This window comes from Nicotiana sylvestris, chromosome 8 (assembly GCF_000393655.2).
Source record: "Nicotiana sylvestris chromosome 8, ASM39365v2, whole genome shotgun sequence".
NCBI lineage: Eukaryota > Viridiplantae > Streptophyta > Magnoliopsida > Solanales > Solanaceae > Nicotiana > Nicotiana sylvestris.
The window spans coordinates 195,745,238-195,816,605 of NC_091064.1; the positions used below are offsets into that span (position 1 = coordinate 195,745,238).

The 71,368-nt window shown below is 38.7% G+C and overlaps 3 protein-coding genes across 6 annotated transcripts; 2 read left to right on the top strand and 1 right to left on the bottom strand.

Annotated features, from left to right (window-relative positions):
- The first annotated feature begins 19,900 nt into the window (after positions 1-19,900).
- LOC104226634 (nuclear intron maturase 2, mitochondrial) lies at positions 19,901-25,009 on the top strand. 2 transcript variants are annotated; one of them, XR_710884.2, is made up of 3 exons: positions 19,901-22,362; positions 23,954-24,122; positions 24,829-25,009. XR_710884.2 is itself a non-coding variant. In XM_070155493.1 (2 exons), exon 2 carries the CDS (start codon positions 20,093-20,095, stop codon positions 22,259-22,261), a length of 2,169 nt encoding a protein of 722 aa, XP_070011594.1. In that variant the 5' UTR covers positions 19,903-19,989; positions 20,079-20,092; the 3' UTR covers positions 22,262-22,409. The 2 variants fall into 2 exon arrangements, 1 of the variants encoding a protein (XP_070011594.1); XM_070155493.1 differs by lacking the exons at positions 23,954-24,122; positions 24,829-25,009 and having other exon boundaries at positions 19,903-19,989; positions 20,079-22,409.
- Positions 25,010-35,359: 10,350 nt separating this feature from the next.
- Positions 35,360-38,423, top strand: LOC104215668 (uncharacterized). 3 transcript variants are annotated; one of them, XM_070155463.1, is made up of 6 exons: positions 35,360-35,588; positions 35,964-36,050; positions 36,527-36,722; positions 36,864-36,960; positions 37,050-37,199; positions 37,747-38,423. In XM_070155463.1, coding segments are annotated over exons 3-6 (402 nt in total). In that variant the 5' UTR covers positions 35,360-35,588; positions 35,964-36,050; positions 36,527-36,568; the 3' UTR covers positions 37,748-38,423. The 3 variants fall into 3 exon arrangements, 2 of the variants coding, with proteins under 2 accessions (XP_070011564.1, XP_009763821.1); XR_708279.2 differs by lacking the exon at positions 36,527-36,722; XM_009765519.2 differs by lacking the exons at positions 35,964-36,050; positions 36,527-36,722.
- Positions 38,424-54,485: 16,062 nt separating this feature from the next.
- LOC138876205 (uncharacterized) lies at positions 54,486-55,214 on the bottom strand. The gene has a single exon (XM_070155110.1). It carries the CDS (start codon positions 55,212-55,214, stop codon positions 54,486-54,488), a length of 729 nt encoding a protein of 242 aa, XP_070011211.1.
- Positions 55,215-71,368: the final 16,154 nt, after the last annotated feature.

Sequence of the window (71,368 nt, forward strand, 5' to 3'; positions counted from 1 at the left end):
CACACACGTTGCACATGACTCAATCACAACGGTTTTGTTCAACTCTCAAGTCAAGAAAGCACACATAATTGAGAAAATTAAGCAATATTACACTATGTAGCATACAAGTCAAACAACTGAGAAAAGACGTTACGAAATAGGCTATTTACTTTACTTAGGCTTCACAATTAAAACCAAATGCACGAAAAAATAGAATGTATGTCGTAGCCTAATGTACCAGCATCAACCATGTCAATGAGTATCTCGAAGCGGCTCAGTTTCTTCCTAAACTACTCTTAAAAAAAGTACCCGGTTCGAGCTACATCCTTGGAAAAGAACCGGTGCCCAAAGAAAAATCAAGGAATACTACCTAACTATTCTAAAAAAAACTTTTTGGTATTTTTAATCGGACTTTTATCCCTCAAAAAAATTGTCCAAAAGATCCATCGTTGGGAAAAGTCCGAACTTTTTCTATTTTTTTTGCAATTTTCGTTTTTTTACCTAGACTATGTCTACTACGAGTTCTAAAAGAAAAAAATAAATAAAAAAAATAGTTTTATACAATTACACTTCAGAAAGTAGTTTCCCCACCCCACACTTATATTATGCATAGTCCTCGATGCATGATCATAGAGAAAAAATATTAAAATAAGGGTGAGAAATACTCCATGAGGCCCTCTCGGGCCTAGCTCGGACATGATCCTCAATATTAAGGGTCGGGACGACCCCACACTTAAGCTCAAACATGCTTCTCAGCTTCAACTTCGGGTACTCAGACTTTCCCTACTCTGCAAAACAAAAACAACACGAAACTTGACACTATATAAAAAAAAATACAGGCTGGTTGCCTCCCAACAAGTGCCTTATTTATAGTCGTGGCACGACTCCCCGGCAAATGTGCCAAAAACTTGTTGATCCCATGAAGTTTAGCCTTTTCCACACTCTCGGAAGGTCTCCTCTTTCATCTTTGGCTCTTTTCGCAATCATCTTTACACACTCAGCTTGCAACACTACCTCCTCTAACTTAGTTGTCCCACCTGGATCACTACAATTCACATAAGGACTCTGCTCTATCCCCTTCGATTCTACCACAATAATCATGCACAAGTCCTCATAATGCTTAGGGAGATTAAGTGCCTTGTACATAAAAGTGACTTCCTCATCGTCAACTCTCATCTTCAACTTCCCTTCTCTCACATCAATAATCGCTCCAGCAGTAGCTAAGAATGGTCACCCAAAAATAATGGGCACTTCCTCATCTGCCTCGTAATCAAGAACAATAAAATCAGCAGGAAGAATAAACTTCCCCACTCGAACTAACACATCCTCAATAATTCCTTATGGCATAACTAGTAACATATCTGCTAACTGTAAAGTGATTGTAGGAGGTCTTAGCACCCCCAATCTGAGTTGCTTAAACAAAGAAGATGACATCAAATTTATACTAGCCCCTAAATCACACAGAGCTCTACCAACTTCTTGTTTTTCAAGAGACAAAGGAATTGTGAAACTCCCAGGATCTTTCAACTTAGGAGGAAGTTTACTCTGAACTATAGCACTGCACTCTTCAGTAAGTGCAATTGTTTCAAACTCTATATGTCTTCGCTTGTTTCACAATATCTCTAAGATACCTTGCATACTTAGGCACTTCTTGCAAAATTTTCACCAAAGGCAAATTCATACGCACTTGGCTCAAAATATCTAAGAATTTCTTGTACTTCGCATCATCTTTTTACTTTTGCACTCTTTGTGGAAACAGAGGTGGTGTCCTTGTCACAATTACTGGCTCTGATCCTTTGTTCTCTTTCTCATTCTCCTCAACTGGCTTGGGAACCAATTCTCCTTCAGGACTAGCCGTGTACTTCTTTTTCTTTGGAACTTCTTCTAGTTCTCTTCCATTTCTCAAGGTAACTACATTGACTTGAGCTTTAGGATTAGGCTCAGTATCACTAGGAAGATCCCCAACTGGTGGAGTATTTTAGGCACTGGCAAGTTGTCTTATTTTTCGCTCTAAATTTCTCATCGTTGCTGCTAGGGCCTGATGGTCAGCCATTAATTTCATCATCATCTCCTCAAGGTGACACGTCGAGTTTGCATGTTGTTCCGCCTGAGGTGGTCTATATTGCTGTTGAGGAGCTTGTGGCCTGTACTGATTCTGAGCACCTTGATTTTCACCCCAAGAAAAGTTTGGGTGGTTCCTCTAGTTAGGATTGTCGGTGTCCCCATACTGATTTTCTTGGACTCGATTTTCATTACCCACAAAATATACAGACTCTGGATTTGCTGGGCATAGATTGCTCATGTGACCTTCTCCACATACTTCACAAAATATCTGAACCTGTTGCACTGGTTGAGCTTGTTGCTTATTAATAACCAAGGTCATCTGATTGACTTGGTTGGTTAATGTGGAAATTTGCGCTGACAATGCAGACACGACATCTAACTCGAGAGCCCCTACAAATTTTTGTACCGTGTGTCTGCCCATTTCTCCTTGCCAATCCGGATTGCTTTTGGAGAATTTGTTCAATAATACATATATCTCATCAAAGCTTTTCTCTAACACTTGACCTCCAGCTGCAGCATCTACCACAATCTTTGTTTCAGGATGTAGACCTTCTATGAAAGTGTGAGCTAATAATTCTCTTGTCTGATTGTGATAAGGAAAGTCTCTGATTAGCCCCTTGAACGTCTCCCAAGCTGAGTATAAAGACTCTCCTGCTTTCTGTTTGAAGGCCACTATCTCACTTCTTATCTTTGTAGTTTTGCCTGAAGGGAAGAACCTTGCCAGAAATTTCCTTGCCAAATCATTCCATGATGTAATAGAATTAGTTGGTTCTGCCTTCAGCCATCGCTTTGCTTCGCCCAACAGTGAGAGAATGGAAAAAATGTGAGCCTCACATAGTCTGGAGTGACTCCGTCAGTGATATAAGTGTCACTAATCTCTAAGTAGTTCAGGATATGCTATTGTGGATCCTCATGTGGAAGATCCATAAACTGCCCATTCGCATGAAGTAGCTAGATCATGCTCTGTTTCAGCTCAAAGTGCCCAGTAAGCATGGGCTTCACAATATTGGAGGTGACATTAGCAATGTTAGGCATAACCACCTCCTGAACAACCATATGTTCCTCCTCTGCCATGTTCGCAGGAAATTGAACAAGTGCCTAAAGATTATTAGTATCCTTGGCTTCCCTCAACCTCCTATGAAATGTCCTCTCAGGTTCGGGATCAAAGCCTTGAAGTCTGTCATGGCTTCTGACCCTGCACATTCAATCAAAGTCCCTGAGATCAGAGAAACTATCAAGTAACGTTAGACTTGACGAAATAAACAAACTAAGCAAAAACTAGAAAGTAGTTAATATTCAAATCCCCGGCAATGGCGTCAAAAATTTGTTGCTCCCAAACGCACACACAAGTATACGTGGTCGACAAGTAATATAAGATTGTAAGTCCAGTGTTGAACCTACAGAGACTTGTACCAACTACCCACTAAAATCACCAAGATTGATATTCAGTCAAGCTAAAATCAAGTTCAAGAATGTGATTATACTAAGTTATAATTCTAAGTATTAACTAAATTATCAAGAAGTAAAATGATTGTTATGTATTCAATGGAGATAAATATTCCAGGGTGTGATCGATTCACCAATTCTATTGTCTTCTAGTTAACTCTCCCTCTCATATAATTCGCTCATGGTTGCTAATTAATCGATAATTGCTCTCATAGCCTTCTTCCGAAGTACTACTTGACTATTCAAAATAGATTAATGCATATATTCCCATGAAATCAATTTATTAAGAATGCATTAAGACTACGGTATTTAATTAAGCATGGTGACTAGGTATATTCCAATCCTAACCACAAATCCCCCCCCCCAGGGTTAGGATCATGCTCTCTTCAATTCTTCTCTAATCTAAATACAGACTTCCCAAGCATAGCATAAATAGTAAATAGAACCTAACTGTTGGCCAGACAATTCAGCAATTAATCACAGAATTGAAGAAACAATCATATATTAGTGAATTATAATCAAGGTTGAGTCAACGTTAAACAACAATATTCATGGCTATATTACAACCCCAGAACAATGGGTTTTTAGCCACTCATGATACTAGCTTACAATTGCATAAGTTTTGAATAATTGAAAATACTAGAAAAAGATGAAGAAATCTAAGATGTTCTTGCTTCCGGATGTTTCTCGTGTGTCTTTTCCTATAAAGTGGTGTCTTCCCCTCCAAATAAGTTTAATCTTGCTTTTATACATAGTGGGTAGGTGTAGGGCCGAAATAACCGTGTCCCAGGCAAAATTAGAAAAAATTCATGTTACTGGCGCCTTGGATAGTGCCATGCCCCCTCTACGGCGCTGCCAATTTTTTGTTATTGTTTTTGGCGCCACAGGTAGGGCTAGGCGCCACTTGTGGCGCTAAAATGTCCAACTTTCCTGTTTTTGTCCGTTTTGGCTCTAATTTTCGCACATATCGCCCCCGATTGCTCCCGGATCATTCTTACACATAAAAACACATCAAATTAATATAAATCAATGCATTTCACATCCTAAATTCACGAAACAAAAGTAAGATATGAGGCGATGTACATACAAATATATATACTTTAAGCGAAACATTAGTCCAGTTCTTGGAGGGATCATTCACCCCTTTCAAGGCTTCTTATGATGCTTGTTTGCTGAGAGGGAAGAGTTGGAGGCTGAAATTGAGCAATGGAAAAAAGATTACGAGGCCCTTGAAGATAAAACAACTCTTGATGTAAGTTGGGATTTTTTGAATACGCGTCTTGAGACTTTGATGGAGGCTAGCCAGGAATGCTTTGACTTGACTGTTGAGATTGCAAAAGCTAAGGAAACTATTAAAAAAACTCAACAACGTCAAAAATTTTCCTCACCTGAGGTCGGCATTCCCGAATGTGATGAACTTACTCCTAGTGAAGTTGATGTTTCAAACCTCTTCTGCTCAAGTTGTGTCTTCTCTCGTTGCTGATGATGCCTCATTGAATTCTGGCTCTCTTGCTGCTGATAGAACTGCTTTAGATCCTGCCCCATAATGTTCTGTGAACTTTTAGTTGGTAACTTTGTTTCTTTCTTTTTTTCTTTTTGGAACAGTTGGCAAGTTTTTACCCCTAGTATATTTTGGGGTTTATTATCAAAGTGCCTTTGTTTTAACTAAGCTCATACTTAGTTTTGGCCAAGTTTAATATATATAATATTTCGTTTGAATTTCTGTTCTACTTTTTAATTTGCATTTAAAAATATTTTAGTATTTTGTGATTTTTGAATAGACACGAATTTTTATCAAAGAGGTCTGATGATAGGCTATAATTGCGTATTTTAGTCGATTATTACACTCTAATTTACTGCACTTTAGTTGAGTTTGCGCTTTAATCGCTAGTGTCTTGCACTAACTGTATGTTTTATGCCTTGTAGGAGTGATTCCGAGCTATATAGATGTTATGGAATGAATTCAAGTGATTTGGAGCTTTGAAATCTGTGTAAAAGCTTAAGGAATTAAGCCGGGATCGCGTTTGGGGGTCAACGGATGATAGTTAGAGCAAACGAAGAATCGAGCAGGCATACTGCGCACTATCTAGTAAAATACACATGACGTTTTGCTCAGGAATCCTTTTGGGCTTTACAATATATGGTTGGAAAGCTAACTCAAAGGGCTACAACTTTCATGTTTTATGGTTTTCCAATTTCGAAACGGAACAGGGTGAAAACGCGCGAACTACAAAGTTTGCGCGATAGTTCGCGCGTATAAGGAACAAAGGCAGAATACTGCGCGAAGTAGTGCGCGAACTCTGTAGTTCGCGCAATAGTTCGCGCACTACCAACCCGGAAAAATGTTATTTAGGGGTAAAATTGGAATTCCTTCTTAATCCCACTCAATATACATAAAGCAAAAGCTCCATTATTGAGGGAAGATCAGATTTTAGAGAAAGAGTTTTAGAGAGAGGAACTTTTTGAGGAGCTTCATCTTGGAGCTAAGAAAGGAGAAGAAGAACAATATCTTGGAGCAAGGATTCAAAGAGTTCTTCTAAACTTTCTTCTATTTGTTTGTTTATATTATGTTTAAAACTTTTATTGTTGATTTTTGTATGATTATGAGTAGCTAAATACTCTAGTATTCTTGGGTCATGTATGTTAGATGATCTTGTTGTTTGAAGCTTAGATTGAAGATCTTGAATCTATCGTTATGAGTTGTTTATTTGATTCTGCTTCTAATTATTTTACTGCGTAGCTAACAGTGAAATATTATTTACGAATCTTGAATTAAACTTGAAAAAGGAAATTCTTGATTGCATATAGAATCAAATAGAGCAAGATCCGGATCCTGGTCATCGGGTGAAAGATTCGCAATTAAGATAGAACTATACTTAATTGCCTTGCTTGGTTAAGAAATAGGATTTGTAAATGCATTTGAGTTAATATTAATGCCATAGACATATAGGTATTAATTTAACTTGAATAGATGCATAAGAACTCGAAAGATTCTTATGAATATTATTAACCCTATAATCAATAATCCGGATAATTCAATAAATCAATCTTAAGCTAAAATAGTAGCATGATCTCTAGCAAGTCCATGACCCGGGAATATATTTACCCAAATTGTTATTAAAATATTGTGAAATTGGTGTAGTAATTTTGTGTTGAATTATTGTGCAATTATTAAGTAAGTTGTAAATTGGTTCTTTATATATTTTGTGATAATTTAGCTTGAATTGATAATTGTTTGAGTCTTCATTAGTCGAGAAGTTGATCACAATTCCTCGTGGGAACGATACTCTACTTACTACTATATTACTTGTCGATCGCGTGCACTTGCGTGAGTGTTTTAGTCGCAACAGGTTTTTGGCGTCGTTGCCGGGGAATTAGACATTAACAAGTCTTCTAGGTTAGACTTTTATGATTATCTTTACAAGTTTATTTTCTTTTCTTTTTGTAAATATGTTATTTTTATAACTATTTGATTTTTCTCTTAGTATGTTTCTAGTTCTCTCAGGATGACATCTGAAGATGAAATATACAGAGGTAAGGTTTATGACCCGTATATTTGGGCTAGTCATGACCTCACCTCTTGTACATCTGAATTTGAATATGGGAGTAAGGGTTGGTATTGGGACGGATATTCTCGATTAGTGGATTCTGCGAAACGACGTTGTTTACAAACAACGGTGATGAAAGATTGGTCTAAGGAGAGAGATGAGCTTGCACAAAAAAGTGATAATTTTGGCTTGGTTGTGCATAACTTGGATTCAGAATTGAGTGCAAAGGTTGATGTGTGTAACGCCCAACAATTTAATGATGAGTTATATGAAGCTGAAAAAAATCTTCTAGACCAAATAGAGGAGCTAAAACAAGAATACCAATCATTAGATCATATTTTTCTTGAGGATATCCATGTTAAGAAGAGTGCTCTAGAGTCATGTGAGGGAGTAGATAACACTACTTTAGAAAAATTGAGTGTTTGTATAAATGGGGATGTAAATAGTAGTAAAATTCATGAGTTATGGCGCATTAGACCTCATTCCAATCATTTTTCCACATTGTGTTTAGATAGTAAGATAGTAATCGAGCCATCTGACCATATGGGGAAGTCAAAGAGTGAGGATGAAAATGTCTATATTCTTGAATTTATTGTGCCAAAAAGCAAAAATTACATTCCTCATCCAAAGGCCGAGAAGTGTCGAGTGAAAAATTTATTACTTGGTCTGGTTATCTTTGTAGCCCCACCAAAGAAGCATAGTGACAGACTTGATGCCTTGTTGGGGGCTCAATTTATAAGTTCAAGGTGGAGGCAAAAAGTGGTTCACGTCGTGCCGCGACGTAAAATAAGGCGCTTGTTGGGAGGCAACCCAGCTTTACTGCTTTCTTTTATTTTTATTTATTTTTGTTTATTTTAGTTTTCTACCTTTGTAGCATTTGCTGTAGGATTATGAGCATAGAAGAAAAGCCACTGAAAGTGTGCAAATGCGAGACAGCTGGTTGGAACTAGTGTGAGGTAACCGCACAAAGGACCATCCTTAGGAGAAGTCTGAGTACCCCGTGAGCTGCCAGTGCTTCGGTCTTTGGCCTTTCAAGGAGTTTCTTGTCCACCCTTGTTATTTTTGCTTTATTTGTGCATTGGGGACATTGCACTCTTTTAAGTGTGGAGTGGGAGAATTCCTTTTGATAATTAGCTTTTTAGTATTTTAGCTTCTTATTTCTTTTCTTCGTAGTTGTGTAGTATTTTAGAAGATTAATTTTTTTTATGTGAAAAAAAATGGTAGAAAAATTAGACTTTTCCCTACGACGGATCTTTTAGACGAATTTTCTTGAGGGAAGTGAGTCTAAAGAAAACGACAAAAAGATTTTTATTTTTTTTAGGTAGTGTAGCAATTCCCCCTTGGTTTTTCTTTAAGCTGCGGTTCTTTTCTAAGGGTTTATCTTGAACCGGGCATATGTAGTTTTTAATTTCCGTTTTCATTTTTTTTTGATAGGTAAACTAAAATAAGGAGTTATAAGCTATAGAAAAGTGAACCCATAGCGTTGACACACCTGAACACAATAGACCCTAGAGTGTAACGCGCTTAGTCTTAATTGTTGAATCTCACTGAAAGTGCCTTAATTTGTATGTTTGTACTAAATTGAATGCTCGTAATGGAGTGTCTTGATGAGCTGATCTGGAATGAGTCATATGCCATGTGTGGTGAGTATTTGTGTAGTCCATGTATTGTACTTGTGTCTAGAACTTGCCCGGTATGTGAGTTGAAGCGAAATTTGAGGTGATGCTTGGTTTGAAAAATGGTGTTAGGCTTTCTTTGACTTTTTTTGAGTTTAATTGCTTATCACAAATAAAATTTGTCCCTAGTTAACCCTTTTGAGCCTTTAGACTTTTGTTTGGCACCCGCATTACAAGTCCATACCCTTTTGTTCTTAATTAACATTGTCTTGATCCTTTTACCTCTTAAAGCACGTTAATTATGAGAGGAGAGCTAAAAGAAGTAAGAAGAAAATAAGTGTGGGGTGGCTTTTGAGTGGAACCAATAAAAGGATGAAAGGGGCACTTATGTTGTAAACGAATACACCACTAGCAGAAATTGAGTGACAAGAAAAATTACATTGTGTTTTGCTCTAGCTAGTGGGAATGAATTAATAGAGTGCTTAAAGAAGAAGGGCGTATTTTTGGGATGATATTGTGTATAAATGAGAAGTGGGTTGAAGAATTTATGCTGAAAATTGCTCGTGTGATGTGTTAAAGTGCTTAGGGGTTGAGTCACTATTCCTAAATACATCCTACCCGTCCCTTAGCCCACATTACAACCATGAAAAAGTCCTAATTGATTTTGGATTGAGCTAGCCTACATTAGTAGAGATTTACATTAAGGGCAAGCTTATGGTACCAATTGCATGCATGTGACCTCTTTTGTGAGAGTGAGTGATTTCCTTGATATATGTGAATATATGAATTGAATGTGGGGGATTGAACTCAGTCTTTGTTGATGTAATTGTGAGGGCATATGAATCGTGACAGAGAAGCAAGTTGATTTCTGTGTAGAGTACTATGAGGAAGTGTAAATATTTCATGGAACTTGAGAGTTGACTTTGAGGCTAGGATTGTTCACTGCTAGGCGTAATATATGTACATTGTTCTAGGTGTAATGCGTTAAGGGAAATGGTTGAGTGAAGGATTCTCATAGATAGAGTAAATTTTTGATTGCTCGAGGACGAGCAATGGTTTAAGTGTGGGGTGTTGATGATAGGCTATAATTGCGTATTTTAGTCGATTATTACACTCTAATTTACTGCACTTTAGTTGAGTTTGCGCTTTAATCGCTAGTGTCTTGCACTAACTGTGTGTTTTATGCCTTGTAGGAGTGATTCCGAGCTATATAGATGTTATGGAATGAATTCAAGTGATTTAGAGCTTTGAAATCTGTGTAAAAGCTTAAGGAATTAAGTCGGGATCGCGTTTGGGGGTCAACGGATGATAGTTAGAGCAAACGAAGAATCGAGCAGGCATACTGCGCACTATCTAGTAAAATACACATGACTTTTTGCTCAGGAATCCATTTGGGCTTTACAATATATGGTTGGAAAGCTAACTCAAAGGGCTACAACTTTCATGTTTTATGTTTTTCCAAATTCGAAACAGAACAGGGTGAAAACGTGTGAACTACAAAGTTCGCGCAATAGTTCGCGCGTATAAGAAACAGAGGCAGAATACTGCGCGAAGTAGTGCGCGAACTCTGTAGTTCGCGCAATAGTTCGCGCACTACCAACCCGGAAAAATGTTATTTAGGGGTAAAATTGGAATTCCTTCTTAATCCCACTCAATATACATAAAGCAAAAGCTCCATTATTGAGGGAAGATCAGATTTTAGAGAAAGAGTTTCAGAGAGAGGAACTTTTTGAGGAGCTTCATCTTGGAGCTAAGAAATGAGAAGAAGAACAACATCTTGGAGCAAGGATTCAAAGAGTTCTTATAAACTTTCTTCTATTTGTTTGTTTATATTATGTTTAAGACTTTTATTGTTGATTTTTGTATGATTATGAGTAGCTAAATACTCTAGTATTCTTGGGTCATGGATGTTAGATGATCTTGTTGTTTGAAGCTTAGATTGAAGATCTTGAATCTATCGTTATGAGTTGTTTATTTGATTCTGCTTCTAATTATTTTACTGCGTAGCTAACAGTGAAATATTATTTACGAATCTTGAATTAAACTTGAAAAAGGAAATTCTTGATTGCATATAGAATCAAATAGAGCAAGATCTGGATCCTGGTCATCGGGTGAAAGATTCGCAATTAAGATAGAACTATACTTAATTGCCTTGCTTGGTTAAGAAATAGGATTTGTAAATGCATTTGAGTTAATATTAATGCCATAGACATATAGGTATTAATTTAACTTGAATAGATGCATAAGAACTCGAAAGATTCTTATGAATATTATTAACCCTATAATCAATAACCCGGATAATTCAATAAATCCATTTTAAGCTAAAATAGTAGCATAATTTCTAGCAAGTCCATGACCCGGGAATATATTTATCCAAATTGTTATAAACATATTGTGAAATTGGTGTAGTAATTTTGTGTTGAATTATTGTGCAATTATTAAGTAAGTTGTAAATTGGTTCTTTATATATTTTGTGATAATTTAGCTTGAATTGATAATTGTTTGAGTCTACATCAGTCGATAAGTTGATCACAATTCCTCGTGGGAACGATACTTTACTTACTACTATATTACTTGTCGATCGCGTGCACTTGCGTGAATGTTTTGGTCGCAACAAGGTCCCTTTTATAAACGACACTAATGAAGAAGACATCTCAACTTCATATTGGTGTAAACACTTGAAAGAAGTAGGAAAATACATATTCAAAGAAATCTTGTGAATAATTTGAGGAAGTTTTGTATTTTGAACTTTCAAATTATATAACACTTTACATGTATTCAAGTAACTTTTGTACAATATCTACAACTCTTTCATAACTGTTTACTTTATAACAATTTTTACAAAATTCTAGGGTATATTCTGCAACTCATAACTAAACATTGCCTTTGACCTTAGTAGTTGTTGGATCTTATAATTTATGTCCGCGAGTTTACACTTTATGAAAGCTTAATATAAAGGTTTTTGGTTCAGACTTGTTTCTTAGCGCTTGATTGGCTCTTGACTTTTGATTTGTGGGTTGATCCAGGCTTGAACCGACTTTTAGTCTTCTTTCTTCTTTGACTTGCAGTCTTCTTTGCATGCTACCTATAGTCTCCCAAGTGTTAGAGCTTTGAAGTATGAAATCTCGAGCACTTGATTGTTCCTTCCATTTGGTCCTTCCTAAAAAGGAAAATACACTCGGGACTCGGAGGTATATTTTTAGATGATGACTGCCTAACCCCTTTTATTTCCATCAGAAAGGTTGTAACCTAGATCGGGGATGATTTTGCGTCCCGCGTATATTTTAGATCTAAAATTATCATCTGGTTTGGGCTAGCTTTGTGCCTATCATCTAAAATGGTTAGTATAATTTTAAAAAAAAGAATAAATCTAAACCCTGCGCAACCGATACCTGACCGGGATTTTCTCTTTCAGAAGTAATACTTCTTCAAATGAATGGCATTCCAATTTGATGGGAGTACTTTGTCGTCCATTGTTTCTAATTCATATGCGCCCTTTCCAGCAATACCTCGAACCTGTAAGGTCCTTCCCAATTTGGGCTCAATTTTCCTGCATTGGCCGCTTTTGATGATTGAAAAACTTTTTTGAGTATGAAGTCCCCAATCTTGAAGTACTTAAGATGAGCTTTCTGATTGTATTATCGCTCAATAATTTGCTTCTGCGCTACCATCCTTATTAGAGTTGTTTCTCTCCTTTCTTCAAGCAAATCGAGATTTACTCGCATCTCTTCCTCATTTGATTATTCGGTTGCTTGGGTGTACCTCGTACTTGGTTCTCCTATTTCAACTGGAATTAAGGCTTCAGCACCATATACTAGTGAGAATGGAGTCTCTTACGTACTTATTTTTGTTGTCGTTCGGTAAGCCCATAAGACTCCTGGTAACACTTCTGGCCACTTATCTTTTGATTTGTCTAATCTTTTCTTCAAGTTATTAATAATAACCTTGTTCGTTGATTCAGCTTGTCCATTAGCCGCATGATGATAAGGTGTCGAAGTTATCCTTTTAATATGCCAACTCTAAAAAAAATGTGATTTTCGCACCTATGAATTGTGGGCCGTTATCACACATGATTTCTTTTGGAACTCCAAACTAGAATATGATGTTTTGCCAAATGAAGTCCTGACTTCTTTTTCCCACACCTTTTTGAAGGCACCTGCTTCTACCCACTTGGTAAAATAATCAGTTAGTACTAGTAAAAATCGTACCTTTCCTTTAGCTTGTGGTAGTGGACCCACGATATCCATCCCCCACTTCATAAACGGCCATGGTGCAATAACCGGATGTAATAACTCTGTTGGGCGATGCATGTTGTTACCATATCATTGGCATTTGTCATATCTGGCCACAAAACTTTTCACATCTTCTTCCATTTTTGGCCAATAATATCCTGCTCTAATTAGAGTTTTTACCAAGGATTTTCCTCTTGCGTGATTTCCACAGTGTCCCTCATGTGCTTCTCTCATCACATACTCTGTTTGAGAAGGTCCAAGACACCTTGCTAAAGGTCTACCGAACATCTTTCGATACATGGAGCCACGATCCAGACAATAACGGGCAGCTTTTCGTCGGAGTGCCTGAGCCTTTTTCTTATCTTCGGGTAGAATCCCATATTGTAAAAAAATTAACGATCTCGTTTCTACAATCCCAAGTTAAATTATTAAAATTTACCTCGTTTTTGTCCTGATCGAGTGCCGAATGAAACAAATGTATTACGGTAGCATTTTCTTCATTTGTCACTTCTGCAGCAGATGCAAGATTATCTAGCATATTTGCTTCAACATTTTCTTCCTTGGGTTTTCCAAGATTGGAATTGTCTGATTAAATCTCGTGCCTTTTCCAAATATTGCTGCATCCTCGCTTCTCTAGCTATATAAGTCCCTTGCATTTGATTAACTACATGCTGCGAGTCGCTCTTGATTATAATCTCCATTATTCTGAGCTCTCGTGCTAATTTTAGACCTACAATTATAGCTTCATATTATGCTTCATGTTAGTAATGGGATGGCACTTTATTGCCTGCCTTATAGTTTCTCCCGAAGGTGGAGCTTGTTCCTCTAACATTTGAGGAGCCATCAGTAAATAGGGTCCAAGTACCCGGATTAGACCCGTTGAATACCTGCAGTTCTTTCTCTGCTTCTGTTACTATCCCTGGGCGGAAATCTGTCATGAAATTTGCTAAAACCTGCGATTTTATCGCAGTTCTAGGTTAATATATGATATCATATTCACTTTGTTCTATATCCCACTTGGCTAATCTACCTTATAGTTCTTGCTTATGCAATTTATTTCTTAAGGAGTAAGCGGTCACTACAGAGATAGGGTGACATTGGAAATAAGGCCTCAACTTTCTAGATGTCATGATTAGTGCTAAAGCAAGTTTTTCTAAATAAGGATATCGAGTTTCAGAATCCAATAAAGACTTGCTAACATAATAAATTGGAGATTGTTTACCTTTGTCTTCTCAAACTAACACTGCACTTACCGCCATTTCTGACACTGCGAGATAGATGAGTAGCCTTTCTTCATCCTTCGGTTTAGCCAAAAATGGTGGATTTGACAAATACATTTTTAGATTTTTGAGTACTTGTTGGCATTCCTTAGTCAACTCAAATTGGCTTTGTTTTTTCAACACCGAAAAGAACTTAAAACTTTTCTCCAAAGATTTAGAAATAAACCTTCCCAATGCTGCTATCCTACCTGTCAACCTCTGCACCTCTTTTTTGCTCATGAGTATATCAGGTATTTCTTCAATGGCTTTAATTTATGCTGGATTTACTTCAATTCCTTGGTTAGAAACAAGGAAACTCAAAAACTTACTTGAAGACATGCCATATGCACACTTTTCGGGATTCAATTTCATATTGAATTTGCGGAGAATCTGGGATATATCTGACAGATGTTGGATGTGATCCCCCGCATGTGTTGACTTGACTAGTATGTCATCGATATAGACTTCCATAGTCTTTCCCAGATGTTCTTGTAACATCTTCGTTACTAACCTCGGGTACGTTGCTCCAGCATTCTTTAAGGCGAAAGGCATGACTTTATAACAGTAAGTCCCCCTATCTGTAATAAAGGAAGTTTTTTACTCATCTAAAGAATCCATTTTTATCTGATTATATCCTGAATAGGCATCTAAAAATTCAACAATTCATATCCTGCAGTAGCATCAATTAGTTGATCTATATGCGGTAAAGGAAAAAAATCTTTAGGGCAAGCTTTATTCAAGTCAGTATAGTCTACACAAACTCGCCATTTACCATTCTTTTTGGGCACCACTACAGTATTAGCTAGCCAATTAGGATATTTTACCTCTCGGATATACCCGATTTTTAAAAGTTTTTATACCTCATCCTGAATCACCTGGTTTTTGAAGGATCCTTGGTTCCTTTTCTTCTGTTTGACAGGTGGATATATTCATTCAGCTTATGGGTCATCATCTCCGGTGGTATACCTGGCATATCTGAATGCAACCAAGAAAAGCAGTCTCGTTAGCTTTTAAGAATCCAATTAACTTACCTTTCATCTCTGGGCTCAGGTTGGTTTGGATGTAAACTTTTCTGTCCGGTTAATGTATAAATAGCACCACCACTTCGAGTTCCTCAATTGTTGTTTTGATGTTTTCGTTCTCTTCTGGCTCTTGAATGATATCAGGCCTTGAGTCTACATTTGTTTTTCCATCTCCAATTGAGGTTTATGCTGCTAAATCCTCAACTAAATTCTGTAATTGCTATTTTTTTGTCTGCAACATCGTTCTTTATGCTAGAGTCCGCTACTGAATTGATACTTCTGGAGGCCTGCTGATCACCACGGATTTGTCTAATTCCCCATTATGAAGGGAACTTAATAACCTGATGTAAAGTAGACGGAACGACATCCATCTCATGAATCCAAGGTCTGCCGAGAATCATATTATACGCCATGTCCGTATCTATCACTTGAAATTACATATCTTTAACTACTCCTTCTTCGAATGTCATAAGGACTATCTCCCCTTTTGTAACAACGCTTGAATTGTCAAATCCAGATAAGGTACCTGTTTTGGGTACCAATTTATCATCGGTTTGCATCTTGTTTACCACTCTTAAAAGAATGATATTTACAGAGCTACCTGGATCAATCAAAACTCATTTCACATTAGTATCATGTACAAGTAAAGATATTACCAGTGCATCATTGTGTGGGATTATCACACCATCTGCATATGCATCATCAAACATTATGTTGTCTTCTTTCAAAACTTGGCAAATTCGCTTTCCGTGGGTAATTGTGACTTTTGACATATTTTTTGCAGTCATATACGTTACACCGTTGACCTCCTCTCCTCCGCTTATCACATTAACCGTTCTTTTTGGTGACGGAGGTTCTGGTGGATCCTGTCTATTCTTCATATACGCTTGCTTACCCTTCTCACTAAACAAATCGGTTAAATAACCTTGTTTTAACAAGTGCTCTACTTCACCTTGTAGCAATCTGCACTCTACTATTTTGTGACCGTGATCATTATGAAACTCGCACCAGAAATCTAGGTTTCTTTTGCTAGGGTTCGATCTCATTTCTTTTGGCCACCGCACCTTATCTCTCATACTTCTTAAAACAGCTACCAACTCAGATGTGCTAACATTGAAACTGTAATCACCAATCTTTGCTTTTGTACTAATGTTTTTGTCCCGCGTATCTCGCTCCTTTCAAAACTTGGATGATGAACCTGCATCTCTGTCCCTTGATTTGGAACCGTACCTTAGGTTCTCTTGTTTAGAATGTGAATCCCTTCCTGCTGGTCCCATGTAAGGTTTGTACCTGTTCTTACCGGACCTTTTTTCAGTTTCTGGTTGCCTCGAACTTGTTTTCATCTCCCCATGACTGAGTGACAGTATCTTCTTATATCCGCAGCTTCATGCTATACCTGTTGTAAACATCATTCCAAGTTGTTGCAGGGAATTCCCGTAAACTCTTTTTGAGTCACCTCGTGGCTTCTGAGATTTTTTCATTTAAGTTACTTGCAACTGCCATGGCCGCCCAATTATCCGATACATACGGTAGCATCATACTTTCACGCTGAATATATCCACAAATTCTCTGAGTAGCTCCGTATCTCCTTGTTTTATTTTGAAGATGTCTTTTATCCTCTTTTCAACTTTTTGAGCTCCCGAGTGTGCTTTTATAAATGAATCTGCAAGCTCACAAAAGAATCAATAGAGTTTTCTGGTAAAATAGAATACCATGTTAGTGCTCATTTTGTGAGTGTTTCGCTAAATTTTTTGACCAGTACCGACTCAATTTCTTGTTTGGTCAAGTCATTGCCTTTCATGCCAGTTGTAAATGCAGTTACACAATCTCGTGGATCGGATGTCCCATTACACTTTGGGATATCGGGCATCTTAAACTTTTTTGGAATTAGCAAGGGAGCGGCACTTGGCTTCCAGGGCTGTTGAGGATATTTATCAATATCCACTCATTTAATCACGGGTGGCACACCAGGTATCTACTCTATGTGATCGTTCTGCTCCTTAAGCTGTTTCTACAAAGTTAGTACTAAACTTTGTAAATTAGATATTTGGGGTACCTGACCTTCCATCGCGAGATTCGCTGGGAGTTCCTCCACTGCCTGAATTAGCAAGTCCCGAGCATGAGTTCTCTATGGTTGCGGTGTTGTTTGGAGGTGGAGTTGGCGGTACAGTTGGTAATCCACTAATGAAAGCTTGAAGAGCATTGTTGATGTGTTCCGCAATTAGCTGTTTCAATGCATCTTCAACAGTTTGATCGCCCCTTGTTGATTATTCGTATGTGATGTTGATCTTTAAGGTGACCCGTCTCGGGAGTGTTGGGGAGAATTTTGGGGTGAAGGGATTGGAGTTTCACCCTCTTGTTGATTTTGTTAGTTCAGTTAGTTTTGTTGGTTGTTGTCGTTGGCAGTCGACATGATTGTTTGACAGAAAAATGACTTTGAAAGTGAAAAGATTATCAAATTTCCGGTAACGGAACCAATTTGCTTAACCAAAAAATATATTTTTCGGTCAAAGCCTATTTTTAGAAGAAATCGGGTTACTGATAACCAAAAAATTTTGTACTTTCTCAATTATATGAAAGGAAAAGAACAAGAATAAATAAGAAAATAATTGATTGCAAAGTTAATATAGAGAAAAGCAGAAAAGTAAAGTGAATATATTCCAGTATTGTCTCAGTTGATCCTTAAAAGTGTAATTATCTTCCCTTTTATAAGGGTTTACAAATATAACATTTTCTCCCTTTTATGATCGAATCATTATGACATTAATGACACTAATGATCCATTATAATTGACAATCGTAACTGTTTGTGGAGATTTTGTAACGGTTCCAATTCTTATTCTTCATTAATTAGAGGTTCATGAATATTCCCCTTATTACTGTCTTGATTCATTCAACCTATTTTTACTGAATGAATTAGACACGAGCAACTGCATCCCTTCATCCCGTGAGTGATTTATCCGTGCCTCTTATATCTCGTGCATATTCTAATGCACTATTCCAACTGTCATCTTCTTAGCGATCCACGTATCATGTCTTGTCAATCACACATAATTCCACGTGTCATATTTATTTTCCACTAATACATCTCTATAACCCAACCCAACCCAACCCAACCCCCCCCCCCCCCCCCAAAAAAAGAAGAGAAAGACGTGAATTTCTTATTTTAGTTCCAACAAATTTTAATTTCTTGTTTAAAGTTAACTTGACATGAATATTTCTTAAAACAGTTTCCTTATATTTGTTTGCATTCTCTTTAATTAACTACTAAACTCTATAAATTAAAATGATTCGTTTAATCTACTTATACTCATCTTGAAAAATAAATGGCGTAAGTCATTTGATAACAACAGACTGGATTGAGACCCAATATAGATGGGTAAAATTCACAACTAACCATTTATTAGTAATTGAAAAATAATTATATTTGTGAAGTTTCAAATTTCATATGTAAAACTTCGCAAAAATTGCACTGGGCGCCCTATTTGGCCGCCCCCATTTAACATATACCCATATTTTTAAAATTATTTAACCTATACCCTAATTTTAACAACTTTAGACGCCTCCGCCTCTTTTTCCTGACCTATGCGTTCCTTTCTTCCTCATCTTCTTTTCTGATGAGTTCCCCAATTTAGGATCTTGAGAGTGCACGTTGAACTGTATCTCTTAGTTCATGTCAATATGCAAGAACAAAACCGTCATCTTCCCTCATATCCTGGGTCATGACGACCAGATAAGGCAACGTCAGGATGTAATCGGTCTCCACAATCGATGATAATATTATGAAGCCAACAACACACGAGAATGATACTTGGGAGTTTCTGTTTATCAGGTTTCCACATAACCTTATTAAGGATTCTCAAACTCCTTTCAATAGCGCAAAAGCTTTCACCGCAACTGACCTTGGAGTCTTACGCAATGCATTGAAATCCAACATCGCATCTGAGATGTCGTCACCTTCATATGGTGTAATAAGCCATGGAAGAAGAGGATAACCAATAGCAGCATCTAACTTCAGACTCAAATGTCTTAAGTTTATACTTTAGTATCTGAAGTATATACCCCATATGTTTGACAATCTTAGTCAAATATCTGAAGTTCATAACCAAATGTCTGAAGTTTATGTCAAAATATCTGAAATTTATATCAAAATGACTGAAGTTCATAGAAAAATATCTGAAGTACACAATTGAACTGAAGTTTGCCCTTGCTTTTGAACTGAAATTTGCGTGATTGCCTTTGCAAGTCAGGCCAAACTTCAGGCAAAAATATCTGAAGTTTTGATTTGATAAGGCTAAACTTCAGGCAAAAAATTATGAAGTTCAAACTTCAGACATAAACAATTGAACTGAAGTTTGCCCTTGCTTATGAACTGAAATTTGTGTGATTGCCTTTGCAAGTCAGGCCAAAATTCCGGCAAAAAATTCTGAAGTTCAAACTTCAGACATAAATTTTTGCTACTTCAGGCCCGTATGCCTGAAGTTACGCGAAAAGTGGGTACGCTTGCAATTTTTTTTGCAAAGCGGGTATAAGTTAAAAGGTGGCCAAAAGGGTATAGATGCAAATCCCCCTGAAACTTCATGACAGTGGCTATTTTTGAAAAACATGATCTAAAAGTGATCAATGGTGCTATTTCTACAAAAATGGACCTCATTATTGGATCCGAATAACTGGTGAGATAACCCGATTTGAATCCAAATTTAAACCGAAATAGCTCGTGGATCAAAAAACCGTTTAGGGTTCAGTAATAGGGTTTAAGGGTTTTCTGTTTTCCCATTTTCCCTTACAGGCTGACACTTTCACATTCATTCTCAGGGATATATGGTAAGACCTCAATTTTGTCTTCAAATTTCGTTCAAATTTTCAGTTCAACTTAAGTTTTGAATAACTATTCGAAGAATTTTCTCGTACAGATGCAAAATATCTGATGCATCAACGTATAGTAATTTCCAGTCACCGGGTACTGAAAATTACTTCAGTTTTTTCACCAAAAATTAGTGCTTTATTTATCCCACAATTGAATATTTGTAACCCTAGAAATAATGTGTTCACTGTATTTAGTGCATATATGTACACTTCCACATACAATAATAGGAGAGCACCGGACCCGAATGATCCGGCCACCTTAATGAAAGAAGATGGTATATCACTTTGTTGTAGAATGTGGATTGATAGTTTTCGAGAATCCGATAAAACAGTGACTAATTTAACTGATTATTTAAGGAGATTTGAATTGTGGGTATTGGCTTATCAAAAGGTTTCTGCTGATGATACGGGTGCGTATATGCCCCGGAGCGCGATAACGCGTTCAGCACTTGAGGATTTGTTGGCCTTGAGAAATGCAGTTCTTGATAATAGGTTTAAGTGGGGGGCTAGGTTGGAGTTTTTCATTAAGTCTCCGAGGGATAAGACGGATTATGAGTCGCTGTCGAAGAGGAAGATTAAAGCTATCTTGACTACGACACAGCCGAGCCCGTTTCAAGATAGGGTTGTTCAGGAAGTGCTGTTTATGATACTGGAGCCAGTTTATGAGGCTCGGTTTTCGCAAAAGTCATTCGCTTTTCGACCTGGAAGGACTGCGCACACGGCTTTGAGGGTTATTAGGAGAAGTTTTGCGGGGTATTTGTGGTATATAAAGGGAGATTTAAGTACGGTTTTGGACGGGATGAAGGTTGGGATGGTGATTAGTGCGCTGATGAGGGATGTACGTGATAAGAAGGTAGTTGATTTGATAAAGGCTGCGTTAACTACTCCTGTTGTAACTAGCAGACCTGATGATGGCGAGAAAAAGAAGAAGACGAAAAGAAAGTATCAGAAAAAGAGAGTCCTAGCAGATGATGAGCCGAAGCCTGATCCATATTGGCTGGAATCGTTCTTTGGGTTTGCTCCAGAGGAGGCCGCGAAAGTTCCTTCATGGGGTCATTGTGGTATACTCAGTCCGCTTTTGGCTAATGTTTGCCTTGATGAGTTGGACCGCTGGATGGAAGGTAAGATCCAGGAGTTTTATCGGCCCTCAAAGAATGATGTTATTTGGAATAGTCCGGAAGGGGAAGTAGAACAAGGAAATACTTCTTGGCCCGAATTTGTTCCTACGAGTGGGCCTGACAAGACCAGGAAGATTGACTACATCCGTTTTGGTGGTCACATTCTAATAGGGGTAAGGGGACCAAGAGCAGATGCCGCAACACTAAGAAAGCAGTTGATTGAGTTCTGTGATCAGAAATACATGCTCAAGCTTGATAATGAGAGCCTTCCTATTGAACACATAACAAAAGGTATTATGTTTCTTGATCATGTATTGTGCCGTAGAGTAGTCTATCCCACACTCAGATATACTGCTACTGGTGGGAAAATCATTAGTGAAAAGGGTGTAGGGACACTGTTGTCTGTCACAGCTAGCCTGAAACAATGCATTAAACAATTTAGAAAGTTGAACTTTCTCAAGGGAGACAGGGATCCAGATCCACAGCCGTGTTTTAGAATGTTTCATGCTACTCAAGCCCATACAAATGCTCAGATGAATAAGCTTTTGGCCACAATGGTGGAGTGGTTCAGATATGCTGATAATAGAAAAAAGATTGTTAATTTTTGTTCTTATATCATTAGAGGTTCACTTGCTAAGCTCTATGCTGCAAAATATAAGCTTCGGTCACGGGCAAAGGTTTACAAGATTGGTTCTAGGACTCTAAGTCGTCCTCTGAAGGAGAAAAAAGGACAATCACCAGAATACCATAATTTGCTGAGGATGGGTCTGGTGGAATCAATTGATGGTCTCATGTATACCCGTATGTCCCTCGTACCTGAAACTGATTATACCCCTTTTCCAATGGCTTGGAGGCCTGATCATGAGAAGGCACTGCTTGAATATATAAAGCTGAGTGACCGAAAAACTCTGGATGAGCAACAGAACTTTCTTAAAGAACAAGGTCTGATTTCACCTCAGGATTACATTTCAATGCTTGTTTGGAACTACAAAAGAAACGCTGTTCCAGTAGAACAGAAAAGTTTGTTATTAGGCACAGGTGAGGAAAAAGATAATGAAAGAAATGAAAGTGATGAAGACGATGAAGAAGGGGTTCATGCAGCTGAAGTTTAAGCGAGATTAGTACTTTTTGGAAGTCTTTTAGACAATTTTTTGCCAAAGATTTATTGTACTCTACAAACTTGTGTTACCAAGCAAAGAATACCAGCTTGTATGTAAGTATATCCGATTATATAAATTGAGATTGTTTTCCTGTTCTCCATCTCTGGTTTTTCTGTTTAAGCTTCAGCGTCAGCTTCTACAAGCAAAGTTTATATTGTTATGCTGCTTATGTATTCATAATAGCCTATGAACTTGTCTGCAACCGAATACCCTATATTTCTCCCGGAGAAAGGAGTGAAATAAATGGGAAAAGAAAGAACCTGAGAAATGGTTTAACAAAATACTTTTACCTTTCTCTTTAAACATATTATATTGTTTGAATTAGCTACCATATTGATCAAATGATTCTTCAAGAACAATCAAATCCCTTGTGATATATATTTACTATGTATTGGCATTGATCTTAGTAATAAGAACCGACCAGTTAGCGTCTTTGTTACTTCCATTGCAATTATGCAAAGAGAATGGAATCTTTTTAGTATGTGGACAATGGTTGGCAAACTTTAATGTCCATGTGCAGATATTTTTGTGTGCCTAGGCAATGTTTGGCTCTTATAAGTTATATTTAGTTGGACATTTTCTGAGTAAACATCCACTGTTTTGTCATTGGTGTTTTTCCTGGTTGGTACCATCATTGTACTTGATATAGAGATTTTCTAATGCAAGCATCTTTTATTTGTGGGAACCAATAATTCATTTTCTCTGCCTAGTAATGATACTTTTTCTGCAAACTGAGTTGTTAAACTTGAAGCCTCTTTCTTATGCGCTGTATTTAGTCTATTGGATCAAACATCTTATTTTCTAACACTGGAGGAGTGTTGTTTTTTCTTTTTCAGATTTTCAGTAACTGCTTTTATGATCGAAGTTCTTCTACTTAAATACCATTGTGGCCTAAATACTGGAAGGATGGAGCAGATTGTTTCTTTATTTCGTTTTATGAAAATCAACCACTTTAGTGTTCAGTTTTTGTCTTTTCAGCACTTTTATTTTGAAAAGCTAAAGAAGTTTGGATAGTTTTTGGAAAAAGGTTTTTGATAATCTCTTTTGGAGAAAAGAGTTTGTGCAAGAGAATGTGTCGATAGTTTTAGCTTTTTGAAGTTTGGTGAGGGGAAGAAGATTTATGGTTCAAAAAGTGCCTCAAAGCACTTCTCCGCCCAAAAATTATTTAGCATGAATCTTTTTGTAAAAGCTTTAGCAAAACAGGGCTTTTTTAAAAACTTCCAAAATTACGAAAATGTTCATGTCCAGACACCTAAATGGTTTTCAAATGGTTATTCTCTTGTTTAAAGACACAGTTAGGGTCTTGAAGAACTGTTTCCTTCATCCTTTCTATAATCTTTATTCCCTGATTTCCTGTGATTGTCGGGTACGATTTAAATTAGTACATCTGAAAATCTGCTTATCCTGTATCGGTCAAATGGGATGCTTAAAATATGTTATAGCGAGATTTATTGCACCTTAAGTCTGCGTCGAATCACTGGCCAATCGCTACCACAAAAAATGAGAAGCTAAAACATTCTACCTTAAGTCTGCGTCGAATCACTGGCCAATCACTACCCCAAAAAATGAGAAGCTAAAACATTCTTTTACCATTTTCAATTAAATATATGCTATTAAAAAAAGGACCTGTTGTACATCATTCAGTGCAGGTGCAAATGAGAGACCTAATGATTATCAAAGAAGAAGAAGGAGATAGACATTGGAGGTCATTCTGCTTTTTTAGGCGGTTTAGTTTGTTTATCCCCCCTACATATCTATATCGGCGCATGTCTTGGGAACTAATCTGCAGTCACCTTCTAGTGAAGAGAATATCGTAAGTTTAGATCTTTGCTCGTAGCTTAATTTTCTATGCTAGTTTTCACTTGTTCTGTCTTCATCTGTTAGGTTGTGATTATCCCCTAATTATGGGGAAAAAATTCCAATGAAATTTGCTCTGAGAAGGCTCTGAGAAGCCACACCAGCTTGGACCACTGTTAGTACCTACTGATCCGTACAGTTCCTTGCATTATTTAGTTCATCTTCGTGTCTCAGGCAGTTCATTGATGGTCTTTCGACAATATATCTTTATGAATGCAAGAATACCCTGCCTTAAGTTTTGTCATAGTGTTTGGTAATTTAACATTGTGGAAATGTTCTGATGGTGTATGCTTTTCTGATTAATGGACTAGCAAATGTTTCTTTTTGTTTAAACACTGAAGGCCATATACCCCAGTTACATTTACTTCTGCTTTGACTAAATTTTCTTGCTAACAAAACCTTGCACTCTGTCTTTGTCGCAATTGTATGTTTCATCAGCAGTATAATTCATACTTGATTACATAGTTCTGTTTTGGTTACATATTTGTTGTCTTCTTCCCGAGTTCTCCTTTATTTGACCTCTAATTTATGTAATGTTTTTAACTACATATAATGTGCAAGTACGCTTGTTAGGGGAAAGGAAAAGGGGGAACAGGGGCAACAAGACTTGCTGATTAGTATTTCTACAAGAACTATAAGCAACTCTTTGATGTCCCATGCAGTACACAACTGGTAGTTGCCGAATCTTAAGAAGATACATTAGGTAGATCAGAAGGGACGGAGGAAACTTGCTTAATGATGCACCAGGATATGTCACTCAATTGGTAAAGATTGTAGTTCTCCTTTGCTAGTGGTGCCAACTCTCCTTTCTTCTCAGTGAACTCTTCATCACACGTTGATGTCGCGTCCATAACTGTCCTCATTAGTACATTTGCTGTATTAAAATGCTTAGACAAGAACGCGCCAAAAGCATCCACCAACATGGCAATGGCATCTGCGTAAAGTTCCAAGCAATCTCTTAAGGAGTCCATAGCAAAAGGATCGAACTCTTCGCTGTTAAGCAACTTCTCAATGGTTGAAATCGTGTGTGTCGCATTTTCTAGAGCCAGCTCCATTGCTATGATTCCTATTCCTTGTAAGTTGGTAACATGAGTTACAGGAATTACTTGGAGTGAAGCAACACAGAAGTTGTAGTTAAAGTCTGCTGACTCATCTGAGCACTTTTTGCAGGTTGAGTTGATCAAGTCTACTACTGGTGGGGAACTCAGGTAACAATGTGTAGAAATAAATAGTAAGAATAAGCAGCAAAGTGGGAGGGAAAAGAAAGAGCAATGCCACATTATTTTGGAATTTTAACCTGTTTTGCTGTTTTTCATGTGCTATTGTGAACTTCTACTTATATATACTGAAGAGGAGTAATATAATTACCACAAAAAAAAAAAAAAAAAAAGTACTACAGAATGGATAGTTGACTGCATAAGGAAACTTCCTGGCAATTCATCAAACCATTCATTTTAGCAAATGTGACAAGGGTTTAGGAAATTTCAGTGCCAAAATTTGGATTTCTCATTTCCTGTTTCAAGTACCAGTTAGAGTGGGAAGAGAGAGACCCCCTAAAAAAAGAAAAAAAGAGAAGCAGTTATGTTAGCAAATTTAGCTATAAATTGATGTTTTATAGGTTGGGTACACCAATTTGACTCCCTATTTAGTTTTTGTTCTTCGAGACCTAGTGACGGGGTGTTAATGGTTCGGTTCAGCCGGTTATTTTATAAAATTTATATCATACTAATTTTTCAGTTATTCTATTATGTATAACCAAAATCAAACTTTTCAAAATAGTCTCAATCATGTCGGTTTCTCTTCGGTATCGATAGGGTTCGGTTAATTTTTGGATTTTTTTTAATGTCATATAAAAGTCACTAGTAGAAGTAGAATGCAATAACATATGCAATTTTATGGGGCATTTTTACTGTTTAAAGGGTTATGCATTAAGAAAACATGAAAGGTGGCCAGAGTATAGATCCATCAATCATTCTACAGCAACGTAAAAGAAACTAAGCAAAGACAAAGAAAACATAAATCACACGAGTAGAAAGATATTAACGAAGCTGGGTCCAAATTAAGAATAAAGTCTATAGAAGATTAAATATTCAACATGATAAATCCAAATACATATTCAATACATTGAAGTTTGCTACTCATAAATGCTAGAATACCTTGTGTCTTGCTAGTGAATATGCTGAAAATAATTTAGTTTCAACTGGAGTAGCATAATAGGTTGAGAATTAGGATTTTGAGTTTAATTACTTATTGGCTTGTAACTGTTTTCTTCCAAGACCCAAGGAAAAATCTAATTCATTATTATTTTTAAACTTAATGAAAATGCTGGTTTATGTTTAGTTAACAATGGCATGCTGAAAATGTTGGTTTATGTTTAGTCAACAATGGCATGCCAATTGGAAGAGTTGGTGGAAAAAGTTGGTGTGGATGCTAGGAGGAAGCTTCCTCCTTTGATGTCACTCATGACATCAAGAGGAGGTAGTTTGATGCCACCAATGACATCAAGAGGAGGTCTTTACCTCTATAAATAGATGCACTCCTTCACTTGTAGAAATCATCCCAAAATAATACAATACATTGTAGTGAGTAGAGAGTTAAGAGAGAAATTCTCTTAAGTGTAATTGGGAAATCTCCCCTTCCTTTGTTAATATTAAAAGGGCAATTGTTCTCTGGTGGACGTAGGATTATTTTGATCCGAACCACGTTAAATCTTGTGTTCTTTCTTTTACGTTTCCGCTAACAATTGGTATCAGAGCGACAGGATTCTTTAACGATCCAAGGAGAAAGAACAAGCAAATATGAGTTCCATGAAGTTTGAAATTGATAGATTCAATGGACGCAACAACTTCAATATCTGGAAGATCCAGATGATGGCGTTACTGCGGAGGGAAGGTTCAATCCATGCTATTGACGGAAAGTATCCTACGGATATATCAGCTCCCGACAAGGAGAAGATTGAAGGGGATGCATTGAGTGCAATCCAACTATCCCTTGCACCTAACGTGCTTTGTGAAGTGAGTACGGGTACCGAAGAGACGGCCAAACAGTTGTGGGAAAAGCTAGAAGGGCTATACCAAGACCGATCAGTGACAACAAGAATGTTGTTACAACGGCGTCTTCACACATTTAAGATGGGGTCAGGTACTTCGTTACAAGATCATTTAGATGCGTTTAATAAACTTGTCATGGACTTACAGATTGCAGGAATTAAAAGGGAGGAGGAGACGCTTGCATGTGCTTTGCTATTTTCATTGACTTCAGGATATCGTGATATTGAGAATTCAATGATGTATAGCAAGGAGCCTATCAAGCTTGAGCAAGTGCGGCAGGCACTTAACTCTAGTGATGTGCGGAGGCACATTGAAGGAGATAGAGATGACCAGGCAAGTGGCCTCTTTGTAAGAGGCCGGACTAGCCAACAGGGAAAGACCAAATCAAAGCACAGATCAAAGTCTCGTGTGAACAAGAAGAATACAGAGTGTTGGGGTTGTGGCAAGAAGGGGCACTTTGAACGAGATTGCCCAATGTCAAAGTCCAAGGAAAAGGCGAGTGCATCTACAGTTGAACAGGTACATAATTTTGATAATGATTATGTACTAACAACATCGTGTAATAATAATAGTAGTTATGAAAACAAATGGGTGTTAGACTCTGCTTGTACTCTGCATATGACGTTCCGAAAAGACTGGTTTAGCAGCTACGAGAAAAGTGGAGGAACCGTAGTAATGGGCAATAATGCAACTTGTGCAATAGTTGGCATTGGCTCAGTTCGGGTTCGCTGCCATGATGGAGTCGTGAGGACTATTACACAAGTCCGTCATGTTCCTGATCTGAAGAAGAATTTGATCTCCCTGAGTACTCTGGATGAACAAGGCTACAGGTACATGAGCGAAGCAGGAACTATAAAGGTGACTAAAGGTTCTTTAGTCATGCTGAAAGGCAAGCTGGAGAACGGCCTTTACACATTGGCCGGAAGCACCATTGTTGGCTCTGCAAATGCATCTACAGTGCAGTTATCTAATGATGACAAGGCAAGACTATGGCACATGAGACTGGGTCATATGAGCGCACGTGGACTGGAGATGTTGAGCAATCGTAACCTTTTGGAAGGTGAGAAGATCAGCACACTTGACTTCTGTGAGCACTGCGTTCTAGGGAAGCAAAAGAAGGTCAGCTTCAGCACTGGCAAACACAAGACAAGAGGAGTGCTAGACTACATCCATTCAGATTTATGGGGTCCCTCTAAACTTCCATCGAAGGGCAAAAAGAGGTATCTTCTCACTTTTATTGATGATTTCTCACGAAAGGTTTGGGTGCATTTTTTGAAGGCAAAAAGTGATGCTTTTGAAGCATTTAAAGAGTGGAAGATTTTGGTTGAAAATCAAATGGAGCGGAAAATCAAGTATCTTCGCACAGACAATGGCTTGGAGTTTTGCAATGAAGAGTTTAATGAATTCTGCAAGGTTCATGGGATCTCAAGACATAGGACTGTCAGGCATACCCCACAGCAGAATGGAGTTGCCGAGAGAATGAACAGAACTCTTCTTGAAAAGGCTCGTTGTATGCTCCTACAAGCCAAAATGTCCAAAGTATTTTGGGCTGAAGCAGTTCACACTGCTGCTCATATTGTCAATCGATCTCCAGCATCGGCAATTGACTTTAAGACTCCGAATGAGGTATGGTCAGGTGAACCCTCTAACTATTCATACTTACGAGTATTTGGGTGTCCAGCTTATTATCACGTTAATGAAGGAAAGCTTGAACCAAGGGCTAAGAAGGTCATATTCGTAGGGTATGTGGATGGAGTAAAAGGGTACAAACTTTGGTGTTTGTCTTTACTCAAATTTATAGTTAGTAGAGATGTCACCTTTGATGAATCCTCTATACTTGATCCCCGTAAAGTTTCCGTGGAGTTTTCAGGAAACAAGAACGACGAGCAGGTGGAGCTTCCGGTGGAGCTTGCCAAGGAAAAGGATCAAGAGACTCAGGTTAAAGATGAGTCAGAAGATGTAGACCTTGAAGAACTTGCTGTCAATGAACCATACACAATTGCAAAGGGGAGGGAGAAGAGGCAGACACGAGAACCGGAACGCCTTATAGATCAAGCAAACTTGATTGCATATGCGTTCGTAGCTGCACAAGAAGAGATTAAGGATCTGGAGCCCTCCTCGTATATTGAAGCAACTTCTTGCAAGGATGCTGTACAATGGCGGTTAGCCATGACTGAAGAGATGGAGTCTCTTCACAAGAATCAGACATGGGTCTTAGTGAAAAGACAAAAGGGGAAGAGGACAGTTGGATGCAAGTGGGTCTACCGAAAGAAAGAGGGAATTCCTGAAGTGGAAGATGCTAGGTTCAAGGCGAGATTGGTTGCAAAAGGTTTCAGCCAAAAGGAGGGAATTGACTACAATGAGATTTTCTCTCCGGTCGTGAAGCATAGCTCAATTCGCGTGCTACTAGCATTGGTTGCACAATTTGACTTGGAGCTTCAACAGCTTGATGTCAAAACTGCTTTCTTACACGGTGATCTAGAAGAGACAATCTATATGGATCAACCTGAAGGTTTCCTAGCTGAGGGAAAAGAAGATCACGTATGCCAACTAAAGAAGTCTTTGTATGGTTTGAAGCAATCCCCTAGACAGTGGTACAAGAGGTTTGATGCATTCATGACTACACATGAATTCTCAAGGAGTGCATTTGATAGTTGTGTGTATCACAAGAAGATGTCTGGTAACTCAATGATTTATTTACTGTTGTATGTTGATGATATGCTTATTGCTGCTAACAACATTACAGAGATAAATGCTTTGAAGAAACTATTGAGTAAGGAATTTGACATGAAGGATTTAGGAGCTGCAAAGAAAATCCTTGGTATGGAGATTTCAAGAGAAGACGATGTTGTACATCTTTCTCAGAAGAGGTATATTGAAAGGGTTCTCGAGAGATTCAATATGCAAACGTGCAAGCCTGTAAGTACACCATTAGCTCCTCATTTTAAACTTTCAGAGTCACAAATGCCTCAGTCCGAGGATGAGGTGGAGCATATGTCAAAGATTCCTTATGCCAGTGCAGTTGGTAGTATTATGTATGCTATGGTATGCACACGTCCAGATATTGCTCAATCTGTAAGTGTGGTAAGTAGATACATGTCCAACCCAGGAAAGAGGCATTGGGAAGCTGTCAAGTGGATATTGAGATATCTCAAAGGAGCTTCTGGTGTTGGTCTTACCTTTCGAAAAAGTGGTACAGGTATTTCAATTCTCGGTTATGTGGATTCTGACTATGCAGGAGATCTTGACAGAAGAAGGTCCACAACTGGATACATCTTTACCCTCGTTGGCAGTGCCGTCAGTTGGAAGTCGACTTTGCAGTCGATTGTCGCTTTGTCTACGACAGAAGCAGAATACATGGCAGCAGCGGAGGCGGTAAAGGAAGCTATCTGGTTGAAAAGTTTAGTAGCGGAATTGAGTTTGGTTCAGCTGGAATCAACTCTTAGATGTGATAGTCAGAGTGCTATTCATCTAATGAAAAATCAGAGATTTCATGAGCGCACTAAACACATTGATGTCAGATTTCATTTTATTCGAGATGTTATTGATGAGGGAACTATCAAGGTCGTGAAGGTTATCACAGACGATAATGCTGCAGACATGTTGACCAAGATAGTCCCGCTCGCTAAGTTTGCACACTGCAAGGACTTGGCGGGGGTGTGCATCAACTGATGCAACTCCGAAGAGAACAGTTGCTAGGTGGAGGTGGTATGTTCAACAATGGTTTGATTCTTCTTGTTTCTTACAACGGGGTTGCCCAGTAAGCTTAGAAGTTTTGGCCAGAGTTGTTCACACGCTCGAAACGCAAACCAAGGTGGAGATTGAAAATGTTGGTTTATGTTTAGTTAACAATGGCATGCTGAAAATGTTGGTTTATGTTTAGTCAACAATGGCATGCCAATTGGAAGAGTTGGTGGAAAGAGTTGGTGTGGATGCTAGGAGGAAGCTTCCTCCTTTGATGTCACCCATGACATCAAGAGGAGGTAGTTTGATGTCACCAATGACATCAAGAGGAGGTCTTTACCTCTATAAATAGATGCACTCCTTCACTTGTAGAAATCATCCCAAAATAATACAATACATTGTAGTGAGTAGAGAGTTAAGAGAGAAATTCTCTTAAGTGTAATTGGGAAATCTCCCCTTCCTTTGTTAATATTAAAAGGGCAATTGTTCTCTGGTGGACGTAGGATTATTTTGATCCGAACCACGTTAAATCTTGTGTTCTTTCTTTTACGTTTCCGCTAACACTTAATATATAAATATATTGTTCACATATAAATTTATTCGGTATGGTTTGGTATTTTTTTGATTTATTTCGTAAAATAAAAACCTACCCTAATTATCGGTACGATTATAGATTTATATAAAAAACCTACGGTTTTATTAAAAGAAACCTATAAATCGGTTTTGTACGGTATGGTTTGGTCGGTTTAGTCGGTTTTTAAATATCGATTGACACCTCCATCTAGTGTTACATATAGGGGTGGCAATTTGAGCCCAAACTCATCCAACCCGCCCAGAGATTAATGAGTTGGGCTAAAAATATTTTAGCACATGGGTCAATTTGGGCTGAGCCCAAGTTAATCCATTATTTTTTATAACTCATTCTGACCCATTAAGCAACCCAAATACAACCCATGAAACTCACCCAAAACAAAGGGATCTCCACCCAACTTATCTAGAAATTTACTTAGTTGCCCCAATTTTACTTTTTTTTTTCTTCGTATTTTCAGTTTTCTATTTTTTTGTTTTCCTGCACCACCCACCCCCACCACCCCACCCCCACCCCCACCTATAAAATATTTTTCAACTTACACATTTTAAGATAAAAGAGTTTTTAATGCAAGATGAGCATGGTTCTAAAACATGGGTCAAGTTGGGTGGGTTGGGTTATGACTCATTGCTTAGCCCATCTTGACACAGCTCATCTTAGCTCAAGTACACTTTGGGCTGGGTTGGACAATGACCCATTTATTGACCTAACTCATCTTGACCCGCCCAAATTCAGCCCAACCCGCCCATTTGCCACCCCTAGTTACATATTTCCGGAAATCAGCCTCTCTACCTTCACAAGGTAGGGGTAAAGTCTGCGTACACACTATCTTTCTCAAATTCACACTATGAAAATATACTGAATTTGTTGTTGTTGTTTGTTTCGGGTATTTTACAAAAAGGTCTTTTTTTTATTCTTTTGAGTTTTAGCTGAGAACAAATGTTTTTTTATTTCTTTTTAAAAAAGTTTAATGAATCAAAGAAACAAGAGAACTCTTTTATCATATCATCCTTTCGAAGTTCAGCTACCTTAAGGCTTATGCATGCACCTTTGTCTTCGTTGTCATAACATTCATCTTTTGCCGAATCGTTCATGCTTGAGATTGAGATTAAAATAGTAATCTTTCTTAGTAAAATTACAATAAAATTGGTTGATAGTATAAAATTGTATTGCCTAAGAGCTACAATACTTATTTTTTCCTATTTGGTGATACTTCGTGGTTGTTTATATAAGTAACCAAGAAGAGTTTTATTATTCACATAATTAGATCATTTAAAAGGTAATTAAGAAATAAATTTTCATAAGAAAATGAAATTACTACTTCCAAATAATTTCTGCCAGTAGATATAGTTAAACAATCCAAGAGAAAAAGGACACAAGTGTTATATATTAGAAGTCTAGAAACAAGAATTACAAAACTTGTATGCCATTCTTAGGTGCCTTAGCTTGAAGAAAACTCGGATTAATTAAGAAGGCTTACAAATCGTGTTGTCCTGGGTATATATGCAAAAGATTCATTCTTATGAGGATTTATATATCTTAAAGTATATATATGTCAAGAGAGTTCATTCTTATGATGTTCTTTTGTACTAATTAATGAAGTCGTATTGGCATGAAGAGAATGTCGGTCGAAGTCGATACTTCTAATTCCACCAAAAGTCGAGAGTTCACTCGTAATAGTTGTCCTATGTTTTAAGCAGGAGTGAAAGTAGGACTTTTATCAAGGAATTTAAAAAACTAAAAAAAAATAAACACGGAGAGTAATGGGATTAACATTTAATATATAGACATGAAAAAAAATTGACCTTATATATATTTTCGGGAAAATGGGGTTTGGCTAAATCCTTTTCTATTAGTACCTAGTTCCGCCCGGTCCTAAGTAACTGAAAATTTAATACTATGCCTCGCAATAATTGCGCGAATTTTATATGTTTGATGTCTCATATATCGTTGTGAAGTTCCTTAAATCTCGTTGTTAAATATCTATATCTATATCTATATATTTATCTATATTTATATTAAAAGCACGAAGGCCCTTAGCCAAATGTCGTTCGCCTTTTTTACCCATTTAAACTAGAGTTCACACTAGATAAAATAGTCATTTGATTGTTTTCCTAATATTTAGCAATAGTAATCTAATTAATTTTTTAATATTTAGGACTTTGAAATCAAATAAAAATTTAATTATTAAATCTTTCCCCACTTTAATTAGTGAAAACTATAATATGTAGGGATTTTAAAATAGAGTACAAATTTTCTTAAGTAAATATCTTTCTTTTGGTATTTATTATTTTGGCGTGTAAGAATTTAAACAATCGTAATTATTTAATAAAATGGTAAATCTATGTACTAGAAATTATTTCTTTCCAAGTTTTTGCATCAACAAGCATCCGTATCACCATTATATTTGAAATGTTCGTTTCGTTATGCTTTTATGTTTTTGTATTTTTTTTTCTGCAATCTCTGTTGTTTTTTCGTGAATTACTGATGCAAGTCAAAAGTTCTTATCAAATTATCTTCTATATTTTTTTCAAATCAAACGTGGCTCATTAATTTATTTATTTTTGGTATTTTAGTTTTTTAGTTACTACAATAGTGGAGTCATAATTTTTATTAAGGGGTGTCAGTATTTAAATATGTAAATATATACACGCACACACTATATTAAAATCGCGAAGCTTCTTAGCGAAATGTCGTTCGTCATTTTTATCCTTTAAAATAGAGTTCATACTAGATAAAATAGGTATTTTAAATATTTTCCTAATAGTTTGAAACTAGAAATTCGTTGAGATTTGGTTATTAAATATTTTCTTCTTTAAACTATATACCTAAAATTTAGGACTTTAAAATTGATTAAAATTTTACCTTGAATAAATATTTAAAAAGTCAATAAATATCTATCTTAAATAAACGTTAGTGCAAAATTTGTAGACTTGAAGTAGTTCCATTGATTCATGATGAACAAAATAATTTTTAACAACGATAAATAATATTTTTGAAGAATAATTTGTTAATCATTTTTTAACACAATTGAGTCTTGCTTATCTTCTATGTACAACATAATTACATATTTTCGGAAACACAAATAGGAGCTGTTTTTAAGAAAATGTTCTAAACGACTTCCAAGTATATCAAAAAAACGAACCGCTGTTGCTCCTTTATAATAGTTGTCGTGAGTTCGCTCCAAAAAAAAAAAGCAAATATAATTTTTTGTCTTTTGTATGCTTCTTACTTAAACTTTAATTTACAAAATAATTTCATTTATTAGAAAGTATAAAAGAATTTATCTTTAAAATATGGCACATATATCTTTCAATATTATACTTTTGAATCTTGTAATAACACAAAATACAATGCAGTGTACGTGCATAAAGACCATAAATTTAAGTTTTAAAATACTAAGCCATTTATATGTATAACTATCTTTATTATTAGATAAATACTGATTGCTTAAATAAAAATATGACTAAATTTTTTTTTACTGTTGTATGTATCTCGATGTCAACTGCTATTACATATAATTTATTCTTATTCTAAATTTCATACACTTTTTATTAATACACGCAAAAAAATGCGTGCAACGCACGTACACTAAAGCTAGTATATATTAAAGCAAGAAAGTTTACCTTCTCATTTAGCCAAGTGGCAAACTATTAAAAATACACATGACAAATTAATTTATTAAAAATTCAAATTGTAATAGCCATATTTTTTCGGTCTAGAAACAATCAATCCTCCCAAATTTATGCCTTATTTTCGGCCTAGAAACAGTCAATCCTCCCAAAATTATTGCCTCTGTTTTGTAAACATTTCATTATTTAATAATCAAAAAATATTAAAAAGTAAAAAAAATCGTGTGATCTCTGTCTTCCTAAGAAAACGGGTTTCATAACATATTTACCATCTTATCTCTTTGTCTTCCTAGAAACATTCTCAATTCTCAAGATTGCTTACCGTATGATCTCAAGATGAGAAGATACTCATCAACAATAAACAATGTAATGTTTACAAAATCATAAGCAAGCTAACACTTCCTCAGATCAGAATCTTTATTATCTAAAATTTAGGGATTTCTACATGGAAAGGATTCACAATCGAGGTATGTTTGTGTAGATGACTTTCCTCCTTAATTTTAGATTTTAGATATAAACCCTAAATGTAGACTATTGTAATTTCATAAGAACATTTTTTCGATATAAACTACATAAGATTTGTAAATATAAGATATAAACCCTAAATTTCATAAGAACTTTTTTTCGGCCTAGAAGCTATTTTACGGCTCTTTTTATGGAATTTTTTTTATTTATAGCAAGTAAAAAGATTATGCCAATATATATATATATATATATATATATATATATATATACATTTTACTACAGACAATCCTCTTATCAAATTTTCTCTAAGAACAAATATGACGACGTTTGACTATATCAACAATATATCGAGTAACAAGATGAGTTGGAATTTGAAGGTACGAATAGTGAGATTGTGGTACATTCCAGACCGCGACAAACCAGACAACATCGTCTTTCTTGAATTAATTATTCAAGACGAAGAGGTGTATTCTTTTTTAGTTGCATTTATTTTTTTCCATAATTTGACTACAATCTCCATCTGCTACTTTGTACTATGAAATGCATTAGGTTACGCGTGTATTTAATCAACTTCAATTCCAATTTTTAAGACCTAAATGGAGGTACTTCGGAATGTGAATGATGCTAACTCTTAATCTGCAATTTTGGTAGAAAAGATTTTTGGTCTTCTTGAAATCATTTGTAGTTTATTCTAAATAATTGTTTACTATTTTATGTGCGAGAACATTTATGGAGATCTTAAAATATAAAATATCTAAGATTATTTGAAATATGAACAGTACTTACCATAAAATATGCAGTATGTATCATTCTGGAAAGGCGTGCATTCACATATTATGTTTTACCCATTGGTGCATGGCTGTTTAATATAATCTGTGACAACATTGTACAACTGAGTATTTGCATGACTCAATATTATTTATGAATTGTTTGTTTCTAGGGCGATCGAATTCATGCGACTGTTGGTTGGTCTCTTATACGTATGTTCAAACCAAAGATAAAGGAGTTGGGTTTGTACTTTATAAAGAACTTTGTGGTTGGACCAAATAATATGAAACTTAAATACACGCGGCATAAATTGAAGTTGGCATTTACTCATAAGACGATTGTAGAGGAATCAAATGATCATCTTTTTGGTATGAGTATCTTCGACTTAAGACCTTATGAGTATTTGATAAATAAACTTGATGTTTAAGAAAGTGAATTATTTCATTCACATTTTTTTTATTTGAATGTCTTATCAACTTTGTCCTAACTATTTTTTTAAAATATTATAGGTGTCATAGGAGAGGTTGTAAGTTATGGTGAAGTAGACTCACATAACCAGGGTGATAAAGCCAGCACTTTTATGAATGTGGAACTTGAAGATCATGAGTAAGATTGCGTCTATGAATTTACTTTGTTATATATTTTAACAAGATTGCTTATTGCTGTCTGATTAAGTTGTTATATAAATTATGCAGGAGGAATAATATTTCGGCAACATCTTGGAGAGAATTCGTAGACCAGATTTTGCCACATTTGGAGGGATCACCCCATCAACCAGTCATAGTTGTTATGCAGCTGATAAAAGCTCCCAAATTTCAAGATAATTCAATTGTCTTGATTACATGGTATATTTATTTTATGTTAATTTTTTGGTTCAGAAACTAAAGCTATATATAGGCAAATATTCTGTGTGTAATGCTTGGCATACCTCAAAGCTCTGGATTAACCCGGATCTTCCTCAAGCTATTGATTTTAAGTCCATGTTAGTTATTTGATAAATTAAGTTTATGTGGATACTACTAAAATAATTGTTTATAGTTAAAACTAATACAACCTTGCGTAAATACATATTGGCAAGTGTGAATGAAGCTAACTCTTCCATAATCAGTCAAATACCTTCTCAGCGTAGTTATTCTGTTTCTGATGAGTTGGCTACTGGAACTGCAGAAGTTAAAACTATTAGAGAATTGGTCGACTGCATGGAGGTGACTAATCTATTAAGTTCCTTTAGTATTTAACTAATGTTATGTTGTGTATGTATAACACTGTTAGGTCTAAAATACTATTTGTTTTCCTAAATGTGCACATATATGTTTTTTGGAATCCCTGTTACATAAGTTTATGAGCATTTCACAATTTGAAACTTCACTAATAAAAAGAAATGGTTTGCAGAAATTCAGCAAGCGGCAGGGCATGTTAATGTAGAGAAATATAAAGAGAAAGTCGTGTGGCGTGAACGGCTAAATCCTTCACCTGGAGTTAGAAAAATGATGATTACAGGTTGTGGGAACACATGTATAGATGCAACTGTGTATTATAGTCCAACAAATTTTAAGGACACCGGAATTAAGGGTAACACTCAACTATTAGCTGCAACTGTTGTTGTTGGATTCACAAAGACAATATTCATTTTTATAGACATATTTCTTTTTGACAAAGTTGGTAGGAAGCCTTTGTTATATGTCAGTACAATTGGTATGACTACTTGTCTGTTTTGTCTTAGCCTCATACTTTCGTTACTGTGGAATGGTTCAGTTGGAATCAAATTAGCAATTTTATGTGTACGTGGAAATGTAGCATTCTTTTCCGTGTGGATTGGTCCTATTTGTTGGGTATTAACATCTGAAATCTTCCCTTTAAGACTTAGAGCCCAGGCATCAGCTCTTGGCGCAGTGGAAAGCAGGGTTAGGTTTTTCCGTGGATGATAATAAGATTATTTCTCCTACGAAGATCCCTGCGAAGAGAACTAGAGAAGATAATGGATCATCTGTAGTAGAAGTTGATGATGATGTTGCACAATTATCAAGCAACAAGATTAAAAGAGTGATTAAACAAGAGAAAAAAATCCATGAATGACTGCATTTACTTCATTTTAACTGATTTTATTGAGACAATTGCATAATTTAAATTTTAGCAAGTATCTTTGAATCATGAATTTTAGTCTGAAGTTACTTGACTCTTTATGTTATTGATTTGATTGATATTAGAAGAGATACTGGAGAAGTTTGAAATACTGTACTTGAATGTTTATGTTGTTATATCAGTCAAAAATTAATGAGAAAGAATTTATGAATGTTATATGTGAGTTAAGTGAATGAATCAAGTGTTGAGTCATCACTTGTTTTAAAAGTGAATTCTGCATTCTGAGGCCTTAAAAACCTCTTTCGACATCATCTAGATTTGCGTGCATAGTTCGGGCTCGTAACCAGAAAGTCATTTTGTGAAAATCTGTGGAAAATGATGAATTTTGCATTTAAAATGAGTTTAAGTTGACTTTGGTCAATATTTTAGGTAAACGGACCTAGACCTATAATTGGACGGTCCCGGGGGGGCCGTAGGAAAATATGGGACTTAGACGTATGCCTGAAATCGAATTCTGAGGTCCCAAGCCCGAGAAATGAATTTTTAAAGAAAATTATTTTCTGAAATTGTTTATGAGTTTTGGAAATGAATTGTGATTAAAACTTGATGGTATCAGGCCCATATTTTGGTTCCAACGCCTGGTACAGGTCTTATATGTGATTTAAGGTAAGTCTATGAAATTTGGTAAGAAACAAACTTGAAACAACGTGAATCGGATCGTTTTTGAGAAAATTAAAAATTTGAAGTTCTTAAGAAACTTTCATGATTTTGATGCTAAATTCATAGTTGTTAATGTTATTTTAGTGATTTGAATGCACGAGCGAGTCCGTATGATGATTTTAGGTTGGTGGGCATGTTTAGTTTGGAGCCCCGAGGGCTCGGGTGAGTTTTGGATAGGCCACAGGGTGGATTTTCGACTTGAGGAATTGCAGACTTTCAGCTGTTGCATTGCAGACCTGCAGGCTTCGCATTTGCGAATCCTGGCTCGCAAATGCGAGGGGCATGTCGCAAATGCGAAAGAAGCCCATGCCAACCTACCTCGCAATTGCGAGGATTCCATCGCAAATACGATGCTCTTCCTTTTTAGCTAGTCGTCGCAAATGCGATGCATCCTTCGCATTTCCCACTTTCCAAATGCAAAAAATCCCTTCGCAAATGCGAACATAGCAGAGGTCGAGGTTCGCAATTGCGAACCCTGGTCGCAATTCCTATATCTGCAACATGCAATTTTATAACTTAGCCGAAAATCTCTCATTTTTCACACTCTTTCAAAACCAAAACACTCTTGAGCGATTTTTCAAAGATAGCTCTTCTTTCAAATCGATTGTAAGCCAATTTTAACTCATTTTCTTCAATCATTAACATCTTTTCGCATGATTTCAACTCAAAATCGATGATTTTCATGGGAAAAATTAGGTGTTTTGGGTAGAACCTAGGTTTTTTAAAAATTAGGGATTTGGACCTCGATTTAAGGTGTGATTTCAAAACAAATTATATATTTGGGTTCGTAGGGGAATAGGTAATCGGGTTTTGGTTCGAACCTCGGGTTTTGACTATGTGGGCCCTGGGGTGATTTTTGACTTTTTGGGTAAAACTTTGGAAAACTCATTTTCATGCATTAGAATTGATTCCTTTAGCATTTATTGATGTAATTAAGTAACTTGTGGCTAGATACGAGCGAATTGGTGATAGAATCAAGAAGTAAAGGGCGATAATAGAGACTTGAATTGTGTTCATGGCATCGAGATAAGTGTTTGGTCTAACCTTAGCTTGAGGGATTACGAGTCGAGTTCTATTTGCTATGTGGTATTTGTCGAGTACGACGTATAGGCATGGTAACGAGTATCTATACGTTGGTGTCAAACATGCCCGTGGATCTTATATTGTGATTATTATGACTTCGTTGCATTATTCATGCTTTGATGATGATTTCTATTGTTGGACAAAGTTTGTGGAAGTATTGTGACATTTGAACATTGAGGAGCTTTGGCTCAAGTTGTACAATGAAATGTGAAAGTATAAGTGAAAATTGAAACTTTTAGAGCATTGGCTCAAGTTGTGAAGTGAGTTGAGAAGTAAAAGTGAAAAAGAGAAGAGAATCATTATATCATCTCCCTTGCCAGAAATTTATTGTTTTTGATGTTATCTCCCTAGCCGGGATGTTGATGCTTCTTTTGATGTTATTCCCTTGCCGGGACTTGATTGTTGAACTATTGTTCCCTTGATAGGATTCTTATTGTAATTTCATTTTTTCCCTTGCCCTATTATTTTTTATTGTTGTTTGGGTGAGGAAGAGTGTTAAAGCACGAAGGGTGATGCCGTGTATTGATTTGGTGAGAGAGTATTAAAGCATGAAGGGTGATGTCATGTATGATTTGTGAGGAAAGAGTGTAAAGCACGAAGAGTGATGTTGTGCCGCACGATATACTATTCCGTGCCGATTATACTGATTATTTGGTGAGGACGAGAGTAAAAGCACGAACGGTGATGTCGTGCACATTTTCATTACTTGATTGCTTTGGTGAGGACGAGAGTAAAAGCACGAAGGGTGGTGTCGTGCACTTATTGATTTCTGGTTCTTTGTTGATATCCGAGATGTATTGTTTCTTTCAATTACCTATTGTCTTTCTATTCTAAATTGATATCTCCCTGCATCATGCTACCCCTCCCATATTTGACTATTTATTATTGTTCTTCCTTTTTGCTGTATATAGTAGAATTGCACAGGTTGTTTGGTAGTCCGGTCCTAGCCTCATCACTACTTCGTCGAGGTTAGGCTAGGCACTTACCAACACATGGGATCGGTTGTGCTGATACTACACTCTGCACTATGTGCAGATCTCGGAGCAGCAGCATTTGGATCGTAGATTGGATGGCTGCCTTTAGTCCACGCGGAGATCCAAGGTAGACCTGCAGGCGTCCGCAGGCCCTAGCATCTCCCTCTATCCCTTTATTCATGTTTCATTCCCTTAATTTAGAAACAGTGTATTGTTTATTTTCAGACTTTGTATGTAGCCTTCTTAGATCGTTTGTGGTACTGTGATACCAGTTCTGGGTAGTTGAGGTTCAAACAGTTGTATTTTATATATATATATATATATATATATATATATATATATATATATATATATATATATATATATATATATATATATATTCAGATAATTTACTACATTTCTTCCGCTTATTGTGATTTTCCGTTGTCTACACGTTTTGGCTTTATAATTGTTAGAGAGTATAAAATGGATAATAAAGTAAGTAGTCCAAATAATTGGTTTTCCTAGCTCACATTAGTAGGCGCCATCACGACTCCCGAGGGTGAGAAATACGGGTTGTGACAAGTTGGTATCAAAGCTCTAGGTTACATGGGTCTCACAGTTCACAGACAAGCTTATTAGAGTCTGAGGGATCGGTAAGAGATGTCTGTATTTTTCCCCCAGAAGCTACAGAGTTAGGAAAAACTTCACATTTGTTCTTTCCTGTCGTGCGGTTTGGTTTCTCAATACTAATTGGATTTCTACTACTCCCTCCGTTTCAATTTATGTGACCCATTTGACTGGGCATAGAGTTTAAGAAAAGAGAGAAGACTTTTGAACTTGTGGTGTAAAATGAAGCACATATATTTTGTGTGGCTATAAATCATTGCATAAAAGTAAATTGTTTCCAAATAGGGAAAGAGGTCATTCTTTTTGGCACGAACTAAAAAGGAAATAGGTTCACATAAATTGAAACGGAGGGAGTATGTTCTTTCACAGATGGTGAGAACACGCTCATCCATTGACCAGCAGCCCGAGCCCCCAGCAGTAGCTCCCACGAGGGGCAGAGGGCGAGGCCGAGGCCGTGCTAGAGGCTGAGGTAGGGGCAGAGCTCAGCCTAGAGCAGCAGCACCAGCGGCGGAGCCTCAAGTTGACTTTGATGATGAGGTTCCGGCCCCAGCAGTTTCGGTGGGCCCAGTTCAGGTCCCAGAGGGGTTTATTGCTACCCCAGTACTCCAGGATGCTCTGGTCCATCTAGTGAGCCTTATGGAGAGTGTCATCGGGGCAGGCTTGCTTCCCGTAGCCCCAGCCGTCTCTCAGGCTGGAGGAGGAGCCCAGACTCCTACTACTCGCACTCCGGAGCAGGCAGCTCCCCAGTTCCAAACTCTAGCAGTTCAGCCAGTTGGAGCAGTTCAGCCAGTTGGAGTAGTTCAGTCGGGTGTGGTAGCTCAGACCAGTGATGGAGCAGCTATGTCTGTCAATGCTTTGTGGAGGTTGGATAGGTTCACCAAGCTCTTCACTACTACTTTCAACAGTGCATCTTCTGAGGATCCCTAGGATTATCTAGACAGTTGTCATGAGGTTCTCAGGAACATGGGGATAGTGGAGACCAATGGGGTCGATTTTGCTACTTTTTGCTTGTCTGGATCCGCAAAGATTTGGTGGAGGGATTATTGTTTGGCTAGACCAGCCAGATCACCGGCTTTGAATTGGGAGCAGTTTACTCAATAATTTCTGGAGAAGTTTCTCCCTATTACTCAGAGAGAGATCTATCGGAGGCAGTTTGAGCGTCTCCAGCAAGGTTCTATGATTGTTACTCAGTATGAGACCAAATTCATCAACTTGGCTCGTCATGCTCTTATCATACTTCCCACCGAGAGAGAGAGAGAGAGAGAGAGAGAGAGTTGAGAGAGAGAGGGTGAGGAGGATCATTAAAGGACTTATTCAACTGATTCGACCTCAGATGGCCAGGGAGACTGGGAGTGAGATTTCTTTCCAAGAGGCGGCCAATGTGGCCAGGAGAGTTGAGATGGTTCTATCGCATGGAGGTGGTTAGGGGTCTGACAAGAGGCCTCGTCATTTAGGCCGATTCAGTGATACCTCGTCTAGAGGTAGGGATTCGTATGGTAGAGTCCATCTTCCTAGGTCTTTTCAATGAGCACTTCAGGTTTCTCACGGTGCTTCAGGTAGTCGTGGTCCCCATATGTAGTATTTTGATCAGCAGTCCTACAGTGCACCGCTACTTCAGAGTTTTTGAGGTAGTCATTCAGGTCGTTAGGGTCAGCAGGCTCAGCAGCCGAGGGCTTGTTACACTTGTGATGATATGGGTTACATTGCTAGGTTTTGCCCTCGAGCACTAAGTAGCTCTCAGCATCAGGGTTCCCGTGCCATGGTTCAGGCACCGAGTGTTCCACAGCCCGCCCAGCCAGCTAGAGGTGGGGGCAGAGGTGCTAGAGGTGGAGGTAGAGGTGTTAGAGGTGGATCTCAGGCCGCTAGATGTGGAGGCCAGCCAGCAACAGACCATCCCAGAGATGTAATTCAAGGTGGTAGGGCCCAGCCCCGATGTTATGCTCTTCCAGCCATGCCCGAGGTTGAGGCTTCCGATGTAGTTATCACAGGTACTATTCTGGTTTTTAGCAGAGATGCTTTCGTTTTATTTGATCCGGGATCTACGTACTCCTATGTGTCATCTTATTTTACACCGTATCTGGTTATGCCTAGTGATTCTTTGAGTGCTCTTGTTTATGTGTCTACACTGGTGGGTAATTCTATTATGATAAATCGAGTCCATCGTTCATGTGTAGTTGTGATTGGGGGTCTTGAGACTCGTGTAGATTTGCCTCTTCTGGACACGGTTGATGATGGGTTTTCAATGTCTTAAACTTATGCTTCTTATGTTATGATGATCTAACAAACTTGTTGTGAAGAACCATATAGAGAACCTTGTCTTGTCCCATAGGATACACATCTCATGTGAACTGTTCGAAGCCTGAAAATCAGCAAATGGATCAATAACCACAGGGAGGAACACAACAAGGACCCGATGCGTTGGTCCTTTAGGGTTCTCTGACAAAAGCACAAGTCAGTGATTGTACGCATTCAATATAAAGAGAAACACAACAGGGACCTGCTCCTTTGAAGTTCTCCGACAGAAGTACAGATCAAGTGCACAGCCGGAATGCAGTAGAAGAAAATGACCATCTGGCAACTGTTATAGAAAGAGGAACACAACTAGGACTTGGTCCTAGTGTATGTCCTAACAGAAGTATTAGGACCTGGTCCGTTGGTATGTCCTGACATAAAGCACAAAGTCCAGCTGGAACGCAACTGCCTAGAAGTGGCTGTGCAGACAGTGCAGCAGTCACTTCTCACTGAGAAGAAGTACACCAAGAGTTGACACCACTATCTATTGTGATATATTTTGTGATAAAACAACCTGGTGCAAGACACACCATTACTTGTGCATTCAGTGATATTCTATCAAGAAGAAGAAGCATCGATCCGGCATTGAAATCACTGGTGTGTCAAGAACAAGAAGACAACTCCACTAAGGATTAGTTTCTAAAAGAAGTCTTATGTATATCCATAGTTGAGTTGTAATCTTGTTAATTGTTCTACATTGTAATTCCTAGTTTGCTTTCTTAGAAGCGCTGTTTTAGGAACAAACAAAATTCGTAAACTTTAGAGTTTATGTTGTGACTAGAAATAGTTATAAGTTAAATCCTCTATAACTAGGAGAGTTAGAGAGTGGCTTGTGGTGGTTGCATCACAAGTTAGTTTAAAGTCTTTGCAATAGGGTTTTTGCAAAGTGGCTTGTAATAGGTAGATTGCAAGTTAGTTGAGTTAAAAGCCTACAAGAGTAGGTTGTGATTTTTTGATCCCCTTGTGTGGGATTTTTCCACGTAGAAAAATCTCTTGCCTTCTTTACTTTCAGCCTTTACAGTATTCTATGTATCAGTCTCATACGGGACCATGTACTCTATAGTTTGGTGGACTCATATAAGCTATCAATTGGTATCAGAGCAGGTTCCTCCTATCAAGCTAACACCTAGAAAGGATCCTAAATGGCTGCTCCACCAAGCTTTGAAGAAGGACAATCAACCTATAGACCTTCTAGATTCAATGGTCAATATTATGGATGGTGGAAGACTCGGATGCATGATTTCATAATGGCTGAAGATTCAGAACTGTGGGATATCATTTGTGATTGTCCACATGTCCCCATGAAGAAACTCGAAGAAACAGGACCATTGGTTCCCAAAGGGAGAAGAGAGTACAACGACACTGACGGAAAAGTCGTAGAAAAGAACTATCGTGCCAAAAAAATCTTGATGTGTGGCATAGGACCTGATGAGTACAGCAGAGTATCAGCTTGTGATACTGCCAAGGAGATATGAGAAGCCTTACAAACTGCACACGAACCACTCAAGTCAAACAATCCAAGATCTACATGCTCACCACTGAATACGAGCTCTTCAGGATGAAGGATGATGAGTCCATATAGGATATGCACACCAGATTCTCCTCCATCATAAATGAGCTTCACTCACTTGGAGATGTCATTCCAAGAAACAAGCTTGTAAGGAAAATTCTCAGTGTTCTACCTGGGTCTTGGGAAAGTAAGGTAAATGCCATCACAGAAGCTAACGATCTATAGACTCAGACCATAGATGAGTTGATTGGTAATCTGAAAACATACGAGATGAAAAGAAAGAAAGACAGTGAAAGAAGAGAGCCTAAGAAGGAAAAGAGCCTGGTTCTTAAGGCTGAAAGGAGTGATTCAAGTGATGAAGACAGTGACACAGCCTATCTTACTAAGAGATTTCAGAAAATGGTTCGAAGAAACAGTGGCATACCAAAGTGGGTTAGTTCAAGCAAAACAAGGAACAACGATCTCTATCACGGATGTGGAAAGCCAGGGCATTTCATCAAAGACTGCCCTTTCGCGAAACATGAGCAGTACAAGCAAAATCCTGACAAAATTGGAAAAAGGAACCTGGTTCCAGAGAAAAGATTCAATCGAAAAAGTGCTGCAGACAATATCATTAAGCAGGCTCTTGCTGCTTGGGTAGGCTCCTCAAGTGAATCCGAAAGGGAATCAGATGCAGAAAACAGTTCCATGATGGTAGTAGAAACTGAAGCAACGAAGTACGATTCATTGTTTGCGCTGATGGATCAGTCAGACGATGATGATGAAGAAGATGAAGACGATGAGGTAAACTTGATAACGCCAAACTATGCCTTATAAAAAGACACACACGGACGTAGCAAATATAATCTGAGTAATTCTGCCCAGAGTCGAACCACAGAGAATTAACCTATCAATTACTTTTGACTGATTTACTAAATTCACAGAATCAATTTTCCCCAAACTTTGTAATTCGCAATTGATAATATTTTTAACAACTAAAGTCTGAAAATAATTAACAGCTGAAAATTACCAATGCTTGTGGTGTAAACAGTTGGAATAAGGTCTAAGGTAATGGTATCCCCCGTTGGTGATTTCCTTGGTTGTACGTTTTCTTATAGCGATGCCTTAGTTGTCTCTATCAATCAAGAACTCTCCGGTTATCATAAATCTCTCTCAAGCAATTGATAATTTACTAAACGCACTCTCTCAAGCTACGCTATATAGATTCATATTACCGTTCTTTTAGATTGCACTCGAGGTATCGTTATCTCTAATCCAATCTCTAAACCCTCGGTTATGACTCTAGTCTATACTCCGGGAGTGATGTTGTTCAAACAACTACCTAAATATGCACTCTCTCTCTCAAGAAGATACATAATAAATAGGCACGGATAATTGAGGGCCCTTTCATCTAACCACAATCAAAACGTAGATGAACAAATAGAGATTAACAACCAATTCAAACTATATTAATATAACAACCAAGTCATCCCCAACGGGTTTCACCAAAACCTTCGATTAGAGTATTTAGCTACTCATGACAACGTAAGAATAAACTCCGAAAATATTCATAATGGAAAATTGCAAGAAAAATAGAAGAGAATAAGAATTATGATGTTTTGGGTGATCTTTCACACTTGTTCTTCTTGCCAAAATAATCTCAAAATAAGCCCCCCTTTTCTTGGGCGAGTTTCCTAAATCTTATAAGAGTTTTACAAAAGTTTTCCCGAATTGACACTTTGGCCCCTTAAATTTCTGGACTGTGAACATGCTGTCGCGGCCGCGGCATCGACCGCGGCGCTGACCGTGGAGGACACTGTCTCCAACCGTGGCGTGGACCGCGGTGGCAACCGCGGTGAGTATGCTGGGCCTTTTGTCTCTGCGTTCCTTCTCTTTTTGCTCTTTTGTGTTTGGGTACTTCTTGAGTGGGTGTTTTCTTCACGTTATTGCCTCTAAATACTTCATGTTGCTTCCTCACATCTTATATTCCCTGCGAAACCAAATAGCATTAATTAAAGCATTTTATTAGCAACTTACATTATAAAACAACAACAAAGCATGGGCAATTATGGTGTAAATAACAACTATATAGCCTATTATCAACACCCCACACTTAAATTATTGCTAGTCCTCGAGCAATTCACCACACTCCATAAAAATTCATTCCTTATGCTTTTACCTCAACGACTCACGCCATGAACATTTCACAAGAGTTACACCTAGTAGTGAACAGCTTTTACCTCAAGAATCAAGTTTTTCGTACCCTGTAACATTTACACTTACTCAAACCACTCTACACAATAGTTAAGATGCACCTTTTTTGTGAATCACATGCCCTCACATCACACAAGAGAGTAGTTTCATATATATAATGATAGTGATAACAATTAAGAACTCAAATAGACAGAATTCGCTCACTCTCCAAAAAGAACATTCACATGCCACAAAGATACACCATAGGCTTGCCCCTAGTGTAGTACTCTACTAATCGAGCCCCACTCAGTCTAAGATCAATAGGACTTTATTTGGTTGTACTGTAGGCTAAGGGACGGGTATGATACATTTGGATATGTGACTACCCTCCCTAAGCACTTTTAATACAATTACGTTGAATTTAAAAATGATCATTTTGTAAGCCAACACTCCCCCACATTTATTTAAACATCCCCATGCATTAGGTGCAATTTGTACAAGCTGCCACTTATTAATCACTACAAAATATATATGAACTTTTTTTTTCGTGGTGCTTTTCTTTTTACGCTTCACATTTTGTACATTTTCTCTATTTCCATGGTTCCACTTCAAAAACCAAACCACCACCCCACACTTTTGTTTCACATCATCTCAATACCAATCTAGTGCTTAGTGAGAGGGAGGAAAATTGGTTCAAACAGCAGACTATTCAAACAAGTGGTTAAGGTTCACATTGTGGTGGCCAAAGAAACGGGCTTATAGGCTCAACGGGGTTAACTAAGATGTAATGCATTCAGGTGGGTTCACTTTATATGTCTGGCTCAACAAAGAAATGCCTATATCACTTCTAAAACCGAATGAAGCTACTATTTCGCTTTGCAAACACACAGGGCAAGTTCTAGGCATCAAATGTACAACATGGAATACAATGATACTCACACTCACATGGCACATGACTCACTCCGGATTAGTTTATCAAAACATTCTCTTTTGAGTGTTCAAGTTAGGTACAAACATACAATTTTTAAGTCTCTTAAACAAGATTCAACCCTTGAAGCTAAGCGCTACACTCTAGCATCTATCGTGTTCGGGTGTAAGAACGCTAAGGGTTTTTCTTCTTCAATTTTAAGCTCGTCACCCATTAATCCTAACCTAAAACCAAAAAAAAATCTACCTATACCCGGTTCAAGCTAAACCCTTGGAAAAGAACAGAGGCCCAAAGAAAAACCAAGGGGGAGTTACTACACTACCTAAGAAATAAAAAAAAATTGGTGTTTTCTATAGACTAGCTTCCCTCAAGAAAATTTGTCTAAAGAATCCGTCATTAGGAAGAGTCTTTATATTTCAAAATTTTTTTTTCTCGACTTAGTCCCTCAAGAACCCCGCCGAAAGAGATCCATCGTCGGGACAAGTCGTTTCTATTTTAACTTCCTAAAAAAAACTGTTACTCTATTTCTAAAGCAACTAACACAAAACAAAAATAAACAGATAATATTCACAAGTACAACATACAATGAAGTTTCCCCCACCCCACACTTAAAATTAAGATATGTCCCCATGGCTTGACAATATAAAGAGCAGTGAGGTAAAGAAACTTCCCTGAAGGGTCACTCTTGATCTGAAACTGTGTCTGGGTTCATGTTGCAGGAGCGACCCAGTGCTCTCAACCAACCCATGAATTTCTTTTCCGACTTCACTTGTCGGTCAGCCACAGCATCCATGCGGGACCCCAAGTCAGTGATGGAGGTCTGCAGTCCAGTCATTTCCCGCTCCAAAGCATCCATCCAAGTGCTCCGGCGTGGCTGTGACGATCCTGCCTCATCCCCTCTAGGAGGGGCTATGATCTCAACAGTTTCAGCAGCATCAGAATCATCCTTAGACTCAGACTCATCAGACGAGTCATCATTGCGTCGTACTGGCTCTCGTCCCTCTTGCCCAATTTTTCTCGCCCAAAAGGGGTTTTTATAGGTAATTTCCCATCAACTCAGGAGTTCTCAGGAACATTAGCAAGGCGGCATATACGGGTGACAAGCGAAGGGAAGTAGTGGCCTTTGCTTAGTTCGGGCGATCGGATGAACATTTCTTCAGAGAGGACTCGGGCAATATCAAACCCTTGGTGAGTCATGAAGTAGTAGATCATAGCGGCCCGTGGCCCATTTACATCGGTGGTATTGCTGGATGGTAGCAACTGAGTGGTGATGACAGTGAGCCAACATTTGGCCTCCCAAGTAAGAGACTTGGAATGCAGAGTCGTCGGTTGCGCTACCCGTTTGGGTTGTCTGCTAGGTATACAGATGACCTCCAGAATTCTGTCCCAGTCAACCATCGGGTGGCTAGCCATGATGTAATGATCATCACCCGTGAATGCGGGGAGGCGATACACTCTGTGGATGACCTCTATAGCAGCATTAACCGGGGTGTTGCGCACAGTCACAACCTTGTCCTCGTGTTCTAGCAGGTTTGCATAGAATTCCCTCACTAGATGAATATTTGCTTCCTTAGGAGCCTCAAAGAAGATGTCCAGCTGTCACCTCCATAGCTCATCAAACATATTGGGGCATTCCCTCACCAAAGCCTTCATGTCGATATGGACCTCATGGAGTAACTTCCTGGCAAGTTTCTGATTGTACCTTGCCTCTGCTTCTGCAGAGACGAACCAAGTGCTATCAAACCGTGGTGCACTGGTTTGGCCTATAGCTCGTGAGGAGCCTCCTGGTCTACTAGCAGAGGACTCGGAGTTTCATCTCTTACGGGTTGAACTCATAATACCAGTCAAAACAAAAAAAAACACGTATTAGGATGAGCCTAAAATGTGTGACTATGGGTGGTTACTCAGACTTCACCACAACCATGTCACAACATCTCCTTATATCACCATTGAGGCAATTTCTCAAACACATTGTGGGCAAGGTATTTTCTTCATATTCATGGCCCCAAGTGAATCAAGAAAACTTTCCCAATTTAACTATCTACTACACCCACACATTCCATACTTTTTTTTAACCATCACCCACCAACAACACCATTCCAAACATTCAAAACACAGCCTCTCCACCAGAAATATGCTAAAAACAAAATTACACTAAAAAGAAGAAGAAGAACTAAACAAAACAAAATCCTATCACTAACACTATATTAGAACAACATGAACTAGCATAATGCAACAAAAACAATAGAAGGAAAGGAGAAGGGGGGGTCGGAAACATACCTTGGGGGGAAAGAAGATGAGGGGTGTTGTGAAGGAGGAAGAAGAAGAAGAGAGTATGGAGGGGAGGGTTATGGTTTAGAGAGAGAGAGAGAGAGGGAAGTGGGGATTTTAGGGGGGGTTGTTTATTTTGATATAGGGAAGGGTTTTAAAAAGAAAAAGAAGAGTGGGAAAAAAATTAAAATTCAGCGTACATCGCCGCGGTCGACTCCGCGGTCTGAGACAGAATTTCCCGCGGTCGTTTCTATGGTCCGAGCCGCGGCCGCGATGAAAAACTGAACGTTTAGTGATTTTCGCGATCTACGCTGTGGTCCGCGGTCCTGGCCGCGGTCGCGGCTGGCAATTTTTTTTTTTACACGAAGTTACATACTACACTTACAACACATTCGTGGGTTGCCTCCCATACAGCACCTGATTTAACGTCACAGCATGACACAAGTGGTTGAGCCTTCACTCCTCATTCGCGTACTGGGGTTCTTTCAAATTGATCACCACTGTATTCCCTTTTTCTTCAGCTATTCCAAGGTAATGTTTCAACCTTTGCCCATTTACTGAGAACTTGTTTGTCCCATCTTCTTATTCAATCTCGATAGCTCCACTTACGAACATTTGCACCACTCTAAATGGTTCTGACCATCGGGACTTTAACTTACCCGGAAACAATCTCAGCCTTGAATTATACAATAATACCTTGTCACCGGTTTTGAAATTTCTGTCCACAATGTGCTTATCATGCATCTTCTTCATTCTTTCCTTGTAGAGCCTCATGCTTTCAAATGCTTGATATCTAAATTCTTCCAGCTCATGCAACTCTGTCAGTCGATTTTGTCCAGCTGCTTCGGGATCCATGTTCAATTGTTTCAGTGCCCACCAAGCTCGATGTTCTAGCTCCACAGGCAGGTGACAGGCCTTTCCAAATACCAACTTGTATGGTAACATACCTATTGGTGTTTTGAACGCAGTTCTATAGGCCCAGAGTGCGTCATCAAGCTTCTTTGCCCAATCAGTTCGTGTGGCATTCACCGCCTTGGTTAGTACACTTTTTATCTCCCTGTTGGACACTTTAACCTGCCCACTGGTTTGTGGATGGTAAGGGGTAGCCACCTTGTGGCGTACATCATACTTTGCAAGCAATTTCTCGAAGGCTCTGTTACAGAAGTGAGTGCCTCTATCATTGATGATCGCACTTGGTATCCCAAATCGGGTGAATATATTCTTTTTCACAAAACCTATCACCACTCTTGCATCATTAGTGGGCAACGCTGCAGCTTCCACCCATTTAGACACGTAATCCATAGTAACAAGTATGTATTTATTGCCAAATGAGCTGACGAAGGGCCCCATGAAGTCAATCCCCCAAACATCAAACACATCTACCTCTTGAATCGGGTTCATAGGCATCTCTTGGCGACGGGAAATGTTCCTGGTTCGCTGACATTCGTCGCAGCCCTTCACCCATAGGTGTGCATCTCAAAACACTGTTGACCAAAAGAACCCGGCCTCTAGCACTTTCGCAGCTGTCCTGGCTTCTCCAAAATGTCCTCCATATGCGGATGCGTGACAAGCCTGCAAAACAGAAGATTGTTCTATCTCAGGGACATACCTCTGAATCATATAATCAACACCGATTCTAAACAAATAAGGCTCGTCCCAATAATACATGTGACAATCAAGATAAAACTTTTTCTTTTGGACAGATGAAAGGTCATAGGGAACAATACCGCAGGCCAGGTAGTTTGCAAAATCTGCATACCATGGCGCTTCCTCAAGACTGGCTGCGAGCAGCTGCTCTTCTGGAAAGGTTTCCAGGATCTCTTCGACCTCGACTGATTTTTCAGCTCCTTCAAGTCGCGATAGATGATCAACGACTTGATTTTCTGTGCCCTTACGGTCACAAATTTCGAGGTCGAATTCTTGAAACTGTAGCACCCAACGAATCAGGCGCAGCTTAGCCTCTTTTTTCTCAATTAGGTACTTGAGTGTTGCATGGTCAGTGTATACAATTACCTTGGAACCAATCAGATATGATCGGAACTTGTCAAATGCAAACACCACCGCCAACATCTCCTTCTCCGTCACTGTGTAATTGAGTTGTGCACCGCTTAGCGTTCTACTTGCGTAGTAAATCGGGTGCATCAGCTTATATTTTTGCTTCCCCAAGACTGCTCCTATAGCATAGTCGCTGGCATCACACATGAGCTCAAATGGTTGCTTCCAGTTAGGTGCAACAATGATGGGTGCAGTGATCAATCTCTTCTTCAGTTCCTCAAATGCCAACCTGCAATCATTAGAAAACATAAAGGGCTGATCCTTTTCAAGGAGTTTGCATAATGGGTTAGCAATTTTGGAAAAAAAATTTCTGAAACACTGGTAGAATCCAGCATGTCCAAGAAAACTTCTCACCGCCTTGACTAAAGTGGGCGTTGGTAACATCTCAATCACATCAACCTTAGCATGGTCTACCTCAATTCCTTTACTAGACACTTGATGCCCCAGGACTATACCTTCTTGTACCATAAAATGGCACTTCTCCCAATTTAGCACTAAGTTTGTCTCCATACATCTTTTAAGCACTCTCCTTAAGTTGTGAAGACAATCTTCGAATGAATCTCCCACCACGGAGAAATCATCCATAAAGACCTCCATAATATCCTCCACCATGTCTGTGAAGATGGCTAACATGCACCGTTGAAAAGTTGCGGGTGCATTGTAAAGCCCAAAAGACATTCTCCGAAAGGCAAAGATGCCATACGGATAGGTGAAAGACGTTTTCTCTCTATCTTCGGGGGCTATTGATATCTGATTATACCCCGAATATCCATCCAAGAAATAGAAGTACGATTTCCCAGCCAGCCTGTCCAACATTTGGTCAATGAAAGGTAGGGGAAATGGTCCTTCCGGGTGGCTGTGTTCAATTTCCTGTAATCCATGCAGATACGCCACCCTGTGACTGTACGAGTTGAGATCAACTCATTGTTCTCATTTTTTACAACAGTCATTCCCCCTTTTTCGGCACACATTGGACAGGGCTGACCCAATTACTATTAGAGATGGGGAAGATGATTCCCGCATCTAACCATTTGATTACTTCTTTCTTTACAACCTCTTTCATGTTTGGGTTCAGCCTTCGCTGGTGTTCCCTGGAAGGTCTGTGCCCCTCTTCCAGGAGAATCTTATGCATACAGAAGGCTGGGCTGATACCCTTTATGTCTGCCATGGTCCAGTCAATGGTAGTCTTATTTTCCTGCAGTACATGTACGAGCCGTTCTACCTGTACATCTAACAAACCGGATGATATGATAACAGGCAAGGTCGATTCAGGGCCTAAGAACACATACCTGAGGTGATCTGGGAGTGGCTTCAGTTCCAACTTGGGTGGTTCCTCTATCGATGGCTTTGCTGGAGGAGTGGCCCTTTTTTCTAGCTCAAGGGACTCGAACTGAGGTTCCCTTGACCAAAATCCTCGGCCTTCCAGTGCCATGACTCATTCAGCTAACCCTTCACCATCCATTTCTTCTAAATTCGTTAGACATGCCTCCAATAGATCTTTTACAGTTAAGGTCATATCATCTTCTTGCAGGATTACATCCACTGCTTCCACTAGAGAGAAATTAGCATATTCACCAGGTCTCCTCATAGATTGCTGAACATTGAATATGACTTCTTCATCGTTCAATCTCATTTTTAATTCCCTAGTTTCACAATCGATCAGTACTCTCCCCATGGCTAAAAATGGTCTCCCTAAAATAAGGGGTATCTCCTCATCCACCTGACAATCCAAGATAATAAAGTCTGCAGGAAACACAAATTTCCCCACTTGTACCAACACATCATCAAGAATACCAGTAGGCATCTTCACTATGCGGTCAGCCAGCTGTAGCAGCATCGAAGTTGGCCTAGCTCTACCAATGCCCAGTTTGGTGTACACAGCCAGCGGCATCAGATTTATGCTGGCTCCCAAATCACATAATGCCTTTGCAAAGGCATAACTTCCAATTGTACATGGAATAGTGAAGCTACCTGGGTCCGACATCTTTTGAGCCATTGGTTTTGCCACCACTGCGCTGCAGGTCTGTGTCAAAGTTACAGTGGATAGATCCTGAAAATCAAACTTCCGTGACATTAGATCTTTCATCATCTTAGCATAACCGGGCATCTCCCTCAAGGCATCCATCAAAGGAATATTCAACTGAATTTGATGCAGCATCTCCATGAACTTCTTATATTGGTCTGCCTTTTTTTGTTTGACCAGTCTCTGAGGGAAGGGTGCAGGTATCACCCTTTGTGCATTGCTTGCTGGCTTCTCTCTATTAGAATTTTCTGGCACAAGAGGTGCCACCTGTTCTGCAACTTGCTCATTCATCTTTTCTTTGCCTTTTTTCCTCCTGACTCTGCTCAACCACAACTTCAGTAAGTTCTGTTGGTTCCTCTACCTCTAATTGAACTGGAGTGGCTGGTGTAGTGTCCTTGCTGGCTAGTGCAATTTCCTGCTCTCTGTCTAAATCTCTCCCATTCCGGAGACTTACTACCATTAGCTGATTTGGGTTTTGGTCCTTGGGGTTTATGTTTGTGTCTGCAAGCAAAGTTCCCTGAGGACAGTTGTTCAAAGCCATGGACAGCTGACCCAGCTGCGTTTCAATATTCTTTATGGCTGAATCATGCACTGCCAATTTTTCCTGCACTTTATTATTTGTCCCAATGAGTTGCTGAAGCATACCCCTGATTTCCACCATGTTGTTATCTTGCTGCTGAGGGGTGGTTGGTATGTCAATTGTTGCTGATTTTGCTGTGGATAGCCCTGTGATTTCTAATATGGTACTGGCACCAATTGGTTTTGAGGGTGCATACCCCCAGGCTGCTGCATATTAGGCTTGTACTGCTGATTTTGTTGCGGTCTCCACTGCTGTGCTCCTTGCCTCTGACCCCCATAGTTGTTGACATAATTCATATCTTCCCTTGCCCCTTGATTTTTACCTTCTCCGCTCCATGAACACACATAAGACTGATTAATACAAGGTGTACACAGTCCCCCATTTGTTGTATCAACAATGTGCACCTGTTTTGTACCCATCTCATCAATCTTCTTTGTCAATATGCTCATCTGGGTCATGAGTGTGGGCATGTTCTCTGCATGCGAATTATTTGGGTCAAGAGGAACTGAATGCACTATGGGTTCCAGTGTTGTACCTCTAGTCATCCACCCCGAATTTTGTTACATCTTATCGAGAAGGATTTTGCACTCAGTGAATGTTTTACTTAAAAATGCACCTCCAGCTGACGCATCCACATTTGCTTTCAAATTGTCAGCTAGCCCCATGTAGAATCTCTGGCCGAGCATCTGGTCTGGAATGCCATGGTGAGGACACTTCACTAACATCCCTTTAAACCTTTCCTAAGTTTCTTGCAAGGACTCAGAGGGCTGCTGCCTATACTGCAATATGTCATCAATCTGTTTTGCAGTCTTGTTAAGCGGATAGAACTTATTTAGGAACTGCTTGACTAATTCCTCCCAGGTGGTAATAGAGTTGATAGGGAGCGAATTTAGCCAAGTCTGAGCTTCCCCAGTTATCGAGAATAGAAACAGTAGCAGCTTGATAGCTTCCGGAGTTGCATTTGGCTGCCTTTGGGTCATACAAATTGACAGAAAATTCTTCAAGTATTGTTGCGGGTCTTCAATGTGTGACTCGGAGAGCAGTCCTTTATTCTACAGCAGATGCAACATGTTGTTGGTGATCTAGAATGTCTCCGCTTGAATTGCGGGCACAGCTATGGCAGTGGCCAGATTATCAGTTGTGGGTTGTGCCCAGTCATAAAGTGCAGCTTCGGGCACAAGAGGTGCCACTCTTCTGACATTTAAGTCAGTTGGCTCATTCCTGACGTTATCTACGTCACCCATGTCAAATTAGAGTTGGTGTGATTGTTGAGATTGTTGAAGTCTTTTGTTGGCACGGTTCAATGCCCTGAATGTTTTCTCGAGGTCTGAGAGTCCTTCTAGCAGTTCTCCAGTCCTCGAAGAACTTCTAGGCATACACCTGCTTTCCACAAGAGTTCAAATGTTAGAATTTCAATGAAAAGATTGGGTATAGAGAAAACTGACTGCACTTAGAATTTTTGTACTTCTCTCAATTGTAATTGATAACACCGTTAATTCCCCAGCAACGACGCCAAAATTTGATAATGCCAAACTATGCCTTATACAAATACACACACAGACGTAGCAAATATAATATGATTAATTCTCCCCAGAGTCGAACCATAGAGAATTAACCTATCAATTACTTTTGACTGATTTACTAAATTCACATAATTAATTTTCCCCAAACTTTGTAATTCACAATTGATAATATTTCTAACAACTAAAGTATGAAAATAATTAACAGTTGAAAATTAACTATGCTTGATGTGTAAATAGTTGGAATAAGGTCTAAGGTAATGGTTTCCCCGTTGGTGATTTCCTTGGTTGTACGTTTCTTATAGCGATGCCTTAGTTGTCTCTATCAATCAAGAACTCTCCGGTTATCATAAATCTCTCTCAAGCAATTATGATAATTTACTAAACGCACTCTCTCAAGCTACGCTAGATAGATTCACATTATCGTTCTTTTAGATTGCACTCGAGGTATCGTTATCTCTAATCCAATCTCTAAACCCTCGGTTATGACTCTCGTCTATACTCCGGGAGTGATTTTGTTCAAACAACTACCTAAATATGCACTCTCTCTCAAGAAGATACATAATAAATAGGCACGGATAATTGAGGGCCCTTTCAACTAACCACAATCAAAACGTAGAAGAACAAATAGAGATTAACAACCAATTCAAACTATATTAATATAACAACCAAGTCATCCCCAACGGGTTTCACCAAAACCTTCGATTAGAGTATTTAGCTACTCATGACAACGTAAGAATAAACTCCGAAAATATTTATAATGGAAAATTGCAAGAAAAATAGAAGAGAATAAGAACTATGATGTTTTTGGTGATCTCTCACACTTGTTCTTCTTGCCAAAATAATCTCAAAATAAGCCCCCCTTTTCTTGGGCTAGTTTCCTACATCTTATAAGAGTTTTACAAAAGTTTTCCCGAATTGACACTTTGGCCCCTTAAATTTCTGGACTGTGAACATGCCGCCGCGGCCGTGGCGTCGACCACGGCGCTGACCGCGGAGGACACTGTCTCCAACCGCGGTGCGGACCGCGGTGGCAACCGCAGTGAGTATGCTGGGCCTTTTTGTCTCCACGTTCCTTCTCTTTTTGCTCTTTTGTGTTTGCATCTTCTTGAGTGGGTGTTTTCTTCACGTTATTGCATCTAAACACTTCATATTTCTTCCTCACATCTTATATTCCCTGCGAAACCAAATAGTAATTAAAGCATTTTATTGGCAACTTACATTATAAAACAACAACAAAACATGGGCAATCATGGTGTAAATAACAACTATATAGCCTATTATCAAAACTTCAGGGATGTTCAGAGAAATCAGAAATCCTATTCCTCTAAGAAACTAAGGTCTTTATCAAATGTCCTAATTGACGCTTATTATAGTCTTGTAAATGATAAGGAGATCTTGACTGAAGAACTAGGGGAAACCGAACAATCTAGTGGTCTGTGTAGTGGACTTAAATGAAACCATAGCTAATCTTGAGCTAGAGAAGGAGGCCCTAAATGAAAAAATAACTAGTGTGGAGAATGAGAGAAACGATCTGATGGTAGTAGTTGTTGATCTAAAAGAAACAATAGAAGGTCTTAGCAATGAGAAACATTCCTTAAAAGAAAAAATTACCTCCGCTGAAGAGGAAAGAGATTACCTTCTAGTGATATGTGTTGATCTAGAGGAAACCATTGAGGGACTCAATAGAGAACACAGGAATGTAAGTCTTGGGAAAGGGAAGGAAGTAGCCAGTGAGTCGCACATCTTGTTGGAAAAGGAGTTAACTGCTGTAAAAACTAGTCTTTGCAGTGAACTCGAGAGGAATCAGCAACTCCAATCTAAGTTGGAGAAAGTAAGAAATGATCTTGAGAAATCCTTGAAGTGGACCTGGTCCTCAAATGTTGTTACTACTATGTATCTAAACAATGGTGGGAACAAGCAGGGCATCGGGTTCCAAAGGGAGAAAAGTCCCTACAACCCACACAACAAGTATGTCACTGTACCTGATAACTGGCTATGTACCCACTGTGGAAACAATGGGAATTTTAAAGAAAACTGTCAGGCTAGGGTTCAGTCTGCTCAGAAGAACAAAGTGTTTACTGAGAGAATGACTACTAGCAAAGGACCAGGTACCACTCGCAAAAAGCGGATGCTGCCTACGTGGACCAGGAAATCCCTCATTCATCCTTTTTATGGTAACAAGGTACCCAAACTAGTTTAGGTTCCTAAATCTAATCCTTGATGTACATGAGCAGGGAACAGTGAGAGGGAGCGAACTACGATGGACTACGGACAGAAGATGCTCAAAACACGCAGCTGAAGAACATTATGAATTTCTTCTCACTGAAAGCCTTGAAGGAAGGGAATGTATCATTGAGAAGAAAGTAAAGGGTACATTCTCAGTGAATGAAAAGGTAGAAAGATTCCTTTTTGCACTTAAGTAGGAACGAGCACTATGTGAATGACCTAAAAAATGTTGTCATCAATCCGATAACTAGCCAAGTAGTATCATTGAACAAAGGAAACAAGAACAGTCACTCCTGCTAATCATCAAGTGGAGAATGAGATGAGTGAAGTCATAACCATAGGATGAAGGAGTAGTATATGCAAATTTCTCACCTCCAAAGAAACTAACTCAGCCGGACCTGGTACGTGGTTTGCCAAACTCAAGTGTCACCTGGACATGAGTTCACAAAAATAATGGAGGAAGAAGGGAAGGGATTTCGCACAATTTCTCAAACTTCAAGTATTGCATAACCAAAATGGCATAGCTGAAAGAAAGAACGGATCTGGAAATTGCTGCATGGACTATGCTCATCGCCTATGGAATTGCCAAGAAACTCCGGGCAAAAGAAATGAATACTGCTCTCTCTTTGAGAACAGGTGTCGGACCAGGTCCCTCCTAAATCAAAATTCACCAGGAGCTGCCAAATTGGAAGAAAATGCATTGTTCTTGACAATAGGAAGGATCAGCTTAGGAAGCTTAATGCAAAAGGACGAGCTAAGGAATCCTTCTGGGGTACAATCCACAAAATAAGGCCACAAGGTCTCCAACAAAGAAAGCACAAGACTGTGACCTTAACCTTTCCAGGTTTACCTCGTTTAGAGTGGAGAGGGACTTCTGGTCATTCTACCCGCAGTGTTATCTTATATATGAAGGCTCGGTATATGGTCGAGAAGGGGTGTTTGGCCTATTTGGCCTATGTCCGTGATTTTAGTGCTGAGGTTCCTTCTATTGATTCTGTGCCCGTTGTTCGTGAGTTTCCTGAGGTATTCCCTTCAAACCTGCCGGGTATGCCACCCGACAGGGATATTGATTTTTGCATTGATTTGGCTCCGGGCACTCAGCCCATTTCTATCCCGCCGTATTGGCCCCGCCTGAGTTGAAAGAGTTGAAGGAGAAGTTGCAAGACTTACTTGAAAAAGGTTTCATTAGACCTAGTGTCTCGCCTTGGGGTGCGCTGATGTTGTTTGTTAAGAAGAAGGACGGATTGATGAGAATGTGTATTGATTATCAGTAGTTGAAGAAGGTTACAATCAAGAATAAGTATCCATTGCCGAGGATCGATGATTTGTTTGATAAGCTTCAGGGTGATAAGGTATTTTCAAAGATTAACTTGAGATCTGGCTACCATCAGTTGAGGATTAGGGCATCCGATGTCCCTAAGACAGCTTTTCGCACTCAGTACGGGTATTTTGAGTTCTTGGTAATGTCATTCGGGTTGACAAATACCCAGCAGCTTTTATGGATTTTTTGAACCGAGTGTTCATGCCTTACTTGTATTCGTTTATGATAGTCTTCATTGATGATATTTTGATCTATTCCTGTAGCCGGGAGGAGCACGGGTAGCATCTTAGAGTGGTTCTTCAGACTTTGAGGGATAGTCAGTTGTATGCTAAGTTTTCGAAGTGTGAGTTCTGGCTGAATTCAGTTGCATTCCTGGGTCATGTCATATCAGTAGAGGGTATTCAGGTTGATCCGAATAAGATTGAGGCAGTCAAGAACTGGCCTAGACCAACATCAGCTACAGAGATTCAGAGTTTCTTGGGATTGGCAGACTACTATCGTCGGTTTGTAGAGGGGTTTTCATCTATCGCAGCCTCGATGACCAGGTTGACCCAGAAAGGTGCCCAATTCAGATGGTCGGATGAGTGTGAGGCAAGCTTTCAGAAGCTCAAAACAGCTCTGACTACGGCACCGGTATTGGTTTTGCCTACAGGTTCAGGGCCTTATACGGTTTATTGTAATTCATCTCGTATTGGACTTGGTGCGGTGTTGAAGCAGGATGGCAAGGTCACTGTTTATGCTTCACGGCAGTTAAAGATTCATGAGAAGAACTATTCAGTTCATGATTTGGAGTTAGCAGCCATTGTTCATGCATTGAAGATTTGGAGGCATTATCTGTATGGTGTGTCATGTGAGGTGTTCACGGATCACAAGAGTCTGCAGTATTTGTTCAAGCAAAAGGAGTTGAATTTGAGGCAGAGAAGGTGGTTGGAGCTATTAAAAGACTATGATATCACCATCTTATATAATCCGAGAAAGGCCAATGTGGTGGCCGATGCTTTGAGTAGAAAGTCAGCTAGTATGGGTAGTCTTACTTATATTCCGGTCGGTGACAGACCGTTTGCCTTGGATGTTCAGGCTTTGGCCAATCAGTTCGTGAGGTTGTATTTTTCTGAGCCCAGTCGTGTGTTAGCTTGCAAGGTCTCTCGTTCCTCTTTACTGGACCGTATCCGTGATCGGCAGTATGATGATCCTCATTTGTGTGTCCTTAGAGACACGGTGCAGCACGGAGGTGCCAAGCATGCTACTTTAGGTGATTATGGAGTTTTGAGATTGCAGGGTCAAATTTGTGTGCCTAATGTGGATGGGCTTCGAGAGTTGATTTTAGAGGAGGCCCATAATCCCGGTACTCTATTCATCTGGGCGCCGTGAAGATGTATTAGGATTTGCAGTAGCATTATTAGTAGAGAAGAATGAAGAAGGACATCGTTGCATATGTGGCTCGGTGTTTGAATTGTCAGCAAGTTAAGTACGAACATCAGAGACCTGGTGGTTTGTTCCAAAAGATTGAGATTCCTGAGTGGAAGTGGGAGTGTATCACTATGGACTTCATTATTGGACTCCCACGGACTTAGAGAAAGTTTGATGTAGTGTGGGTTATTGTTGATAGGCTGACCAAGTCAGCATATTTCATTCTCGTGGCAGTCTCCTATTCCTCCGAGAGGTTAACTGAGATCTATATCCGGGAAATTATTCGTCTTCATGGTGTGCCCGAGTCTATCATTTCGGATCGAGGTACACATTTTACCTCCCATTTCTGGAGAGCAGTTCAGCGAGAGTTGGGCACACGGGTTGAGTTGAGCACAACATTTCATCCTCAGATGGACGGGCAGTCCAAGCGGACTATTCAGATTTTGGAGGATATGCTCTGAGCTTATGTCATTGACTTTGTAGGCTCGTGGGATCAGTTTTTGCCTTTAGCAGAGTTTGCTTACAACAACAGCGACCAGTCGAGTATCCATATGGCTCCATATGAGGCTTTGTATGGTAGGCGGTATCGGTCGTCGGTTGGATGGTTTGAGCCCGGGGAGGCTCGGTTGTTGGGTACGGATCTGGTTCAGGATGCCTAGGACAAAGTCAGGATTATTCAGGATAGGCTTCGTACAACTCAGTCCATGCAAAAGAGTTATGCTGACCGTAAGGTTCGAGATTTGGCATTCATGGTTGGTGAGCGGATATTGCTTCGAGTGTTGCCTATGAAGGGCGTAATGATATTTGGGAAGAAGGGCAAGCTTAGCCCTAGGTTTATTGGCCCGTTTGAGATTCTTGATCGAGTGGGAGAGGTGGCTTACAGACTTGCGTTGCCACTGAGCTTATCAGTCGTGCATCCAGTGTTTCATGTGTCCATGCTTCAGAAATATCACGGCGATCCATCCCACGTGTTAGATTTCAGCACTGTCCAGTTGGACAAGGACTTGTCTTACGAGGAGGAGCCGATAGCTATTCTAGACCAGCATGTTCGTCAGTTGAGATCGAAGAGGTTTCCTTCTGTTTGTGTTCAGTGGAGAGGTCAGGCCGCCGTGGCATCGACCTGGGATTCCGAGTCTGATATGTGGAGCCGTTATCCTCATCTTTTCCCCGACTCAGGTACTTCTTTCTTCTATCCGTCCGAGGACGAACAGTTGTTTTAGAGGTGGAGTTTGGGTCATCACTTGTTTTAAAAGTGAATTCTGTGTTCCGAGGCCTTAAAAACCTCTTTCGGCATTACCTCGATTTACGTGCGTAGACCGGGCCCGTAGACGGAAAGCCATTTTGTGAAAATCTGTGAAACATGATGAATTTTGCATTTAAAATGAGTTTAAGTTGACTCTGGTCAACATTTTGGGTAAACGGACCTGGACCCATGATTGGACGATCCCGGAGGGTCTGTAGGAAAATATGGGACTTGGGCGTATGCCCGAAATCGAATTCCGAGGTCCCAAGCCCGAGAAATGAATTTTTAAAGAAAATTATTTTCTGAAATTATATATGAGTTTTGGAAATGAATTGTGATTAAAATTTGATGGTATCGGGCCCGTATTTTGGTTCCGGCGCCCGGTACAGGTCTTATATATGATTTAAGGTAAGTCTGTAAAATTTGGTAAGAAACGGACTTGAAACGACGTGAATCGGATCGTTTTTGAGAAAATTGGAAATTTGAAGTTCTTAAAAAAATCATGATTTTGATGCTAAATTCATAGTTGTTAATGTTATTTTAGTGATTTGAATGCACGAGCTAGTCCGTATGATGTTTTTAGGTTGGTGGGCATGTTTGGTTTGGAGCCCCGAGGGCTCGGGTGAGTTTTGGATAGGCCACGGGGTGAATTTTGGACTTGAGGAATTGCAGACTTTCAGTTGTTGCATTGCAGGCCTGCAGGCTTCACATTTGTGAAGCCTGGCTTGCAAATGCGAGATCGCAAATGCGAGGGGCATGTCGCAAATGTGAAAGAAGCCCATGCCAGCCTACCTCGCAATTGCGAGGATTCCATCGCAAATGCGATACTCTCCCTTTTAGCCAGTCGTCGCAAATGCGACGCATCCTTCACATTTTCCGCTTCGCAAATACGAAAAACTCCTTCGCAAATGCGAACATAGCAAAGGTTGGGGTTTGCAATTGCGAACCCTAGTCGCAATTCCCATATCTGCAACTTGCAATTTTATAACTTAGCTGAAAATCTCTCATTTTTCACTCTTTCAAAACCAAAACACTCTTGGGCGATTTTTCAAAGACAACTCTTCTTCCAAATCAATTGTAAGTCAATTTTAACTCGTTTCCTTCAATCATTATCATCTTTTCACATGATTTCAACTCAAAATCGGTGATTTTCATGGGAAAAATTAGGTGTTTTGGGTAGAACCTAGATTTTTCAAAAATTGGGGATTTGGACCTCGATTTAAGGTGCGATTTCAAAACAAATTATATATTTGGGTTCGTGGGGGAATATGTAATCGGGTTTTGGTTCGAACCTCAGGTTTTGACTATGTGGGCCCTGGGGTGATTTTTGATTTTTGGGGTAAAACTTTGGAAAACTCATTTTCATGCATTAGAATTGATTCCTTTAGCATTTATTGATATAATTAAGTAACTTGTGGCTAGATACAAACGAATTGGTGATGGAATCAAGAGGTAAAGGGCGATAGTAGAGACTTGAATTGTGTTCATGGCATCGAGGTAAGTGAAAGTCTAACCTTAGCTTGAGGGATTACGAGTCGAGTCCTATTTGCTATGTGGTATTTGTCGACTACGACGTATAGGCATGGTGACGAGTATCTATACATTGGTGTCAAGCATGCTCGTGGATCTTATATTGTGATTATTATGACTTCGTTGCATTATTCATGTTTTGATGATGATTTCTATTGTTGGGCAAAGCTTGTGGAAGTATTGTGACATTTGAACATTGAGGAGCTTTGGCTCAAGTTCTACAATGAAATGTGAAAGTATAAGTGGAAATTGAAATTTTTAGAGCATTATATTATCTCCCTTGCCAGAAATTTGTTGTTTTTGATGTTATCTCCCTAGACGGGATGTTGATGCTTCTTTTGATGTTATTCCCTTGCCGGGACTTGATTGTTGAACTATTGTTCCCTTGCCCTATTATTTGTGATTGTTGTTTGGGTGAGGAAGAGTGTTAAAGCACGAAGGGTGATGTCGTGTATTGCTTTGGTGAGAGAATATTAAAGCACGAAGGGTGATGTCGTGTATAATTTGTGAGGAAAGAGTGTAAAGCACGAAGGGGGATGCTGTGCCGCACGATGTACCATTCCGTGCCGATTATACTGATTATTTGGAGAGGACGAGAGTAAAAGCACGAAGGGTGGTGTCGTTCACGTATTGATTTTTGGTTCTTTGTTGATATCCAAGATGTATTGTTTATTTCAATTACCTGTTGTCTTTCTATTCTAAATCGATATTTCCCCTGCAGCATGCTACCCCTCCCATATTCGACTGTTTATTACTATTTTTCCTTTTCGCTGTATATAGTAGAATTGCACAGGTTGTTTGATAGTTTGGTCTTAGCCTCGTCACTAGTTCGCCGAGGTTAGGCTAGGCACTTACCAGCACATGGGGTCGGTTGTGCTGATACTACACTTTGTGCAGATCCCGGAGCAGCATCATTTGGACCATAGATTGGGTGGCTGCCTTCAGTCCACGCGGAGATCCAAGGTAGACCTGCAGGCGTCCGCAGGCCCTGGTGTCTCCCTCTATCCCTTTATTCCTGTTTCATTCCCTTAATTCAGAAACATTGTATTGTTTATTTTCAGACTTTGTATGTAGCCTTCTTAGATTGTTTGTGGTACTGTGACACCAGTTCTGGGTGGTCGAGGTTCATATATATATATATATATATATACAGATAATTTACTGCATTTCTTCCGCTTATTGTGATTTTCTGCTATCTACACGCTTTGGCTTTATAATTGTTAGAGAGTATAAAATGGATAATGAAGTAATTAGTTCAAATAATTGGCTTGCCTAGATCACATTAGTAGGTGCCATCACGACTCCCGAGGGTGGGAAATACGGGTCGTGACTGTTTCGTACCTACTTGTGTTTGTGAGACTTCATACTTCTGATACAATTTTTTTGTATGAGATATAGTATTCAATAAAATGGAAAAATAAGAATCCATACTCCATTCTTTAAGCAACAACAACCCGGTTTAGGAACATGGAAAAAAGGTAAAAAGGTTAGGCATCATCCTTCAGTCATCTTTATGTATTGGAGACCATGTGAATTTTTACTCTGAGATAGCTACCTTTTAAATCCAGCATCCTTTACCATACTTTCAGAGCAAATGATTAAGAATAATAAGGGAAAGAAAAAAAAGGATTGCATAAATGTTCCAAATATATTATAAATGGCGGAAAATCACAAACTGCCTCGGAACAAGTCTGTAGCAATGTTTCCAACATACCATTTCATTCTTCAGTAGCAGACTTTCCTATGATAATTCCAGTGCCAATGTCCTTTCGTATGTGATGAAGATATGCACCAAAAATTTATAGGAAGCCAAGTTCATATGTACCCAATTAGAAATGTGTCTTTATTGTTTTCTTCAGATAAGCTAAGCACTTATCCTTTTTTCCATTTAAATATAAAAAATAGAACACAGAGATTTATCAAGATGATTAAAAGCTGAATTGGTTTCCAGTTTAAGTGAGGAAAAGAAGATGGAGACTAGGGTTGGGAGTGAACAAAATTTGCACTATAGTTAGGGGTGTTCAAATCGAACCGAAAAATCGCCACAAATTCATGCAGGTTGTAACTATATGTTTCTATATTGCGGCTTTAATTGAGATTGTTGATTTCTACTAAAGCAATTCATTTGCTTCATGTTTTTAGTATTCTAAACAGATGTGGGTGATGTAAATCTTATGTTGTAGACTGGATTGCAAATCAATGTGTTGGATACTATGACTTTTTTCCTTTAATCAAGTTTGTTGCTTTCTACAAATTGCAGAATATTCCTTGCTATGATAAGTTTCGTTAAAATAAACCGCGCATCGCACGGGTCCTAATACTAGTTCTCTATTAAAAGTGTTCATTTTTTTTTTGCAAATTTAGAGGATTAAAAATGTTCATATATTTAGGGGATTATTCTGAACCTATCTCCAATATATACAATGATTTTTATCATTTGTGGTTTATTTTGATCCAATTCGTTTTGATTCGATCAAATCGTGAACATGCTGGATTATGACTCGTCTTATGACATCATCTTGATGCATCACAATAAATTTATCACTCATTATAATATAATTTTTAAGTTAATCCTTTTATGATTTTATGAATTTATTTAAATTACATATGATTGTAATAAGTTCTATTTTTTTAAGGCACTATAAATGCTTCATAACTATGATTGTAATACATGGAGCAAAACTACGCAGCACATTATCTAGCTCAACAAGGCTCAATTACTCAAGCTCGGGACACCACAACTACCTTCACTTAGCCACCAGACGTTTTGCTACCTCAACTATTAGCTGATCAAGAAGGGACTGTCTACAGGCGTTTTGTCAAACCATGCAATGCATTGGATTTGCTCTACAATCCATCAGCCTTGGCAAATGACCATCCACTGGGTCAATATTATGATAACTCCTTTTGTAATAGTGTTCTACTAGCTCCTTGTAATGTTACTACTTAATTAATATAAGTTCTTTTGACGACCAAAAAAAACTATCATTGTTTGTAAATCTTGTTGTAACAAGTGTCACGCCTCCTTTTTGTGCGCCCGCCCCCGAAGGGTAAAATGCGCGAGGGAGTTTTTCCAATTTAAGTGACAATATTCGAAATGCGATTATTTATTTAATTCAGAGTCGCCACTTGGGAAAGGTTTGGCTTTTGGTGTCCCAAGTCACCGGTTTATCTTGAATCCTAAATCGAGGAAAATATTAGACTTTCCAAATGAAGTCTACGAACCATAAATTCTAAGTAAGGAATTCTGTTGACCCGAGGGAAGGTGTTAGGCACCCTCGAATCCCGTGGTTCTAGCACGGTCGCTTAAATTGTTATAATGGCTAATATTTGATTTAATACATGTTATTGCTTATGTGCTTTTATTAAGTTTAAGCCGCTTTTATTATTATTATTTTTTATAGAATTGCAACGTCGTGAAAATGCATCTCGAACCACGTCACAATCAATGCACCCGTGGTTGTTAATACATTCCGACTCCGTCGAGATTTGGATTTGGGTCACATAAATGAGCACCCGAATTTAAGAATGTAATTTAATTTAGTCGCGCCTAAAGAGTCTAACGCGTTATTATCTTTGGGGAAGGCAGTGACATTCACTAAACAGTCCATCCTAAATTCTAAGTATTTATTATGACCAATTATTGAGGGCCCCGCAATTTGCATTTTTTATGTGGCGAGGCTCGTCTCATTATTTTTAAAAGGATAATCTTAGCATGACTACATTTTCTATTTTTTTTGTTTTCTAAAATAAAGGAAAACACACGCCAATTAAATTAACATGCTTGGCCAGCTCCGGCCTCTTATTAATTATCAGATTAATTATTTATGAGACGAGGAATTGTTTCATGCCTTATTCCATGAGCGAACATGCTTTTAACTTAATAAGGAATTTGCATGCAAGATTAATAAAATGCTAAAACTCACACTAAACATTCTTCGAGTTGAATTTAAACTAACTTATTTAAACTAGATTAACGGAATTAACTATTAGAGGCTACTACTAATGGGATTCGAAACTTGTCCTATAAACTGCCTAACGAGATCCGATAAAGTTAAAATTCAAAAGATTAAAGCTACATTGCATGCGGCAAGGTTAAAAGCAACCTGCCCTATATGTACAAAACATGACTGGAGATGAAGTCTAATTATCAATATACTAAACTACCTGTACATTCCACGAATTACACAGCTATATCATGTATACTACTAAACAAACTATATATCACAGTATTAGACAAACTAAGTTTCAATTAAGTACAAACTACCTAACGCATTTTCCGTTGACTTATAACCTTAAAGAATCATACAATATGATGAACTTTATAAGACTTATAGTTACAAAACCAAGTGACTAAAAATTCTTCGCTTCTTTCATTTCATACTCATTGTTACCGTTACATCAGTGTGAGATTCAAATGTGTACCTGAATTGGAAAGTGAGAAGAAGAGGAAGGTCAGTAGAAGCAGCAGTAGTATAGCGACAACAGGTTCAGCAACACAATGAAATCTCTGAATCAATCGAGATTAATGATAGAAATTCCAAGCAACAGAGGCGAGCCAAACAAATTTCAGAATGGTTTTGAGAACCCAAATGTGTTACAGAGACAATTCCAAACTGACCAAATATGTTCAAAACAATGAATCCAGCACCTCCCAAACCAAACCCAAATGAAACAGAACAAATAGAATGACTTGCCACTGAGGCTCGAAAGAGTCCAATGACTCCAAACTCCTAGTACTGGACAGGATTCTCCTCCTAAAACCAAAGAAAACTAAGTTCTGGTCTTTTAAAAGGGGTATGGGAGCTAAACTTCCAATGGGGAATGGAAGACAAATTCAAAGAAGAGAAGCAGTCCAGCAGTACATTCTTTTTCCCCAGAAGCTCTCTCTCACCAAAACTAGTTCTCCTGTTTTATTCTCCTTTTTTTTTCTGTTTCCTGATGTTTCTTTTATATCCCAAAAACTAGTTTCATTTCCAGCTCTTAGGGCCTTGGTGAATTAAAAACTGATTCTCTCCCATGTTATTCCATATGAGTTGGTCATATTGGGAACCAATCCTGACCAACTCAAAACCAAACTTGATCAACAAGGAGTTGATAATGCAAACTAAGGAATGAGGCAGTATTAATCAGGTTTTAGCACAGACAAGAGAAACATGCAAGTAATTACACTGACATGAGCAAACTCATGCTTCTCTAGTTTTTCAGATGATTTTAGTTAACGATATTTATATAATCGACTATACGAACTATAATAGATAGCAAACAATCGATAAACAAGCTAGACAAAATAGGTTACCATGAGGCTTCAGTGACTTTAGACATAACAGGGAAACTATATGAACTAACTATTCGACGACTCTGAACAGTTTAAACACATAACTCACAACAGGTACAATTAACAAACAAACAGAAGGATCAAATAAAAGGTCTTATGAAGACAGGCAGAATTAATTAAAAAAAAAGAAAATCATATAATATAAACTAAACACGTAAAGAGATACAAATAGAATCACTAATAGAACAAAAGAAAAGGAAAAATTACCTTGGAAGCTTAAGAACAAAGAAGACCCAGACTCGAACTGGACTTGACTTCTTTGAGGTCGAACGGACTTCAATCGAAATGTTCTCAACTGAGAACACCTTGATTGAGGTCTATTAGACCCCAACTCCTCTTTTAATTGGACAAACCCCCAGGATCTTGAGTTCTAGGGTTCATACAGGATGATTTGGGGCTCGAAGGGTTCTACCTAGATTCGAACGGAACCACCATTGATTAGGGTATGAGGGAGGTCAGGGGAGCAATTGGTGTGAATTTGGGGTCGGTTGGTGTAGGTTGAGGTTTGGTTCGAATCTTCAAATAAAGATTTGAGAATCTAGGGATTGATTCAAGCTAAAAGGTTTGTGGATTCGGATTCAGGGTGGTTAAGTGGTCCTAGGATATTAAGATGGTGGCTGGAGGCGTTGATGCCGTCGGGTTTCAAACGGAAGAGGACTAAGGCGGCTATGGTTTAAACCTAGGTCCGTATCTAAATGAGAGAGACGGAGGAACAGTGAGAGAAGGGGGGGTGCTTGGTTTGGGGGCTGGGGTAGGCTTTAGATTTATATATAGGGTGGGTGGTTTGATCCTGACCGTCGGATGAAGTGTGGTTGACGGACAGGATCTTTCGTTTAGGGGGAACAACGACGTTTGGTCTCAGAGGGGACTGGGTCTATTTTTGACGGGAATGGGTCGGGCTAATGAGGCGTGTTGGGGACCGTAGGATTGAACAAGATGGACGGTTTCGATTGAACATCCTTATACGGCATCGTTTGGTTTTAAAATGGGAGTTGAATTGGACCGTTAGATATGTTTGATCAACGGTCCAAATCCGATAGGCCTTAAACGACGTCGTTTGGTGAGGCCATAGAGACCAGGGAACCGCACTGGGTCAAGAAATGAATTGGGCCTGGTCCTTGGTC

Coding starts and splice junctions, on each gene's coding strand:
- LOC104226634 (XM_070155493.1), top strand. CDS start 20,093: ATGCATCAACGTATAGTAATTTCCAGTCACCGGGTACTGAAAATTACT.
- LOC138876205 (XM_070155110.1), bottom strand. CDS start 55,214: ATGGAGATGCTGCATCAAATTCAGTTGAATATTCCTTTGATGGATGCC.
- LOC104215668 (XM_070155463.1), top strand. CDS start 36,569: ATGTTCAAACCAAAGATAAAGGAGTTGGGTTTGTACTTTATAAAGAAC. Junction 36,723..36,863: donor ATCAAATGATCATCTTTTTG/GTATGAGTATCT, acceptor AAAATATTATAG/GTGTCATAGGAGAGGTTGTA. Junction 36,961..37,049: donor GTGGAACTTGAAGATCATGA/GTAAGATTGCGT, acceptor TAAATTATGCAG/GAGGAATAATATTTCGGCAA.